We start from the raw sequence: 72,089 nt of genomic DNA, 5'->3' as shown, positions 1-72,089 counted from the left end.
AGTATAAATTCATGCACACTCATGCACACTTCAATCCTACTTACCTGTGAACTCTAACACATCCAGTGCGTAGCTTAACTTAAAATACTCATTATTCTACCTTTCTTGGGCTAGTCCCTCCTGGTAGTCCTAAGATCGGGTCGCCCCCCGATTCCTAACCTTAAACGCAGTTCTCACGCCGGAGTAACTTAATACCTATTATCTATCACCCACATATGGGTCTACCTGCTTCTCACGCAGGAAGCTTACCTTACCTCCTTATCCCGGGCGCCCTGTATAATCGATTCATTACCCACTGCTGCTCTGGTTTAAACTAAATTTGGTTCGGAATGCAAGCCAGGTGGTACAGCCGACAGAGGTCCATACGTCCAAAGTAAGGCGGGAGGCTTCAATTTCGAGGTGCAAAAATGCGTACCCACCAAATTAGATGCCGGCAGGCCTCCCTCCCGACCTGGAACGTGAGGATCCACCTCGTCTGCACACTTGGATGTATCCCACTTCTGACACCAAAATTGTCGAGATCGAAGACCTCAAGGGAAGGAAGAAGAAGAAGAATCAGAGGAAGAAGAGCAACAATGTTTAATAAAATCGATTATATACACACGTGTGGAGCGAGGCTTGAGAATGTACCGCCTACACGCAGCGGACAATTCCTCAAGACACTCGCTGAAAAATAAGTGGAAAGGCATTTCATTTATAGCAAAATATTAGACAAGAATCTGCGCTAAAGACATAGCACTACTGGGCAATAAGGACAACACCTCCCATTGTCCCGTCCTATAGAAGGTCAAATTTAGACAACAAGATGTAAGCATAATGATAGGCTACGCTTTTTTTGGCTATCTATCTAAACATATCAGACCCGAGCGCAGGCCGAAGTAAATATTCTTATACACTAGGCTAAATGGTAGATGAAGATTGGATACGTCCTTGGTTTAGGAGACATACTAAACACTACGAAGATATATAATTAATTATTCCCTTTGTGAAGGAGGCGTTTGGATGACATCTTTTCCTGTACGTGGGTCGAGAGCATTTTATCTACTGTTTGGCACATTCATTCAAGGACTAATTTACTAGGCTAAGGATCCACCCTGCACGTTGAGCCTCGAAACCACTTTTTGTCCACTCGCCTCTGAAGCACGATATATAATCTCAGATGTTATGATCAATTGAGTCATGGGGCTAAAACCCTAATGGCTGACATATATATATACACACACAGACTTGGCATTTAATATGGATTTTTTTTTTTTTCTTGACGGGTTTACTTTCTGAACTCGGTATATCAATCTGGTGAGTTTCTTTTACGCTTTGGAGATTTCTTTGTTGAAAGAACCATGTCACTGATTGTCTGTCGCAACAAGAAGTCAACAACAGGATTATATCACAGGTGGCGTGTCAAAATGTATGGACAGGTACATTTGACGATTGGCTTCACAATCGGGTATATAATGGTTGTTGCGTTCTGTATTCGTGGAAAACAACTGCTGCACGTCTACAAAAGTTATTGCCGCTTCCCCTGGATATGGTCCGTCAACTCGACAATGTTGTTCATCATTTAGTGGTGGCTTTACGAAATTCCGGCATGAAACGGCGTGCTATTGCTCGGCAGTATGGCATCACTCAAGGTCAGGTGTCAAAGATCCTGAAACGAAATGCTCAGAGGGGTGTCCCTACTCCAATACCGAGGTCAGGACGTCCCCGCAGAACCACAAGGAGGGATGATCGCCAGCTGCACCGGTTAGTCCGCAATGGCCGTACCAAGTCAGCTAATCGGCTTAGGGCTGAGTGGCAGCAACTGACAAATGTGCCTGTATCCAGAAGGCTAGTCAACCAACGACTGGTTCAAGCAGGCTATCGTGCCAGGCGTCCCTTGAGAAAGCCACATCTGACCAGACAACACCGCCAGTGCCGATTGCAGTGGGCCAGAGAGCACCGTCAATGGCAGCCAGGACACTGGAATCACGTGATCTTCAGTGACAAGTCTAGATTTCTGGTCTATCGTCAATATGGCCGCAACCGAGTGCGCAGACAAGTGCATGAAGCCTACAACGAAGATTGTATAGTGCCAAGAGTCCAAGCTGGAGGTGGTGGGGTGACCGTTTGGGCTGCTTTTCATGCAGGGGGAAAAACTGACCTGGTTGTTCTGAATGGAAACCTGAACAAGTTCAAGCACAGGGCCATTCTGGAAGAAACATTGCTTCCATTTGTTCGTGCAGCCTTTCGAGGAAACTTTGTCTTCCAAGATGACAATGTACGGCCTCATCGTGCTTGCATGATCCAACACTTTCTTGCTGACCGTGGTGTAGAGCATATGGAGTGGCCTGCCATGTCCCCGGATATGAATCTGATAGAGAACTTGTGGGCAGAATTAACGCGTCAAATCGACAACTTGGACCAGCAGCCTACCTAAGTGCGTGAATTGCAGCAGGCTATTGTCACTGCATGGCAAGCGATTCCTGTCCAAACCTTGGCAAATCTTGTGAACAGCATGCCTCAACGTGTACGTGCTCTCCTGAATGCTCGTGGGGGTTACGCGAAGTACTGAACTGTAATTTTACTGTCCGTAATCCCAGTCGTAATTTAACTTTTGTTTTTGTTAAAATATTTTTTGGCTAATGTGCAAAATAAAGAGATACTTCTGGAAAACGCACAGAAGTTTAACACAGTACTGTCCGTGAATTGAGTTAGATATCAGTTTACATCACTTTCAAGGATCAATTTATTTGCTTCGAAATGTCAAATGTGGTTTTTGTTTCTTTTAAAGTTCACATTAACAAAATCTAGAATAATTTCAACATAATTCTGATGATCTTTTGGTTCTAAGTCATCTTGAAAAGTAAGTTCACCCCCACAAAAAAAATATTCCATATTAAATGCCAAGTCTGTTTTTATATTTATATATATATATATATATATATATATATATATATATATGTATATATATATACAGTATATATATATATATATATATATATATATATATATATATATATATATATATATATATATATATATATTGTTGCGAATATGGAATTTGGCCTCCATATCCGCTTGTAAATATTCCCCTATTTTCTCCAATACTCCCCAACTTTCCCCAATCCCCCATTCCCTAGTCCCATTGCATGTAAATAACAATCAGTAGAGCCGACCTTCCCCTTATTCCCCCATTAAATGTCGTGCCCAGGTCCACCGCACCACATGTAGACAACTTTCGGACATCTTCCTAGTTATTCTTATTCTATGTCAGTTAAGGCCTCGTCTCCATTAATTATGACTCTTCGTTGCACCAGAATGTGATTATATGGCACCAGTAGTGAGTTTAGGACCTTTCCCATACCTCCTCCCATCTTCTTCCCCGTCTACAACAACAGAGGGGCACGGCGCTGCGCGGGGGGGAGTGTGCGTCCTCCCACCGGCTCGGTTCGCCGCCATCGACAATGCGCTCCAGACGATGCGCTCCAGACCATGCGCTCCACGGGGTTACCACGAAGGGGCTCCTTGTCAGCTCCTCGTCAAGGGCGGAGCCTGGTAAACCCCCCGCACGCACCCAATGAGAAGCAACGTGCCGATTCCACGAGGCGGAGCTAACGAGCCGAGGGCGTGTCACTCCCCGCCGGATATACGCGGCCACGTAGCGGACGTGAACGTGAAGTGAGATGCGCCCCCAGCTGGAGAAAGAACGTTGCCTTGCCTACGACCGCTGAGAGGAAGAGAACCCGCCTGAGAAAGAACGTCACCTCTGAGCGCTGCGACGAGACCTCCCCGCATCTCTGGACCGGACCGGGTCGATTCTAACCTTTGAGCACAGGTGCACCTGGAGCCATCGCTACCCGCCTGTCCTTTCCATCAACCCCCGTGTGAGTCAGCCGTTGTCCCGTTTGCCTGTCGTCTGTTGGGGAATAATATAAGATTGTGTCTAAGTGCTTGTCTTTCTATGTTGTACCTCTAGCCCCTGTAATCTAACCTTTTCCGTAACGAATATAATCTCCTCCGGAGGTCTTGAGAACCGTATCCCTGGTGTCGTCATTTTATAACCCAGCCGGGTGTCTTCTTTTTCTTATTGAGCCAGCGTGGCGCGGCTTCGTCAACGTCGAGTATAATCGGTAACTTGTGCAGACGTGGTCATACCAAAACCGCTCGGTAAACTAACATCTAAGCCACGTCTGTAACAATTGGTTGTCAGGAGTTGGATTCGAACCTGGGACTAAATTTATTTAGCCCAAATTTTGGAACACCAATTGTACTATTAGAGTAACAATTGGTGTCGAGGAGTGAGATTCGGACCCGGGACTAAATTAGTTAGGCCCAAATTTTGGGAGGGAAAATCGAGCCGGAGCGCGTACGGCGCTCGACCAAATCGATCCGGAGCGCGGTCCCGCGGTTACTGCGCTCGACGAAATTATAACGGCGAAATTTCGAATTTGTGTTACGAAACTCGAATTTTGAAAGTCGCGCCATGGCGGATCAAGACGGCTGGGGTCCGGTAGGGGAGAGTGAAGCAGGGTCGGTCCAGGACCAAATTGAGGGACATGAGGGACATGAGGAGAGCGAAACAGCGAGGGTAGCAGGCACGCAAAATGGCGCCTCGCAAGAGCGCGCGGTAGCCGAGCCCGCTGTATCAACGGGCTTTAACATGCAGCCGATTGACATACAGGCCCTCATTGCGCAGCTACAGGCAGCTGTACAGATGAGTATGGGGAGCCAAATTGAGCGATTGGGTGAGCGGTTGGGGAACCGGATGGATGCTCAGAGTGAGCAAATGGGGGTAATGAGGGACGAAGCGAGGGGTACCAGTGAGAAGTTAGACAATAATTTTGAGGGGTTAGACAACGGGATAAAAGAGGTGAAACATGGGTTAACGGGGGTAGAAAACAGAATGGCCGCTCAAGAGAATCAAATGGAAGGGATGCAAAAGGGGTTAGAGGGGGTAGAAAATAGAATGGCTGCCCAGGAGAATCAGATAGAGGGAGTGAAAAATGGGTTAGAGGGGTTAGAAAACAGTATGGAAGGCAAATTGAGGGACATGAGGGACCAAGCGGAAAGGGAAGTTAAACAAATGGAGCAGCAGATAGAGGGGGTCAGAATGGGGGTAGAAACCAAACTGGATGCTCACAGGGAGGAAATGGAGCAGATGAGGGTGGCATCTGGGCAGGAGATGCAAGTGATGGGAGAGGAGATCAGAAGAGGAGTGAGTGAGGAGGTCGGAGGAGTGCGCGAGGAGGTGAGGCACTGTGAGGAGCACATGGAAAAGGAGGTGAGAAAGGGGACTGTAAAGTTACAAGGGGGCATAGAGGACCTGACGCAGGAGGTGGAGCAGCTGACGGTGGGACAGACGGAGTTAGTGGAGCAGGTTCAAAGGAACACTGCGGTATTAGGAGGTTTGAAGGCGACACAGAAAGAACTAAAAGATGACTTGGTAGCGACGAAGAGGGAATGTCAGATGGTACGTGAGGGACTGACAACGAGGTTGGACGAGGTGATAGAGGTAATGGAGACGAAGGACCGGCAGGTGAGGACGCACCTGGAAACGGTCAAGGTAGCCTTAGAGGATGAGCTTGAGGAGACGTACCGGGGAATAAAAGAGGTGAAGCACAAATTAGAAGAAGTGGAAGAAGGGATGAGCGAAATTAAGAAGCGACGGAGAGGGGATAAGAAAGAGATAAAAGAGGAGATAAAAGAATTGGTCCAAAGTCTGTGTTTGGATCGTGATGATGTGCTCATTAACCGGATGAGGGATTCGCAGGTGATGGAGGAGAAGCGAAGAGGAAGAGGACCCGGTGTAAGTGGTGACCAATATGGTCGTGCGTATGATGCGCCAGGTGATTTAAGAGGCTTGGGGGTCGAGATAGACCCGGGTGTTCGTGAGAGGCCGTTGGTGAAGTGTGCGACAGGTCTGGTGTGCGAAAAAGGAGGTGTGCGAGAAAATCCGACTCTGGGGTGTGTGAGGAAAAAGTGCGTGCCAAGGAGTGAGGGTGTTGGCGAGAGTGAGTCGGTCGTAGCGTGTGTGCGAGGGAGCACATGGAAGCGCGGGGTGGTGAGTGTTACAGAGGGTGTGACGGGAGAGTGTGCGCAAGAGTATGCGCGAGAAAGGTGTGTGACGGACAGGTGCATGAGGAAAGAGTGCGCTGTCAGAAGTAAGGAAGAGTGTCCACCTGTGGTGAGTGTTACAGAGGGTGTAACGGGAGAGTGTGCGCGAGAAAGGTGTGTGACGGACAGGTGCACGAGGAAAGAGTGCGCTGTCAGAAGTAAGGAAGAGTGTCCACCTGTGGTGAGTGTTACAGAGGGTGTAACGGGAGAGTGTGCGCGAGAAAGGTGTGTGACGGACAGGGGCACGAGGAAAGAGTGCGCTGTCAAGAGTAAGGGTGAGTGCGCTGTCAGGAATGGAGGTGAAAGTAGTGAGAGTGACATGGAGCGTGAGTTAGTTGTGACAGGTGAGCGAGGATGTACACCTGGGATGGAAGGATGCACACCTGGAATGGTAGAGCGTGAGTGGGAATGCACGCTGGAGTTGGTGGTGAGGCACGTGATTGGGTGTGCGAATGAGGGCACACCTGTGATTGTCACAGAGGAGGTGACCGCGGAGGGGGCGCGAAGAGGTGTATTGGTGAGGTGTGCGAGCGACGAATGTGTGCCAAAGTGTTCGGTGGTCAGGTGTGTGACCAAGGCTGTGAGTGGAATGAGTGTACCTGGGTGTGTAAGGAAAGGTACGAGGAGCATGGGCACGGCTGGATGTGTGAGCAAGGAACGGGCTGCGGGGTGTAAGCGTCCAGGTGAAGCATCGACGTTACACGGGTTAGAGGTTAGAGCGACTTTTAGCCGAAGCAGGCCCTCGGTGCGTGCCGGGCCTCGCTTTGAACGGCCGCGTCCGTGCTCCACTAGGCGGAGCGGGCAGCCCGATAGAAAGGGTCGTCATGGCGACCACTTTTTGGTGAGGCATTCCGGCAGGCCGAGATCGAGCCATGGGATGGCTCCGTGCCGAGATGGTGCGTGGGATCTCGGCCCGGGTAAACCTCCTTCCCTGCACCGAATGCGGGATGTATCCAGCCGCTGGCACAAAACAACCAGCATCCATTGCTTGGCTTTACGAAGCCGGGCTTTGGACAGGGATTGGCGCACCGAGAGGTATTAGTGAGTAGACTGGGTGATGAGGTTAGTGTTTTGGCCCCAAAATTAGAGAAAAACAAAATTTGATGATTGGCAAAGGATTGGCAGAGTGATGATTGGTAATGGTACAGTGATTGGCAGATGATTGGCAAATTTTTAATTTGTTGAAATTTGATGTGCAAAATTGATAGTGAGAGACCCCCGATGTGGTGGGATGGCAAATCCACCATCCTTCCCATGTGGGGGGCAAAGGAGCAATAGCTTATGGGGTGTATGGCAGTGAAAACTAGCCCGGGTGGGTTAGGATATGGTGTGTAGGGATCTAGAAGAGATTGACATTAGGTAACGTTAAGTTTAGTTAGTGACTGATACCTGTAGTGGGGACGCAGGTAGTTTAGTGTGGTTGATAATGACGAGGGAGCGCAATAGTTAAAGGGACGACTGGGAAGCGCAAGTTTCAGAAGGGAGTAGTTAGCTGAGATGATGCTGTGTGTGTGAGGATTGAACAGGTGTGATTGCACAGGTGTGCAACTGGACAGGTGTGTGGAGCAGTGTATGAGTAGTGAGTGTTGTGGATCAGCGCGAATGCGCTTGGGGAGAGAAGGGTGCCGGTGGCACCAGGTGTGAGAGCACAGGTGTGCAAGTACAGGTGTGTGGAGAAAGTTGGAGTAAGTGGTACGGAGTGGTGTGCATGGTGCGAAGGTGTGGATGGGGGAAGAGTGGACCCCCTTTCACGAATACCCGGGGCGGGTAGTGTAAGTGTTAGGTAGAGGGTATAGGTAAATTGTGGTTGGATATTGGCATTTGTGGTGCGGTTGCAGAATGGTGTTGTGAATGGGTGCATTAGTGTTGTGGAAATGGCGGGGCGTGTAGCCTGTTAGTGTGTGTAGTTGGTTGGGCACTCCACCACTGTGAGGATGTCGGCCAGGTGAGGCCGCAGGTGGGCTCTGGGAGCCGGTAGAGTTGTGGATGGGGCCCGAGGATCCGGAGGATGGACCCGGGTAGCCCAGTGCCAGAGAGGGCACCGAGTGGGGAGAGTGCCAGAGGGCCTTCCCCAGGTAGTTAGGTTAGGGCAAGGAGCAGGTAAGCTCGGAGGCAACTGCAGTGGTGGAGGTGTGCAGGTGGGTAGACCCACTGGGAGAGGTACACGCCACGGCCCAGAAATTGTGCGAGGGCACCGGGAGATGAATCGGGGGAGTGAGACCCCAAATTGAAGAGCACCACAGTTTGGCCAATGGGAATTGGTTTTTAGAACCCATAGTGTAAGAGGGCCAATGGTTTGGCCGGGGAAAGACCCCGGGTAGTGTAAAGTTGTTAAAGTCATTTAGGAAATAGTTAGGATTGAAGAACCTGTCGCACCATACGCAGCCACTTGCCTGTGGTGATGATGATGACTCCACACCTGTGTTTTCTTTGTTTTGTTGCAGGAGATGAATCGCTGTGTGGATTTGTGAGACGCATCACGACGTGGATGAGACATTGGGGTGATTCCATCTCTCCCTCCCTAGGAGGGACTGATGATGAATTGGTAATGGCAAATTTTGATGTGCAGTTGGAGATGGCAAATTTTGATGAGAGTTGAAAATGGCAAATTTGATTGGTTAGGAGGGAGAGAAGACGAATTTGGTTTATGGGAGGAACGGGGAAGACAGTAGGGATGTTTGTTGATTTGTAAAGTAGATGTTTATGGGTAGTGTTGTGTTTTGTGGATACAGTAAGGGGTAAGGGAGGGGCCATGTAGGTTACCTGGTGGGGGGGGGGGGGGGGCGTACGATAGGAACGTACCTGTCTCACCTGGTTCCCATGTGCCCCCAGTGTGCATCACCTTACATTGCGTGCACTTTTGCGCCCTTACCACCTTACTCACTTGTCTGCTTCTTTTGTCTCCCACCTCCGAGGATCTGGCTTTGGGGTAGAGAGAGAGGAGAGAGGTGCTGGCTGCGCAGTTGTGGGCCTGCACTTTCGCTGTTTGCTGCCGGGATCGATACACCATATGGACCGCAATGTTTGTGGCCACCCACAATGGACCGCAGTTTGTTTGCGGCCAAGCACCACCCGGGGATGGACCTATGGGTCAACGTGGCACCTATGCCATACAGGTGAACCACTTTTAGTTGACACCAAGTGCACCACAAGAAGAGCAAGAGACACCTGCAGGGTTAGGGGTTGTCGAATTTATTTTTATTCCAATGAACAATGGTGACTGCACCGATTGGTGGTGGGGTGGTGCTTTTGATGCTCGGGAAGGGGTGCTCTGCACGTTATTAAAGGCCGTCGGCCACAGAGCACTCGTGGGTTGGTGTATCGATGCTGGCAAGCGCGCTCTCTCTATGCATAACATCTGCATGTGTTCCTCCAAAGACAGGTCCTGGATCGTAGTGTAGATATCAGCGTAATCTTGTAAATAATGCTCCCTACCGGCTGTATGTTTAGTTTGCGAATTCTTTCCGGATTCGGTTATCCTGTGGGTGTGTTTCTGTGAGGAGAAGGGTGCAACGTCGCAGGGGGACATATTTACTCATTTGTGAATATCTGTAAAACTGTCGCACTCAGGGTAGAGTTAATAGTAGAGGGAACTACATTGCGTGCCACACTAAAGTAGGTAAAAATTTATCGGGTCGGGACGCCCCGAGGGTAGAGAAGGGTGCAATGTTGCGAATATGGAATTTGGCCTCCATATCCGCTTGTAAATATTCCCCTATTTTCTCCAATACTCCCCAACTTTCCCCAATCCCCCATTCCCTAGTCCCATTGCATGTAAATAACAATCAGTAGAGCCGACCTTCCCCTTATTCCCCCATTAAATGTCGTGCCCAGGTCCACCGCACCACACGTAGACAACTTTCGGACATCTTCCTAGTTATTCTTATTCTATGTCAGTTAAGGCCTCGTCTCCATTAATTATGACTCTTCGTTGCACCAGAATGTGATTATATGGCACCAGTAGTGAGTTTAGGACCTTTCCCATACCTCCTCCCATCTTCTTCCCCGTCTACAACAACAGAGGGGCACGGCGCTGCGCGGGGGGGAGTGTGCGTCCTCCCACCGGCTCGGTTCGCCGCCATCGACAATGCGCTCCAGACGATGCGCTCCAGACCATGCGCTCCACGGGGTTACCACGAAGGGGCTCCTTGTCAGCTCCTCGTCAAGGGCGGAGCCTGGTAAACCCCCCGCACGCACCCAATGAGAAGCAACGTGCCGATTCCACGAGGCGGAGCTAACGAGCCGAGGGCGTGTCACTCCCCGCCGGATATACGCGGCCACGTAGCGGACGTGAAGTGAGATGCGCCCCCAGCTGGAGAAGAACGTTGCCTTGCCTACGACCGCTGAGAGGAAGAGAACCCGCCTGAGAAAGAACGTCACCTCTGAGCGCTGCGACGAGACCTCCCCGCATCTCTGGACCGGACCGGGTCGATTCTAACCTTTGAGCACAGGTGCACCTGGAGCCATCGCTACCCGCCTGTCCTTTCCATCAACCCCCGTGTGAGTCAGCCGTTGTCCCGTTTGCCTGTCGTCTGTTGGGGAATAATATAAGATTGTGTCTAAGTGCTTGTCTTTCTATGTTGTACCTCTAGCCCCTGTAATCTAACCTTTTCCGTAACGAATATAATCTCCTCCGGAGGTCTTGAGAACCGTATCCCTGGTGTCGTCATTTTATAACCCAGCCGGGTGTCTTCTTTTTCTTATTGAGCCAGCGTGGCGCGGCTTCGTCAACGTCGAGTATAATCGGTAACTTGTGCAGACGTGGTCATACCAAAACCGCTCGGTAAACTAACATCTAAGCCACGTCTGTAACAATATATATATATATATATATATATATATATATATATATATATATATATATATATATATATATATATATATATGGGCCCAGAAGTAATAGGGCAGTGCCAGAAGTTGCCCAGAAGTAATAGGGCAGTCAGAGAATCCATATTTAAGCAAAAAAAAATTATTAGCAGATCATAATATATGTATGCAATGTATGTGCAGAACATAATATTGTCGTGCGAATCCCTCTGGTTAATATCAGGGACCGCGGATGGACCAAACGGACTTACTTGAGGCGACGACCAAACACGGATTCGGCTATAAAACGTGGGAAGAGAAGAAGGGAAGAGGAAGAAGTGGGAGCGTGTAACTGTGGAAAGGGAACGAACTCAAACGGACACAAGAGTTGAAAGGAATAAAATTAAAAAAAACCACCTTTAGAGGCCATTTTTCCCCGCAAGCGGGGGTTGGCCTTTTTCGGGAACTGTGGTTGTTGTTGTAATTCGGTCCCCTTTTTGAAGCAATGTTTTACGGCCGGATGCCCTTCCTGACGCCAACCCTTTTTGCCGCCTTTAACGACAAGCAGGGAATTACCAGTGAGCTGGTACTCAATTAGCCGACCTCGGAAGGATGACAGGCTGAGTCAACCCCCCTGGCGTTAATTCAGCGATTGACCGGGATTCGAACCCAAGATCCTTGGATCCTAAGCCGGCACCCTAGCCGCTAGCCCAACACCAGGGTTAGTTGAAAGGAATGAGAAATAATAAAAGGGTTTATTGCAATAAGGATCGGGACAGGGAAACGCGACGATAAATCTAATTCCTAAATTGGGATCCCACACACCAGACTCAACAACAGGACACAGGGATGAATGAACAAAATAAATCGCCGTGTAATGGTGAATGTAGGGTGCGGTCTTATCTGTCCGTCGTCTTGCAGTGTATCATCCAATGGTGCTCCAAACGCCGGTGCGGTGAAATCCTCCGTCCACCTCACATGCTTCGCTAGGCCCGAGCCAACGCCCTCGCTGTTTGCACACGAGGTCCTGTTCACCACTCTAAGCTCCAGAAGCACCGGGCACCGCTCCAAGCACCACGAGCGAACCGTCAGCCTGATGAAGAAAAACGCAGGGACCAACAGATGTCGTACAGCCCCAATAGACCAGCGAAGAAGAACGGCAAAAGCGGAGAGAGGGCCAAAGGAGAGCAACTGCGACTGCACGCTATCAAAACCCAAGAGAGATGCTTAAAATGTCGTGCAGCGTGCCCTTTTATGGCGTGGCCTGTGACGTCGGTCTCGGCGCGCCCCCCCCATTGGCCAAGTCCCTCCCGCTAGTGGTATTGCTCATCCCCCTCTCTGCCCAGTCAACAGTCCTCCTGCGCATGGCTCCTGGCCTTGCCACGAGGCTGGTTGCGAGGCCAGCTGGAGGTGTGGCCGGCGGCAGCCACCCGGCGGTGCCCCGATCTGACTTTCTGCTGTGAAGACAGGTTAACTTCCAAAGTCGTTGTAAGGGAAGGGGATTTAATTACTGTGTGTGCTAAAGGGCCTATCTAAGTGTTTATATGGGTATGCATTGCCATAAAGGACAAAGCTTTGATTACCAGGTGTGACACACAACGGCTGTTATCTTTAATCCATACAACTACCTAGCACACGAACATCCTGGTATGTTCACAGGTATACTCCTTAACCGACAAACCGGACTAAACACACAGAACCTATTACAGGGCAGATTCCTTATCGCGACAGACTAAGCATGTTACCTATTCAAATCTACCTGATTCTAGATATTCCTTTACCCCACCGACATAACACAGCCCCCACCCCCCCCCCGCACCCTCCCCCTGGAATCATAGCTCCTGCTAGGTTCACTGCAGGCACTACCATTCCAGTCTTAACACTTACTCTCTCACACTTACTTAGCCTATGAAATAAATCAGGAGGGCTGTGGGAAGTGAGTCGGACTTCCCACCTATTCTCCTCAACATGCTAATCCCCTTAACAATCATGCAATCAAATATTTACAATCATTTCCATTCGTCGCTCCAGTGGTGGGAGGAAACAAACACGCAACATCTACCTTAACCACAAAATTTAACCTTATTCAAAAATTCCGAACTCTAATAAACATTTGTATATACCCCAGTCTACAGACCGCGCCCCCGGTGGATGCCACAAGACACAACCTTACCTGCGGGGCCATCCCAATGCACCCCTAAATTTCCGCGGGCCCTGTCCAGATGTTACAGGTGAGTGACATGGCTCGGTGGATTTCGCCCTCATTCATGCACCACAACCCCTTATCCGCTCATTCTCATTCCAAAAATCCTTGCACACAAAATCATTACAAAGCACATACTTCACCCCCCTGCAGGAGCAGGACCATGGCATTGATGTCATTCGTGTGTGCATTTCTCTCTTGGCAGCGCGGAGGTACCGCACAACTAAGATGGTGGGGCGCTTCAGGCTGTGGTGCCCGCAGTCCCAAACACAAGTCAACCGACTCACAAGTTCATTGCCCCCCCCCCCCCTTTACCTCTTGGCCCCGTGACAGCCCAACAGTCCTTTCTGCCGTTACCCCGCCGGTGAGGGTCTCCACACCCCAGGCTCCATTGGCCCCTGCTTCCGCGCAGCTTCACGGGTCGCCGGGGGTCTCCTTTACCCCATGGCGCCCAACCAGACCCTCCACCGGCGAGCTCCAATTTCCAGATACCACCGGCTGCCAGGGGTAATTGCCGCAGAAGGGGGTTGCAGGCATCGCTCCTCCGAGCTTGATCTGTACCTGCGGGCACACACACACCTTCCCCACCCACAAGATCCCAAAACACATTTCCTCCCCCGCTGCCATCCAATTCTCAACACATTTCCATAGAAGATGGTACCAAAAAGATGTTACAAGAAGTTGCCATGGCCTGCGACATGTGAAATCCCCAGTTCACATTTTACCATTCCACATTTTCAAAACACAATAATCACAATAATCACCACTCACTCATATTTCAATTTCCAAACTCACGACCACATGAAAACACATCACTACAACACAAACACAAACGCCACCCACAAGACTCTGTGGCACACATTCCATCCCCCTCACCGACCATGTCATCACGCTCACCCGCCTCCCAACTCCAAATTACATGTCCCCAATTTAGCAAGCAAGTCCTGAAGCCTGGGACAGTAACCATCAAGGCCTTACCCCTACCTTGATGTACAGGTAACTTCCGGTTGGTCAAGTCCAAAGGTGCCACCCACCCTTGAAAATCCCAAAATTTGTCATTGGACCTACCAAATTCTTCCAAATTTCTCTTTTGTCCCCACTATACTGGCAGGCATGTGGATCCGCATCCAACGGTGATTATCACTACACAACTACATGTGGCTATGACAGCTCCGCACCTCTACCGTGCAAGGGTCATCGGGACAAGGTGAGCAGTCAAAACGCCAACATGGCCCATGAGTGTCCACAAGGATGCGACCCACCAGCCATCCTTCGGCACCCCCTGCGAGGAACACAGCTGCACCAGCCCCAGCTGGCCAATGTGGTGAGCACCTGCTGCCACAAACACTACCGCACGCACAACCTCGGCCCTGGGGGAGACGGTCGCAGTGCATGGCATTCCCCTCACGTCACCTATGCCGCCCTCATCCTCCAGTCCAAAGAACTGCAGCCCCCCAGTGCCCACCCACACTTGACCACACCAAGGTCCAGTCGACAGCCATGCTCCACCAGGAGACCCACCCAGAAGACATGGTCCACACACCTCGGACACCCATAGCACCATGTTGACCTCCAGGCCCCCAACTCCATCCCCATGATCCCGCGTCCCAAATATCAGCACAGTCGCCCCCGCAACCAGTTGAAAGGTGTGTCTTGCTACCCTGTCAATTTTATCACAGCCTCTAACACTTTGGTCTAGCACACCTGGATCAATAATGGTGTCACTGTGCAGTGCCCACCATTTCTCTTCACAAAATTCACCCTTAAATTTACATCAAACCCTCAGATTACCCATGCCAAACATTTTTCACATTTTCCTAACCTCACCAAAGAAAGATGCTTTGCCATACACATGCCAGCCGAGCATGGCCCATATACTCGGCACGTTACACATTCCCGATCACATCCCAATGGCTCCCTTCCCAAACCGAGAGTCCATAAATCATAACGGAACATCTGTGGAAGGTCATTCTCACACCATCACCTTCCACAGATGCCCCAATGGTTGTCCGGTGGGCTATCTCATTCCTGTCCATTCGGTTCGACCCGTGTCCATGGACCAGCACGGCATGGCAGGTCACCACATGCCGGATGTCCCAGAGTCTCAGGGAGAGGGTGCCAGGCCGCATGCCCGGGTGGTCACTACATCAGGCCCAAGTTGGCCGTCCGCGGTGCCACCACCAAAGCGCGACCCACAACACCTCCCCCTAGTGGTCCTCAATAAATGCCATCCCAGGCTTGAGAAACCACGTCGGACCCCCTGTAGGTCTTAACCCCAAACCAGGGTCCGGTGACCCTGTCGGCCCGAGCCACCAGCTCGGGCGGCGCCCCGATGGCCAAGGGACGTCACACTCCACCAGACCCCCCGTGGAGCCCAATGACACCCATGGCTTAACCCCATGTCCAAATCTCGCCCGAGGTTCTAGCACACCTGGCAAATTTTGCCCGAGGCCATCACCATTGACCTCCCCTGGTCCAAATCCCGCAGCCTGGGGACCAACTCCCTACAAGGCTGCTCCAAATCCATTTCCCATTTTAATGTAAATTTATTTTTCCTTTTAAACGTTTTGCCCCAGGTGTCCAATAACCACAGCTACAGGTAACAACTCCTACCACAGGTTGGTCTGCCGCTCCCTGCAGCTGTTCCAAATTCCCTACGATGACCAAATCGTCGGCGGCTCGATCTCCCGACTCTCCAAAGTCCAAATCCAGCATGGAGCCAACACACTCCCCCAACTGGTCATTCAATTTTGGAGCCTCTGTTGCCCAATCAGAGTGCACGGTGAGGGTCCCCTCGGTCACTTCAACCTCCTCCTCGGACCGACTCACCTGCTCCCCGAAACTCCTTTGGGCCCGATCAAACTTTACCTCCATGGAACTGTCCCAGGTCCCCAGCCGCTGTGTCACATCATGTCCATCTTCCCCATTCCCAATCATTTGCGGCCCGACAGGCTTTTCCCAATAAATACCTGGTCCGGCTCCATTACTCGGACCCCCAATAACTCTTCCCCCTCTTGCTCTGAACCACCGCCCTGGCACAGCAAGGATTAAAATCCATCCCCCGGTTGGGGTGTTGTGACATCCACCCGGCCCCGATACACCTCCAGGCCAGCAGGTGGGAAACATCGTCCATTACCATTTCCACATTCCAAATTTCCTTCCCCATTCACCTGTGGGCACTCCCCATTCACCTGTTGGCACTCCACGTTCACCTGTGCGCATTCCCCATTCACCTCTTCACATGCGGTTACCGGTGCAATTCCCAATTTGGCTTCCCCCCGTTCCAATTCAAATTCTGCCACCCTTGGCTCCTCCTGGGCCCCAACGGCACCATTCTTTCATTCTTCCTTCAATTCACTCGTACATTCCTTCAAACTATCACTCATTCTTTTGATCTGTTCACCCCGGGCATTCATTTTGTTTTCCAGCCCCTTCATGTTATTGTTCATTTCTCCTATTTTATTTTCCAATCCATCCTTCATTTCCCTCATATTGTTATTCATTTTCTCACTCGTTCGCTCACTGTGCTCCCTCTGAGCCCTCATTTCCCGAAACAATCGATCCAAAATCTGGTCGGTTATTGGGGCCGTCCCAACGGCAGGGAAGCTCCACCACTATGCTCAACCCCAACTACTTCCGACTCACTCCCAATGCTTCCAGAATCTTCCATGCCTTCTTTCATATTGCTTACCTCTTCCATCCGTAAAGAAGAGGTCGCTTCTCCGCGCGGCCTTTAACAGGAATAAAATTTAACTTTTAACGACGCTCCGTCAGTGTCTCGCACACCGATCGCCGATGCAAATTTATCGCCTCAGACTACGAAAAATTTTGCATCTAAATTCTCCACACTCCTTGACACCAAATTTACTCAGGGTTCAATCCCACTCCTGACTACCAGTTGTCATACGAATCCCTCCGGTTAATACCAGGGACCGCGGATGGACCAAACGGACTTACTTGAGGCGACAACCAAACACGGATTCGGCTATAAAACGCGGGAAGAGAAGAAGGGAAGAGGAAGAAGCGGGAGCGCGTAACTGTGGAAGGGGAGCAAACTCAAACGGACACCAGAGTTGAAAGGAATGAGAAATAATAACAGGGTTTATTGTAATAAGGATCGGGACAGGGAAACACGACGATAAATCTAATTCCTAAATTGTGATCCCACACACCAGACTCAACAACAGGACACAGGGATGAATGAACAAAATAAATCGCCATGTAATGGTGAATGTAGGGTGCGGTCTTATCTGTCCGTCGTCTTGCAGTGTATCGTCCAATGGTGCTCCAAACTCCGGTGCGGAGAAACCCTCCGTCCGCCTCGCACGCTTCGCTAGGTCCAAGCCAATGCCCTCGCCGTTTGCACACGAGGTCCCGTTCACCACTCTAAGCTCCAGAAGCACCGAGCACCGCTCCAAGCACCACAAGCAAACCATCAGCCCGATGAAGAGAAGCGCAGGGACCAACAGATGTCGTACAGCACCAACAGACCAGCGAAGAAGAACGGCAAAAGGGGAGAGAGGGCCAAAGGAGAGCAATTGCAACTGCATGCTATCAAAATCCAAGAGAGCTGCTCAAAATGTCGTGCAGGCCATCGGATGAGCGCTCCAAGAAATAAAAGTTGCCCTTTTATGGCCTGGCCTGTGACTTCGGTCTCGGCTCGCCCCCATTGGCCAAGTCCCTCCCGCTGGTGGTATTGCTCGTCCCCCTCCCTGCCCAGTCGACAGTCCTCCTGCGCATGACTCCCGGCCTTGCCACGAGGCTGATTGCGAGGCCAGCTGGAGGTGTGGCCGGCGGCAGCCACACGGCGGTGCCCCGATCTGACTTTCTGCCTGTCTTCTTCCAAAGTCGTTGTAAGGGAAGGGGATTTAATTACTGTGTGCGCTAAAGGGCCTATCTAAGTGTTTATATGGGTATGCATTGCCATAAGGGACAAAGGTTTGATTACCAGGTGTGACACACAAGGGCTGTTATCTTTAATCCCTACAACTACCTAGCACACAAACATCCTGGTATGTTCACAGGTATACTCCTTAACCGACAAACTGGACTAAACACACAGAACTTATTACAGGGCAGATTCCTTATCGTGACAGACGAAGCATGTTACCTATTCAGATCTACCTGACTCTAGATATTCCTTTACCCCACCGACATAACAATATTTAGACACACATCAAAACAGAGGTTGTTACAAAAATTGTTCAAAGTGCTGCCCATTCTCATTAATGCATTTATCAACTCTTTTCACCACAGAGTAGCATAACCTTCCAACATAAATCCGCAGTGATTTGTGCGCAAGTATCAACAATTTTCTGTTTAAGTTGCTCAATTGTCCGGGGTTTCTGAGTGCAAACCGCATTCTTTAGAGTGCCGCAGAGGAAAAAATCCGGTGGAGTAAGATCTGGTGATTGGGCAGGTACTCAACTTGTCCACGGCGACCAATCCACCACGATGGGAAATGTTCATCCAACCAATTGCGTGCAACGATACTGTAATGGGTTGGTTCCCCATCATGCTGGAACCACATTTTGTCAATATTCGGCCAGTTAGCTACAGCTGTAAGAAATTCGTTGTTCAGCATGACTATCACCTGTCACTGGACTTGGACTTCCGTTTCCGGTCCCTGGAGCAAGGAAGCGTCTTGGAGCTCTGCACGGCAGCAAAAGTTATAGTATTTTTTCCATTCGTGTTTTCGTCAATTTCTACTCGTTTTTTATTGTGCATGTGTTGCAGGGTGTTTTCCAGTTGGTGTTGATTTGCAATTCTTGCAAACTTTTGTATAATTTAATCGTTTTCTGTCTCACCACGTGCGCGGCCTGGTTTCTCTCGGCTTCCCTACCCCCATAGGTGTTCTGTGAATTTAAGTTCTTTCCTTCACTGTATTGCTTATTTCTTAGATTTTCTCTTCTCCCCCTAACTTCCCCGAACATTGACCACTTGTCTAACGTTTTAAATCTCTTCACGTCTCTTCTCGTCACATCACGTCTCTTCAAAGCTGTCCATGCGCGCACGCTTTCGAAGTTAAGTAACTTTACAATTGTGTTTTTGTCGAAACTGTATCTTTCTTTCGGTGTGCGTAACTATTGGTGTGTCTTTAATAGTATTCTTGGTGTTGGTTTTTCATACCTGTGTACAGAATCGTCGGTTAGTTCGTGTCGCATATTCTGACGCCTAGTGTAGTACTAGCTAGTAGGCTACCGTGTCTGTAGTACTAGTACAGTGTGTCAGTGTAGTACTGACGAGAAGTACAGTGTGTCAGTGTAGTACTGACGCTATCGTGTCAGTGTAGTACTGACGCCTAGTGTAGTACTAGTAGGCTACTGTGTCTGACCTTGGCTTGAGGCTTTGTTTCTGTCTCAGCGGTTCTTCGATTGCGCTCGCAATTACTTTCGGTCTCTATTTTTCACGTTTCACGTTCGGTTTCTGTCTCTGTTTTCATCTCAACTAAAGAAAATAAAATAAAATAAAAATCCCTTCTCTGTTCTTATCCGTTGTTCGTTCTTATTTGTTCGTTGGTGCTTCGACCACGTTGTTCGTGATCACGTGTTCACGTCGTTAAAAAATGTTTCAACTGTCCCCTGAAGAACTGCATTCTGTCATATACTATAACACCTTTTTCTTCTTCTTCTATAAAAGGATGCTTTCGACTTGCTCACCAAATCTATTCATTCCAAAAAAAAATTCCATCTCTTACAGTTACAGTGCCTCTTTCATCCATTCCCTAAACTCTCCAGAACTCCACCCATCCTTCAGCATCCTCAAACGTATTTTTGATTCGAAGGTCTCAAGAAACTCATTTTGCAATAAATGTTCGTTTCCCATTAATCGTACACTTTCTAAAATCCAATCTCACCCCTCCCCTCCAAATCTTCCCCATCACCCCTTCCCTCCAAAGCTTCCCCATCACCCCTTCCCTCAAAAACTTCACCATCACCCCTCCCCTTCAAAACTTGCCCATCACCCCTCCCCTCCAAATCCACCCCCTTGCCCCTCCTCTCCAAATCTTGCCCCTCCCCTCCCCCTTGCCCCTCCAAATCTTCCCCATCACCCATCTCTTTAAAATATTCCCCCTTGCTCCTCCCCTCCAAATCTTCCCCATCACCCATCCCTTTCAAATCTTCCCCCTTGCCCCTCCCCTCCAAATCTTCCCCATCACCCATCCCTTTCAGATCTCCCCCCTTGCCCCTTCCCTCCTAAACTCCCCCCACACCCCTCCCCTCCGAGACCCTCCATCACTCCTCCCCTCCGAGACTCCCCTCTCACCCCTCCTCCTCAAAGCGTCCTCCCCGCTTCTTCCCCCTTCCAACTTTCACCTTCATCTCCCTCAACCTTCTGCCTCACTCTTCCCCCTCCTCAAATAACACCTCACTGCGCCTCACCCAATCACCATCAAACCTTTTGTCCGTCCCATTCTTCCCTTTCTCCAAGCTATTCTGAAATCTCTGACACCTTCAACAGCTCTACCTACCTCTTCCTCCTCTTCCACATCTTACCCTACCGCTCCCCCCCCCCTGTTCTGTATCCGATGCTCCCCCTTCCTCTTCTTTAACAGTAAGGACCTCAAACATCCGGGGCCTTCGCTCAAACTTGACTGATCTCTCCATACAGGTTGCTTCTGATAAACCAGACGTGATCTGCTTAACAGAAACACCATCCTCCTTCATGATGTCTCTGATTCCCTGGTATCTCTCCCAGGTTACTCCCTCCTCCGGTATGATAGACCTGAGCCTCGTCCTGGAGGGTGAGTTGCTATCTTTATTAAAAAAACTCTCTTCCTCACTCGCCCTGCACTGCCCTCTCTCCACACCACCCCCAGGAATACCTTTGGCTACGGCTTCCCCTTCGCTCCCACCTTTTGTTCATATGTGTGTTGTACCGTCCACCAAACAGTGATGACTCCATCTACATCTCGCTGTCTGATAATATGGACCAACTTCTATCTACCCATCCCAACTCTCTCTTCCTCATATGTGGTGATTTCAATTGTCACCATGCCAGTTGGCTGGGTGTGGGTTCCTCTCTCACCAGCCATGGCTCTTCAGCAAAGGATTTCTGTGATTCACTGGGACTGACACAATCTGTCAATTTCCCGACCCGGATCTCAGTCAACGGAGCATCTTCTCTTCTGGACTTGGTTATGACAAACTTCCCTGAAAATGTCTGCTGCTCTTCTTCTGCTCCAATCGGCTCATCTGATCATGTGCTTGTTAAAGTGGACATCTCTCTGACCATTCTCAGAGAGCCTCCTCAGCGTCGACGAGTCTGGCATTTCACTCAGGCCAACTGGCACGGTCTTCAAGCAGCCATCAATCATCTGGACTGGTCTCCCATCGCTACCACCTCTGACATCAACTCATCCTGGGAATTCTTCCAAAGTAAATTGCTCTCTCTCATGCACAGATTTATCCCATCTCGTCTTCAGTTGTCAGACCCTTCCTCCCGTCCATGGTACACGGAATCTTGTGGTGAGGCTATTGCCCAGAAACAACTTGCTTTCGTCTCCTGGAAAGCAAATCCAATGGAAGGAAATCTCATTTCCTTTCAGAAAGCCCGAAACAAGTGTGTGGTTCACCCTCAGGAGAGCCAGGAAACAATATCTCTCCGTTCTCAGGACAGAACTCTCTTATCTGTCTCCCTCTTCCAAATCCTGGTGGTGTCTGGTCAAATCTGTTTCTGGTGTTTGTTCCCCCTCCATCCCCTCCCTCACCTCAAACGGCCACACGGCTGATTCCGCACGTGAAAAAGCTGAATGCCTCAACTCTGTGTTTGCCTCTAAATCTTGTGTCCCAAACCCATCCCTCTCTGTACCCACCGTACCCAGTCGTACCCAGCTGCTCCTGGACTCTGTGTCCTTTCCTCCTGACAAGGTGGAAAAGTTTCTGTCAACCCTCGACTCTGATTCTGCAACTGGACCTGACGGCATAAGCCCACGGGTCCTAAAATCCTGTTCTTCCACTCTTTCACTCCCTCTCTCTGTTCTCTTCACCCTCTCTTTTGCTCAAGGTCATCTGCCATCTGCTTGGAAATCTGCCAACATCACCGCTTTGCACAAAAAGGTGCAAAAACAGATCCCAGCAACTACAGACCAATCAGCCTTCTCCCAATTATCAGCAAAGTCATGGAATCCATCATTGCTTCAGATATGAAATCTTTCCTCTTCTCCAATGGCTTGATCTCTGATCATCAATTTGGTTTCAGACCTGGTCACTCTACTCTGGACATGCTGCTTCTGCTTTCTCAACAATGGATGGAGGTCCTCAATGCCAAACAGGAAATTAGAGCTGTCTCCCTTGACATATCACGTGCCTTCGATACGGTCTGGCACCCGCTCTGCTCACCAAACTCTCCTCTTTTGGTATCCATGGAAATCTCCACGCATGGCTGGCGGACTTCCTCTCTAGTCATCGTCAACGTGTGGCCCTGAATGGGTTTCTCTCATCTCCTCTTCCTGTTCAGGCTGGAGTTCCCCAAGGCAGTGTTCTGGGCCCTGTGCTTTTTCTGGTCTTCATCAATGATCTCTCTGACTCTCTTGAAAATCCTCTCTATCTCTTTGCTGATGACTCTACTCTCTGTCGCTCCATTCTTCATCCCTCAGATCGGCAGTCTGCAGCCTCCTCACTCTGTACAGACCTGGACAAAATCACAGACTGGGCATACAAGTGGAACATGTCTTTCAATCCTGACAAATCTCACACTCTTACGATGTCTCTCCGAAAAGACCGACTGGACAACCCTCCCATCCACTTTCTGAATATTCCTCTCCAAGAAGTTCTGTCACTCAAGCTTTTGGGTCTCACTATCTGCCATGATCTTTCCTGGGAAAACCACATTTCAAATCTGGCCTCCAAAGCCAGTCGCCGACTGGGCATCCTCCGTCGTGCAAAGTCCTTCCTTGGCACACCTGAGCTCCTCACCACATACAAGGCTTTCATCCGCAGCTCAATGGAATACTGCTCTCCCCTCTGGGCTGGTGCACCTGCCTCACACCTAGCTCGTCTTCACGCTGTTGAAACCAAAGCATTCAGAATCATTGGAATCTCCCGCGATGAAGCTAACTCCAAGGGCCTCTCACTCACTCACCGCAGGCAGGTTGGTGGTCTTTCCGTCTTCTACCGACTCCTCTCTGGCCTTGCCCCCCCCCCCCCCAACTCTCTCTGGGCTCTGTCCAGCAAATATTCCTACAGGTCGCACAAGATCTGCCTGCAACCCTCTTATGGTTAAACTGCCAAAATCAAGACTCTCTGCTCACCTTCACTCCTTCATTCCTCTTTTTTCCCGCCTCTGGAACAAACTCCCTCACTCTCTTCAATCCCACTCCACCCTCCAGGTCTTTAAAACAGCTGTTCACCACCATCTCTTATCTTCCCCCATCCAAAACATTGATCTTTTCTATGCCCGCTAATTTCTCCCCAATTCCACTTTTTTGAAATACCAACTTCTGTCCTGGAAGTCCTTGGTGTCCTTGTGTTTGATACTTCTGCCACCCCCCTCACCCCAAGCCCTCTCCCTCCCACACATCTCCCTGCTCTTAAATGTTGTGTGCCCTCAAGTGTTTGTGTGCTTCCCCTTCTCTTGTCTTCCGCTCCCTCTTTTTATATATTTTGTTTGTCTGGTTGATTTGTTTGTGAATTAAATGTCAGCTCTTTCACGAGCCTCGATTCAGTAGACAAAACTGGTCAAAAAAGAACGGCCCCATGAGACCAGCAGCACAAATCCCAACCCAAACGGTGACACCTTGGGTGTTGACATCCTTTTCAATTTCAACGTGCGGATTTTCACTTACCCAATAAACAGTGTTGTGCCGATTGACATACATGGCCATTCAACATAAAAGTTTCTTCGTCACTCCAAAATATTTTTTCAGGAAAGGTGTCATCCTCTACACATTTTTGTCTAAAAATTTCGAAAGACCCCACTCGCCGATCTGGATCGTCTTCAGTCATAGCATGGAGCAAATGAGGATGAGATGGTTTCAAGTTGAGCTCATGAAGCATCCTCTGAATGGATGTTCTTGAAATGCCAATTTCTTGTTTAGCTCACCTGGTAGACTTTTTTGGACTTCGGCTAAAAGCAGCTTCAAGAACCTGTTTGTTTTCTTCGGTGCAGATGGACCGTGGTCTTCCAGGTCTTACCAAGTCTTTAACTGAACCAGTGGTTTCAAAGCGCTTGATAAGGTTGGCCACTGTGTCGTTTTATTAACAGGTGAAAGTGCTCTTCAAAAATGTGGCACGTCTCTTTGTAAAGTGTCTTCACAATAAAGACACTCTGTTCACCTGTGTAACGTTGGTAATTACGGTCCTCCATGGTTTAAATTATAGGTTCTCAAAGTGGTCCCTACCGCCCCCCAGTGGGCGCTGGGAACTTTCAGGGGGGCGCTCGAGAGTCCACGGGCGGTAGGGGGGCGCTGGCAATGATTTGGGGGGCACTGGCGATTAAGAGGAGCAGCGGCGATTTGGAGCGCTCATTGGGCTTCCTGTAGTCTGAACAGGTTACCCTGCGCCATTCGGCAAATTGGCCATCCAATCAACGACCACATTCTTTCCCGCTTCGCATGGTTTTTATGATCACATATTCTCTGATGTCGTGTAGGTATTTTCTTGTCCATACATGCTCACGCAACAAACATGATAGTGTATGACACCAGCGAAATACTATTGGCCGCCAATGCGGCCAATAGTACAACACTAATTTTTGTCACGTGGTGCCATTTCAACCAATCGGCTTGCAAGAATCTTTTTATGCGGGATAAAATACACTCTATTCGTGCTGGACTATTCAACGTGCCAGGTTCAACTTTACAGCCTGGCCTTGCCAGCACAGACATTGGGCAAGGTATGAACAGTCAATGTTAGCGCTGGTGTTAGTCTTTCGACATTTTGGCGTGTTGATTTCGTTATTCAAAAAGGCTTCACGTCCGGTCGGCTTCAAGATGTCGGCCTCAAAGAAAAAGTGTCGTCAGTATTCCGTTGAATACATCAAGTATGGATTCATTCCATCTCCGACGAACAAACAGTTACCGATGTGTTTGTTGTGTGGTATCACGCTGTCTAATGAAGCAATGGAACCATCTCGACTGAGCGAGCACCTGAGTAAAAAGCACAGTGATAAGGCTCGCGCAGAGGTCAGCTATTTCCAATCGCTGAAAGAGAAATTTGAGAAGCGATCCACGGTAACGACGATGTTCAAAGCCAGCCAAAAGCTCATGGATAAAGGACTGGAAGCGTCGTATAAGCTGTCATTGCTCATCGCCAGATCTGGAAAACCGTATTCAATCGGCAAACAGTTGATCAAACCAGCTGTTGGGGGAAGTGATAAAAACCGTTATGGGCCAGGATCCGAATCCAGTTCTCTCGTCGATTGCGCTCAGCAATGATTCTGTGGCCAGGCGGATTGATGAAATGTCATCAGATGTAAAAGATAAGCTGTGTAGTGAGCTGAGAAGCACACACTTCGCCATCCAGCTGGATGAGTCCACTTTGCGTGACATTGAAGCTCTGTTACTCTGCTACGTTCGCTTCATCCGTGATCAGGAAATGGTGGAAGAAATGTTGTTTGCCTGCTCTCTTCAGACCGATACGAAGGGTTCTTCCATCTTCCAAACGTTGGAGAAGTACTTTACTGATAAGAACATACCGATGGAGAACATTCTCGCTTGCGCGACAGACGGGACACCAGCGATGGTTGGCCGCCAGCGTGGTTTTATTGCGCTTCTGAAGAACCAGGTACCGTCCGTGTTCGCCATTCACTGTGTCGTGCACCGCCAGCATCTTGTAGCAAAAGCTCTCAGCACCAGACTTCATACATCACTCCAAACAGTAATCAAAGCAGTGAATAAAATCAAGGTGTTGTCTCTGCATGATCGGCTGTTTCGTCAGCTTTGCCAGGAGAACGATGAGGCATTCGAGCGGCTCCTGTTGCACACCGAAGTTCGATGGTTGTCCAAAGGTGCTTGTTTGACCCGTTTCCATGCCCTCTTCTCAACAGTAGTCGAGTTTCTGTCGGAAATTGATACGGAGCTATCGGAGAAAGTGAATGCGATTGAGCATGATGTGGCTTACCTCACGGCCATATTCAGTATACTGAATGATGTCAACAAACAACTCCAGGGTGACCATATGACGCTGATTAAAGCAAAGAAAGTGATCGGCGCGTTCGTAACCAAGGCGACTCTGCACAGGGAAACCCTCAGCCGCAGAGATATGTACCACTTTCCCCAGTTGGCAAAGGAAACTGCTGTTTCTGATGAAGAGCTGCTCGTTTATTGCAATCACCTTGAAAAGATTTGTGGAGATATGGAGCAGCGTTTCAGAGACATGCTCGAACTGTCGGTGCCAGCATGGGTGATCAACCCATTCAAATGTGACATTCAAGATGTGAAGCGCGAATTACAGGACAAAATTATCAACCTCCACAATGATGATGAGGCGAAGGCAAGATTCTCGCAGCATGAATACGGCAAATTCTGGATTCTGGAGCAGGGCGAATACCCCGCAATGTGGACAGAGGCAGAACTGCTGCTGATGGCATTCCCCACATCATACCTCGTTGAAAGAGGGTTCAGCGCCGTGATGGTGCTGCTGACCAAGTATCGAAACCGCCTTGACATTACCAAGAGGGGCGATCTGCATCTCTACCTCACTGAGATGGAGCCAGACGTTCGTAATCTCGCTGCGAGTCACCAGGCCCACCCTTCACATTAACGGTATTTGGGCCTGTGATAACAGATTCCCAGTTTGCCTCACCTGGACCTGTTCTGCTGAAACATTGTAGGTCGTGCAAAATAAAATAAAAAGCAAAGTAAAATAAAGTAAAATATTATTCAGAAAATATTTGACTTCTGTTATTTTTGCTTCCTATCTACATAAATTCTGGGTGTCCGACCACAACGATAGGACAAGGGGGGCATTGGGCCGGTCCAAGAGGGCAGAAGGGGGCGGTAGTCCAAAAAAGTTTGAGAACCACTGGTTTAAATCTTCCACTTTTGGGGGTTCTGAAATCAAAATAATTATCAATTAATAACATCGAACAAAAATCAATTAATAACCAAAATAATATTAATAAATTATTAAATAATAATGAAATTGAAGTGACTATTGTTCCGGCAATTGCCCTATTAATTCTGGGCCACTTCCAGCAACTGTCCTATTAGTTCTGGGCCACTTCCAGCAACTGCCCTATTACTTCTGGGGCACTTCCAGCAATTGCCCCATTACTTCTAGGCCACGTCCAGCACTGCCCTATTAGTTCTAGGTCACTTCCAGCAACTGCCCTATTCGTTCTGGGCCACTTCCGGCAACTGCCCTATTACTTCTGGGCCACCCTGTGTATATATTGTTACGGTCCGCGGATAAGGATGTTGTTTGCCGAGCGAAGGCACCGCGGCCGAACAGTTGTTCCCCGACTAAACCCGATTCACCCAAACGTTGGCCGTATCGCGCCACAGATATTCAATGTGGAAAAGACTAAGACGACGAATGCAAAGAGGAAGAAGAAGAAGACGTACAGAAGAGTAACGGGGTTTATTATTTACACACACATAAGCAAAAAGAGCAGTCACGATTATTTACAGGTGACATGAAAACGCAGGTGACACAGTGAAAATTACTAGCTTATACGGACTTAATTACCTACCCAGGACAGCACGAACAAAACAAACTCACGTACGCAAATGGATGGGAGGGTAGGAATCGTTTGGAGGGATGAGCAGGTGGGATCACAGGGCACAGCGAGCGGGTCCACTCCGGGCGCGAAGCGGGGAGCCGGCAGCTCCTTGTATTCGGCTTTACAGCGCACGCCGGCAGCTCCTTGTATTCGGCTTTACAGCGCACGCCGGCAGGGTCACTCGGCTGGTTGAAACGGGGCTGGTTGAAGCGGCTCTTTGTCAAAGGCTTTTCGTATCTCGCACGCAACAACGGTGCAACTCTCAACTCTCTTGGACCTCACAACCCAGCTCTCTCTTGGACCTTGTTTGCGACTCTCGTGTAAAAGCTCCTCTCCTTTCTCAGCTCATCTGCGATCTGTTGGGGAACATCCCGCAGCGGGTTATATAGGCCCCGCCCCTCAACCTTCGCGAACCTCCTTGATCTTTCTCTCCAAGTCCAACCCCTTGTTCGTGGTTGGTTGAGTGGGGCTGACTCACTCCTCCCCTCTCTGACGAGGTGGGGACCCGCCTTTCTTCCCCAACCCTGCCTCGTGGTCAATGGCGGCTTTGGAGGGGATGTAATTGGCAATCGAGGCTTGGCAATGACGAAAGGGGGAATGGAGGTTTTGGGAATGGGAATGAAGGGAATCTATCTCTTTCACCCAGTGCAATGGAGTGTCATTCTAGTGGAAGACAAGGCCTTACTCTAAAACACATAATAAGATATAAGCTACTGAACAAGGATTTTATCGTGTCCTTCAATGTGGTGCTTCATGGAATTAACTACCGGGACGCCCTTTTTACCTTTACACAACTCTGGAGGCAGGAGGGGCCATAATCCAACAATGTTACACAGCAATTTCCAATACAATACACACAATCAAAAAAATACAATCCTCATATCCGCAACAATATATATATATATATGTATATATTGATTTGGATATGAGAATGGTTTTTTTTTTTGTTGTTGTAGTGTAAATTGTTGTAAAGATCACCTTTTGTAAATGTCATGATCCTTGTAAATACCTCCGTAGTGTAAAGGTCAAAGGGCGTCTCGGTAGTTATTCCATGAAACACCACATTGCAGGACCCGATAAAACCCTTGTTCAGTAGCTTATATCTTATTATGTGTTTTAGAGTAAGGCCTTGTCTTCCATTAGAATGACACTCCATTGCACCGAGTGAAATAAGAGTAGATTCCCTTCATTCCCATTCCCAAAACCTCCATTTCCTCTTTCGTCATTGCCAGGCCTCAATTGCCATTGCCAATTACATCCCCTCCAATTGCCGCCATTGACCACGAGGCAGGGTCGGAGGAGAAGGGCGTGTCTCCACCTCGTCATAGAGGGGAGGAGTGAGCCAGCCCTGAACAACCAACCGAGCACGAGGGGTTTGGTTTGAGAGGGCGGAGGAAGAGCGTTTGGGGGAGGTTCGCAAAGGTTGAGGGGCGGGGCCTATATAACCCGCCGCGGGGCGTTCCCCAGGGAGAGATGAGTCCAAGAGAGTTGCAAAAAGGTCCAAGGCTGAGCTGAGCTGCGTGGTGAGGTACAAAGGAAAGAGCCTGGGTCGTCAGAGCAGAGCTGCGTAGAGAGGTCCATGACAAGAGCTGAGTTGGTCGTCAGGGGTGGTCAGTGGTTGCGTTGAGTGGTTACGTTGAGTTGTCGGTGGAGAAAGAGTGGTTGGACCAAGAAAGAGAGAGGAGAGAACCCGTCACGCCAGACCCCCCACCAGCGCGTCGGCTCCACCAAGCAGCTCCGACCCGTGATCCCGCGCACACGACAGGCTCGGTGGCATCAGCGGCCGTCGAGGTCCAGCCCGACGTCCCGTGCGGGATCAAGCTCCAGCCAGCTCCGTGCCGTCCTCCCCCCTCCAGCCACACACCTCCTTCCAGCAAATCCACTCTGCAATTCCCCGCGTGAGTCTGTGTCTTCGTTTGTTCTGTCCTGGGTAGTAATTAAGCCTGTTAGGTAAGCTAGTATTTCCCTGTGTCTCTAAAAGCTTCTGTATATTATTTTATTATCTTTCCTTCTCCTTGGTTACTTTGAGCCTGTAAATAGTAATAAAGAGTAATCGTATTTCAAACCTTTCTTTGCCTTCGTCTTCCTTTTCTTCACATCCGTGTCGTCTTAGTCTTTTCCCGATTGAATAGCGGTGGCGCGATACGGCCAACGTTTGGGTAAATCGGGTTTAGTCGAGGAACAACAGTTCGGCCGCGGTTATACCTCCGCTCGGTAAAAATAACATCCTAATCCGCGGACCGTAACAATATATATACTGTATATATATATGTATATATATATGTATATGTATATATATATATATATGTATATATATATATATATATATATATATATATATATATATATATATATATATATATATATTGTTGCGGATCGCGGACAGATGTTATATTGACCGAGCGGTGGTGTATTACCGCGTCCGAACAGTTACTCCCTGATTAGAACCCGATCCCGCCCAACTCACCCGATTCCACTCGAACGTTGGCCGAATCGCGCTACGCTAAATCAATGATGGAAAGGACACAACGGCTGGGGTAAATGACACGACACAAGGGGTACAGTTCTCAAGACCTCCGGAGGAGGATATAATTGGTGATGCAGAAAAGGGGTAGATTACACAGTAAGAGGTAAAGCACAGAAAAGATGGGCACTTAAACACAGTCTTATCTATTCCCGACAGACCACAGACAAACGGGACAAGACTGACTTACACGGGGATTGATTGCAGGGAAGGACAGGCAGTCGACAGCACAAGGTGCACCTTGGCTCAGGGGCAGAATCAAACACGGTCCGGTCCAGAGATGCGGGGAGGTATTGCAGCGCTCGGAGGTGGCGTCTTCTCTCTCCAAGCTGAGGGCGCATCTGACGTCACCTCCCTCTTCCTGCGCATGCTCAGCGGGGAGTGACACGCCCTCGGCTCGTTGGCCCCGCCCCAGATGGGATCGGTCCGCCGCTTCTATTGGGTGCGGGGGGTTACCGGGCTCCGCCCTTGACGAGGAGCTGACAGCGAGCCCCTGCGTGGTAACCCCGTCGGAGCACATGTTCAATGGCGGCTAACCAAGCCGGAGTGAGGACGCACACTCCCCGCGCCGCCGCCGCTGTTGTTGTTGTTGTTGTTGTACCATGAGGAAGAGCTGCGGGGAGGTATTGGGAGGTCCTAAACTTTCTAACGGTGCCATACAATCACATTCTGGTGCAACGAAGAGTCAGAATTAATGGAAACGAGTCCTTAACTGACATAGACTAAGAATAACTAGCAATATGTCCTATAGTTGTCTACGTGAGATGCGGTGGACCTGGATGCGACATTTAAGGGGGGAAATAGGGGAAGGTCGGGGCTACAGAGTGTTGTTTACAGAAAATGGGACTAGGGAATGGGGGATTGGGGATAGTTGGGAAGTATTGGGGAAATAGGGGAATATTTACAAGCGGATATGGATGGAGGCCAATCTCATATCCGCAACAATATATATATATAAATATATATAAATATATATATATATATATATATATATATATATATATATCTATCTATAATTCCAGTAATCTCTGTGTGTGTGTGTGTGTCTGTGTGTGTGTGTGTCTGTGTGTGTGTGTGTGTGTTTGTCTGTGACCGCTGTTTCTCGACAACTACCGGTCCGATATACTTGAAACTTGCCAGGTATATTGCTGGGGACCCGAGGATGTGCCTTTTCAAGGTTTGAAATTAATCGGAGAAGTAGTTACCGAGCTATGGCGATTTAGCCGTTCGCCTTGGCTTTGCGAATGGACCAAACCATTTCATGTAAATAGAGGGGAGGGGGGGGGGGTTCTGTGGTCGTTGCGAATGGACCAAACCATTTCATGTAAATAGAGGGGGGGGGTTCTGTGGTCGTTACTGCCACGTGGTTTCAAAGTTTTTTTTTGTTGTTGTTGTTTGCACGCATGTTTTTTTGCACGCACGTACGGGCACCCACGTACGGGCACGTCCTAGTATATATAAATCCATACAACAACAACATGCATTTCAAGGCCATTTTCCCTGCTAGAGCGGGGGTTAGCCTTGCGGTCCCCATGACAATCTTCTCCACTTTGCCATATTTTCTGCATCTCTCCTTGTTAACCCCCTGGCCCGCATTTCTTCTTCCACCATCTTTAGCCAAGTCTTTCTCGGTCTTCCCCGTCCTCTACTTCCTTCTACATTCATTTCCATCACTCTTCTCAACCAGTCACTTTCATCCTTCCTCAACACATGACCAAACCATCTCAACCTGTTCCTCTTTACAGCATCAATCACAGGCTCTATTCCCATCATCTTTCGCAATTCATCATTTGTCTTCCTCTCTCTCAACGATACTCCGCACATCCACCGAACCATTCGCATTTCCACCCTTTCCAGCCTTCGTTGCTGCTCTACATTCATGACCCATGTCTCGCTCCCATAAATCATAACACTTCTCACACATGCAGCATACACCTTTCCCTTCAGCTTCAACGACACTCCCCTCCTCATCAGCACGCCACTCAGTTCCCGAAACTTCTTCCATGCACATCTCACTCAAGCAACCGTTGCCGAGTCTGATCCACCTTCTCCATTCAGCATGTCTCCGAGGTAGCAAAATGTTTTCACACCTTCCAGCTTCACGCCGTCTCCAAGATCCAACTCAACATTTCCTCCATCTGCAGCTCCCTCTGTGCACACCTTACATTTGAATGTAGCTGCCACACTGGTTAATGACCCTCTCAGACCGCTACATTTTTGATGAACCCACTCAGCGCACATTGTACATTGAATGGAGTTCACTCCGACACCCTTCCTGCACACAGCACATGGCCACTTCCCAGTTATTTCCACCTCACCACATGCTTTCCCACTTGCCATCACCTTCGTCTTTCCTATATTCACCTTCAGACCTTTTGTCTCCATACATTCCTTCCACTTGTTCATCTTTTCCTTCAGTCCATCCATACTTTCCGCAATCATCACCAGATCATCTGCATACAACAACTCCCACGGTAAACCCTCCTTTACGTTCTGAGCCAGCACCTCCATCACAGCTACAAATAGTAGTGGACTTAGTACCGACCCCTGATGCACTCCCACCTTCACCTCAAACTCACCACTGTTCCTGTCCTTCGTCCTTACAGTTGTGTGCGCTCTTTTGTACATTGCCATCACTACTCTGATCAACCATTCCTCCACTTCTAACTTCCTCAATGCCCATGTCAATACATCACGTGGAACCCCATCGAATGCTTTCTCCAGATCAACAAACCCAAGAAACAACTTCTTCCTCTTCTCCATGTACTTCTCCTGCAACTGCCTCACAATAAAGAGCGCGTCTGTCGTTCCTCTTCCTGGCATAAATCCAAACTGCATTTCGTCTATCTTCACCTTCTTCCTTATCCTCCTCTCCAACAGCCTTTCCAATACCTTCATTCCATGCTCCAATAACTTTATCGCTCGGTACGAGCCACACCAGAGGGTCACCTTTCCCCTTGTATAGAGGGACGAGGGTACTCAGTTCCCAAACAACTAGAATGCGGCCTTCTTTCACCGCCAGATTACAGATCTCTGTCATTCTCTTCACACCCCAACTTCCTGCTGCCTTCAACATATCTCCCACAACTCCCGTCGGCCCTCCCGATTTTCTACTCTTCATTGCTTTTATCGCTTCCTCAACTTCCTTCTCAGTTATCTTCTCTGCCAGTCCTAAAACTGGGTTACTCTCTCTGTTGCCATCCCATTCACTCTCTGTATTCAACAGCATTTCCATATATCTTTTCCATCTTCCTTTAATTCCATCTGGGTCCACAACGATTTGTCCCACTTCAGCCTTCAAGCAACTCACCCCCATCACATCACACCTCTTTCGTTATCTGCTTTGCAATCCTGAATACCACTCTCTGACCCTCTTCCGAATCCAAGCGTTCTCCGAACATTTTCCTACATGCCTCCTGCGCCTTTGCTACCTCTTTCTTTGCAGCCTTCATGGCTGCCTTATAACTTTCATGCTCTGCTTTTTCTGCTCGCGTACCCTTCGCCTTCTGCCACTCCTTGAACTTCTTCCTCTTCTCGTCAATCCTCTTTCCAACTTCATCATCCCACCACCATGTTTCCGAGTGCCTCGGTGGTCCTTTTGTCCATCCACATACCTCACCAACGGCTCCCAACAGACTATCTTTCATTGACATCCAACCACGTTCAAGCTCAACCACATCATCCTCTACCCTACTCAGCCTCTCTTTTAATGCCTCCATTACTTTCACCTCTTTCAGCCTCCACACCTTCATTCTCGGTTGGTACTTCACCCGCCGAGCTCTCCTCACACCTTTCACCCTTATGTCACAGACAACCAAGTGGTGCTGTGAAACAGCCTCCTCCCCCGGGATCACCTTTGTGTCCCGGAGGTGCCCCCTATCTCGCCTACGCACCATCAGGTAGTCAACGGTTGTCGCCGACCCACCTGATGTGTATGTAACAAGCTTATTATCCCCTTTCTGGAACTGAGTATTACAAATCAACAAATCAGCTCCATCGGCAAACTCCAAAATCCTTTCACCTTCTCAATTTCTCACACCATATCCGTAACCCTCATGAACTCCCTCAAAACCGTCCATACTCCTTCCCACATGTCCATTTAGGTCTCCTCCTACCACAACAACTATATAAATACATACATACATCCATATACACACACATGTACATATATACGCACCGATACAAACACACATACATATATATATTATATACTTGTAAGTACTTGTAAAAGCTATTTTATATTTGAAGTTATAACCTTAACCTATAAGCAATTTACTGGTTTTCCAACTGCCCGGATCATCAGGTAGGCACCGTTCTTCATCGAGGTTTCGATCCTTTCAGCCCAGAACCTCTCCAAACACCAGATCCACATCCCTGACTGCAGGTCCACATCAGTCTTTTTGTGATAGATCACTAAGCCATTAATTAATTTTCTGAAATTTGTAGAATTTGTTTTTCACTTGGAAGTTGTGGGTTACGATGTGTAAATAAAGGTGGAACAGGTCTGATTTGATGCAATTTAATTCCAGGCTGCAAGGCAATAAAGGTGAAAAATTTGAAAGGGGGTGTAGACTTTCTACAGGCACTGTATAATACATCGTTGTTTTATAGCTCGGATAATTCCAATTGTGCTGATAGGTAAATACTAAAAACACCAGAGGCCTAAAGCCTGAGACCTATACAGACTGTAACCTTCACAAGGCCCAGGACACCTATCGGCTGCAACCTCGAGATATTTTATGATCGTTTTAACAGTCACTTAAGTTGTTCCTCTTCCTGGCATAAGTTCCTCTTCCTTCCTGGCATATGCTGAAAGGAAAACTTATAGCGAGGGCATATCCATTGTGAATATGACACTTCTGAAGATGTCTTCGGCTTATCAAAATGGCGGACGTATGATTTTATTTCAAGTTACAATTGTGGGTGGCATCAGGCCAGCTGTCCAACCAATGTGTATGTAGCGGACATACATACATGCATGCACGCATCCATATACAAAAATTCAAACACTTCCTCCATTATATATACATTATTATTATAACATAGCAGTCGTAAGAAAAGTTGAAACTTTCATGCTTGTGCCCAGAATGAACTTTATTCAACAGTACAAAAGGTGGTAAACAGCGCCATCTAGCATATAAACGAGTTGTAGCTGAGTATGCAAGTCAGGCATAAATGCTCCCGTCACTTATTTCATGTTAACTCTTAAAACTTAACATGCGACAACTTAACAAATGACAACACCCACTTCCTTAATTTCCCTGGTCACTAAAATTATAAATCCAGTCCTACCACGCTTTTACTCTGGTGCTACGCCACCACGGCTCTGACATATTTGGCATCTCAGGCCTAATATAAATAAGAGACTCAGACACAGTCATGAGACAAACATCTTTACAGACGATCTCTTTATCGGCCTTCCAGGGATTGATTTATGTGTACTTGTCCAACTAGGATCCTCTCCACCATTGCCATTCAGGATTCCACTTTGAAAGGTAGGCGCAGAGAGCAGCACTGTCTGGGGGCACAGGTGGCAGGATGAGTTTGCCTTCAGGAATCCATACGTACTGCCTTTTACTGGTTGTCATGATGGTATACTTCCGGATCTCTCAGTAGCATCCACATAAGTCCACAGTCCTCGCTGTTTGATCACAGATATCCCCATGCTAGACTAGACGGATTTATGGAAAAAGGCCATGTATAAGCTTCCAGGTGCATTTTGGGGTAAAAGTTGTAAAGTTAAAGTAAAAGAGCTGCATGTATAGGACATGATATATAAATGCTTGTTCAAAGAAATTGTCCAAAAATGGCAATTTGGCGGCCATTTTATTTATGCTAATTATAAGGTCAAAAACTCAAAATTCGGCTTGGGAACCGGGTTAATCGAATTCAGCATACCCTAATTATGTTAAAAAGTGAGGTTCCCAACTTTTATAAAAAAATGCACCTAACATTCACATTTCTCAGAAATCCGTCTAGTCTATGCTTCCATTTGTTCTAAACCTGGTAATTTCTCACCAGAACTGGTTGTCCTATGCCAAGGCCTTCCCTGTGTCGAGTGGACCATTTTCCCAGAACCACCTGGGCCTCATTCATCATTCGCACCCTATCCTTCTTAGAAAAACCAGCTGGGTTCACGATCCCCCTGCTATTCAGCAGTACGACTGGTTGCACTTTCTGTGGTGTTATATATTGTATATTGATAGGTAAACAGGGTGGTCACTTCAAGCTCAAACAGGGTTTCATCATCGACCACATCCTCCATTGTCATTTCACTTGGCTCAATAACAGCAGTTCTCACTACAGTTAGGTAGGTAGTCTCAGTAAATGGGAACCTGTCTCCAGCATCTACATTTACCAGCTGATCATGCTGGATATACCCATTAAACAAGTTCACATGTTTCACAAAACCACAAACTCTAAGTTTGGTTACTGATAGGTGGGCAAACCACAAACTTGAGTATATTTCAAAGTCAAAAGACAAGCTTATCCATTTCAAAGTCAAGGTACAAAGGTATGTCTGTAGTCAACTTATCGATTGAAGAATAAATTAACGGCAAACACAGCATCCGATATGGCATGGTACACAGCAAAGCAAGTTCTGATGATTGGCTCTTCTTTCCACCTTCCTCTTCCACTACGCTTTCCCCATTTATATTGTTATTGTTATGGGGGTAGATGAAGGAATCCCATAGTAAAGGTAGGACTGTATAATTATAACATGGACCGTGGACGTGTAGGAGAAATCTCGATGTACTTAGGTAGGGAGACTATAGCTTAAGATTGTTTATGTGTATTCACACGAGAGGTGAAGCAGTGATAATTAGTTAGGGATTAAGGTTAGTTTTCCCCAGTACGTGATATTTCCTCTGTGATTTTCCCTTTACGTTTTGCTGACATGAAAACCTCCATTAAACCACAACAACTGTCCACTGCAAGCCAGGCAGGTTCCCGGACACTAAGCTCCGCCTTAATGGACCTCATAGGCAGGCCTTGCCCAGTAGAGGTGGAGAATCAGTGGGCGGTCAAGAAGGTCGTGAGGCCATGCCCCAAAGTTCATGATTGACTGAGAGGACCATGGCATGATTTGGAAAAGAGCTTTGCCATTGGTCAGTGTGATGTCTTGGAGAAGCTTCTAGAGTGCGCTTGATTCTTGCTGAAGGAAGCAGGGTGCGTTTCTTGGGCTGGTAAAGGAGCTTAGTTTTTTTTTGGCCACTTGTGAGGAGCGCTTTTGGAGCTTTTGAGAGGTCGGATTAAGGAGGTTTTGGTGGCTGTGGTGCTCTTCGGGGGAGCTGGGAGCCGCGTTGTGCTTGCTGGCCAGGAATCGAGAGGACGTCTTGGCTGTCCGCTTCACGGCTCGGGCGCTCGTGTCGTAGGCCGGTGCCTGGGTGGTCAGGTGCGGGAAGCGTTGGACTTAGCCACCACTGCCGACCTCACCAAAGTAATCGCTGGGACTATGAGCTAGGTGCACTAAAAATACGAAATTTTTATTTTTATTACTTTTCCCATGTGTGTTCATCTTTGAGACTGTGTGGAGGGTCCCTCAAAGTAGGATTTATTTTACCTCAACATTTATTTCGATATTTTAATTCCTTCATTTGTTTTCATTAAATTATATTTGTTGAATTTACTGTCGTGTTTACTTGTTTGTGGTTTCGGAATAAACCCATGTGTTCCGTTCAAGTAAATGCTTCGCCTTCCTTCATTCCAGGTGCGACAAAAATACCGCCATTTTTTGGGCAGCCGCCTCGGGAGTAAAACTGTCTTGGTTATCCGTCATTCAGTGGTCTTAATCGCTGTGACAGGACAATATATTCTAGGAGAGAGACCATTCGCTAAAGAACCTCTCCACCCCACCTCCCTACAAAGTGCTCGCATTTGCTTGAGCTAGATGGTTCAATATCTGGCAGTAACCAGAAGTCTCTTGAGCCCTGGCGACTCTTGAGTGAGTCCCTTTTATTTAAACTTTACTCAGCTGTCAGAATAAGCATCCCACCTTAACCAACACTACGCAGTCATACATAACTTTTGGGCTTTAAAGGGTTGCATTTATGACGTTTATAAATTGAAATTGGCATCCACAACAATCTTAAGCTCTAAAGTTTAGTTTACTGTTCCACAACAATCCACAACAAAACGTTGTTGCTGTGGGATAATGGGCTAAACAAACAAACAGACACTTCTCTAATTATCATAGAGTACAGTAGTACTCCATATGGAGGGATGGCATGGAAAAAAATTGGCTACCTCATTAAATGTGTACAAGATGATTTGCTGAAAAGCTCCAAAAGAGCTACCTTTTCCACCCCTTTTTAAACCCCCACCTAACCCCAAGCCCTACCTCCTTCCAAATTTCCTTATTGAGATTTTCCTTCTGTATCCATCCTGTCCACCCCTACCTCTCATTCCTCCCCACACCCATTGTGTTGTCCAAGTCTCCCTCTATTTTGTCCTTCAAATCAGCTGGAAATGAATCAGCCTTAAAATCAGCCCTTGACTCGGACGATGGTAGTTACACCTCTCTCACATGGTTTAACACAATACTTATTTCGTAATGTATTTCCGATATATATATAATTGTTTCGGGAATGTGATGGGGGTTATAGAAGTAATTAATATAGCCTAGTTATGCCATTAGTAAATGACTCGCATATGAGCACGGTATGTATGTGGAAATGAAAAGGAACATGTTGAATAAATTATTAAAAGCTGATAATTGTGATTCCTCTCCCCCTCCGTGTCTGAACCCCCCACTCTTTTCCTTTGAAGAAATACTGACAGCCACTCCATTGAGGGTGGGTGGTTCCCACCTGGGCGTCACCCGGACATTCCGTGGCCATGCACTGAAGGGAGGAGTCAACTGACACCATGACAATCAATGGTGGGTTGTCACAGCATGAGTTGGTTCGAATGGAGAACCAATCAGCGAACAGTCGCAAGTTAATTATAGGGAGTTCAGAGTAGGATTGGCTGTGCAGACAGGGTCGGGAACAAATGTGTTGAATAGCATTAGCTGTGAGGGGGACCCCGAAGGAGTTGGACGCAGAAGCTTGAACGAGCTTGGGTGCATTATCTGTGAGAAAGCCATGCAAAGGAGTCAGACATGGATGTGACAGGCGGTATTCCATTCTCCCTCTCATTCCCACACCATGCCAGCATTCACAACACCATTTCCCCTCACGGACCAAGATACCTTGCACAAGCCATCACGTGGGAGAAAGGCTCCACATCTCCATCTTGTCATTCCCCATCTGTCCTTTCTATCTGTCGTATGACTAGATAAGGTAGCGTGTAAATCCACCGTGATATTGTGGGCACATTGGTTTTATAATTCCTCATCTTCTCCTCCTCTTCCCTTTATAAGGGGTGAGATCCAATGGTACCAAGCTTCTGCACTGCCTTGACCATGATACGCCTCCACTCCCCTCTGTCCTCAGCCAACTCTCTCCACTCTCCAAGCACTCCGACCTTATTGATATCCCACCTCGGACAATCTTCCCTTCTCAACCATGGTCTACCTCTTTTCCTCCTACCTTGTTCCCTCAACGTGTCCGCTCTCTTTGCCATTGTCTCTTCCCCGATCTGCACCAAACGTCCAGCCCATCTCAGCCGTCATTCCATCAATCTCCCCGTCAAGTTCATCTGCACATCAATCTCCTCCCTCAGTTCACCGATCCTCTTTCTATCCACCCTCTTCACTCCCATAATCCTCTTGACTCAGTTGTTCTCGCAAACCTGCAGGCTCTGTTGTTGTCTCTCTGTCAGCACCACCATCTCCACACCGTAAAGGTAGGCCTGCATTACACAAGACATCAGAACCTTTCCATTCTATCACCTTGATATATATGTCTGTCTGCCATTACCCCCTCCACCCTCGTCCACACATTCACACCCACCTGAATCCTCCTTTGCACTTCTGTCTCAGACTTACCATCCCTGTTCACTGTACCCCCTGCGCCCCCGAGATACTCAAACCTATTTCCCTGTCTGATCTCCTTCCCCTCTAACCTGCCATTCATTTATTTTCTCTGCTGCTCAACCCACATCACCTCAGTATTCTCCATACTCATCTTCATCCCATGTTTCTCAAATGCCTCCTGCCACTACCCCAGTAGTCCACATACAATATCCTCCCCAGAATACCCCTCATGTTCACCGTCCTGCTTACCTGTTCCATCGCCATGATAAACATGAGTGCACTTAGAGTGCTTTCCTGCCTCAAACCGATGTTCACTTTGAACTCTTCCAACATCCCAGGACCAACCAAAACTCTTCCCTTCATTCCCTTGTACATCCCTTCCACCAACCTAACTTCTGCTTCCGGCACTCCCACCCATCTCAGTGTCACCATCACCATCTCTCTCGGGACAGTGTTGTAGGCTTTCTGCAGTTCCACAAATCCAAATGCCATTTCACCTCCCACCTCTTCTCCACAAGCTGTTTCAGCATGAACATCCCATCTGTCATTTTCTAAAGCCATGCTGCTTTTCTCTGATCTCCATTTCCACACTCTTCGTTATCCTCCCGTACAGAATTCTCTCCAGCACCTCATCATATGACTAAGGAGCGCAATGCCCCAGTACTTCGCCGGATCTTGAGCATCACCCTTCCCAATCCATATCAGCACAATTAACTCTGTCCTCCAATCCTCTGGAATTGAACCCTCTCTCATACATACATTCAACAAACTCTTTGTCTGACTGACTCCGACTTCTCCCGCTTCAATTATAATCTCTGTACACACCTCATCAATGCCTGGCACTCTTCCCTTCTTCAGCCCCTCAATTCAGTCCGCACTTCCTCTTCTGTGAGCTCCACCACCTCCACTTTCCCTCAACATAACTCAGTAGCTCCAGCTCATGTTGCTGCCATTCCAGTTCAATAGCTTTTTGAAATATCCTTCCCACACCTTCAATACTGCCCCCTTCTTTGGCACTAGCATCCCACAACCATCATTAATTACTGCCACCGCCTTCCCCCTCCCTCCCCTCATGTCCTTGCTATCCTCATCCCTGTCACGAGCCAATTTATAGATCATCTTCTTCCCACTATCTTCTTCCAACTTGTTGTACACCTCCTCTTCCATATCATCCTCGCCTTATCCACAGCTCTCCTTACTGCTTTCTTCTTCTGCCCACACAGGTGCAGCAACACCGCATCCAGCCGCCACCCTCGATCCTCGACCTTCTCTATCTCCTTCTAAACCACCTTTTTACCAAATGCTTTCACCATTTCCTCCGTCCACCCGACCTGGTTTCTATCCTTCGACGATGCACCATTTCCTGACATCCTTCCATACAATACTTGTGCAATTGCCACAACTGTCGCTTCCTTACGACCAACAAATCCAATGTTTGTTCTACGCTGTCTACTCTTATACGTAATCTTGAGCCTTCCACGCTTTTGAAAGAATGAATGAGCAATGGCAATACCATTCCTCACCAGCAGCTTCACCAGCTCTCGGCCCCCTCTATGCCTCGTTCCCCAACCAAATTTACCAACACATTCCTCTTCACCCGGCTCCGCTACTCCCACATGCACATTAATATCCCCTCGCATCACCTCCAGATCGACCATTCCATCACCCTTTCCAGCGCATCTCTGAATTCCTTCTTATCCGCCTCAGTCCTTCCCATTTGTGGCCCATATACACACACCATTTGTATACATAACACACCCCATTTGTCCCCATATCACCACCCATGCTGTAACTGTCCGACACTCCAATCTTTCTACTCTGACCACCTGCTTGCTGATCTCTTCCTATACTATTATTCCTACGCCATTACTCCTTCCATCCCCACCCATGCGCAAAAACTTGTATCCTCCTACCAACTTCCTCACCCTGGCCCCTTTCCAATTGGTCTCCTGCACACATAATTACAACCTCCTTCTCTGAAGCATCACCACCACCTCGACCCTGCTCCTCATCCTCCTTCCCCATTGTACGCACAGTCAAGCTACCTAGCCAAACCTCACTTCTGAACCACTGCCCGCCTGGTAGAGCTATTACCATCTTCATTAATTTGGGACGCTCAGGTCATCAATCAACAGCGTTGCCTGGGCTGACCTGCTGGACCTACTAGCCAAGCCTGCTATCATAATCTTATGTATGCTCGCACACACCGCTCTTTCTCCACTCGCCCACGTACACCCTTGCCCACCCCCCTCCCTCAACACTCGACTGCTCTCCTTCACTCTCGAGGCACTCATCCCTACCTCCCCCGCTCCCAAGCACCAAACATAGCCCGATCTGCTGATTCACTCCACTAAGTACAGTGGGCTGAAGCAAGTCCACAGGCACAAGGACCAAACGTAGCCCGATCTGCTGATTCACTCCGCTAAGTACAGTGGGCTGAAGAAAGTCCACAGGTACAAGGACCAAACGTAGCCCGATCTGCTGATTCACTCCACTAAGTACAGTGGGCTGAAGAAAGTCCACAGGTACAAGGACCAAACGTAGCCCGATCTGCTGATTCACTACACTAAGTACAGTGGGCTGAAGCAAGTCCACAGGTACAAGGACCAAACGTAGCCCGATCTGCTGATTCACTCTACTAAGTACAGTGGGCTGAAGAAAGTCCACAGGTACAAGGACCAAACGTAGCCTGATCTGCTGATTCACTCCACTAAGTACAGTGGGCTGAGGCAAGAACACATGCACAAGGACCAAACATAGCCCAATCTGCTGATTCACTCCACTAAGTACAGTGGGCTGAAGCAAGTCCACAGGCACAAGGACCAAACATAGCCCGATCTGCCGATTCACTCCACTAAGTACAGTGGGCTGAAGCAAGTCCACAGGTACAAGGACCAAACGTAGCCCGATCTGCTGATTCACTCCACTAAGTACAGTGGGCTGAAGCAAGTCCACAGGCACAAGGACCAAACATAGCCCGATCTGCCGATTCACTCCACTAAGAACAGTGGGCTGAAGCAAGTCCACAGGTACAAGGACCAAACATAGCCCGATCTGCCGATTCACTCCACTAAGTACAGTGGGCTGAAGCAAGTCCACAGGCACAAGGGCCAAACATAGCCCGATCTGCCGATTCACTCCACTAAGTACAGTGGGCTGAAGCAAGTCCACAGGTACAAGGACCAAACGTAGCCCGATCTGCTGATTCACTCCACTAAGTACAGTGGGCTGAAGCAAGTCCACAGGCACAAGGACCAAACATAGCCCGATCTGCCGATTCACTCCACTAAGTACAGTGGGCTGAAGCAAGTCCACAGGTACAAGGACCAAACGTAGCCCGATCTGCTGATTCACTCCACTAAGTACAGTGGGCTGAAGCAAGTCCACAGGCACAAGGACCAAACATAGTCCGATCTGCCGATTCACTCCACTAAGTACAGTGGGCTGAAGGAAGTCCACAGGCACAAGGACCAAATGTAGCCCGAACCAGTGATTCACTCCACTGTACTGTGGGCTAAAAGCAAGTCCAAGGGCACAAACAACAAATGTAGCCCAAAACGCAGATTCACTCCACGTTACCGCGGGCCAACGCAAGTCTACGGGCACCAAAAACTAGAGGTTTTTGAAAGTGTAAAGAAGGAGATTTATGTTTTACAGTGTTCAAGTATATAATTCAATTTAAGTAACAGTTTAAAGAAGTCTGCAGTGTCTATTACATCAACCTATCTAACACATTACATTAGTTATTCGTGCTTGTTGTTTGTGTCCTTTAGGACGTCCTTAGAAACAGTCCGTTTCCTGTTTGGAATGATTTTCAATTTTGTTTGACTACCAGACAGATAGAGTAAAAACATTATCTCACTCCTCTATGCTCATGCGCGGTCGGGACAAATACAGAGCGAAAGTCCTGTAAAACACCAAACTTGTCTTTCTATTCATGCTCCGATCCATGTTCAAAATATAACATTCAATTGAAATAATAATTGTTCCTCGGATCACAAACTGATAAGACAGACGGACGGGCGGACCTGAAGCAATTGCTTAACCCCGATTTTCACTTCGCGTGCGTGCGAGGTAACAATGTTTTGGGCATGTTCTTCCCAGGGAGATTAAATCATTCGAGAATAAAATATTAAACAGGCATGGCCCATGGCCTATGAGAGATGAGATCAAATTACATTTCGTAACGAGACAAGTAGCAAGGTGTTTGCATAAATATTGCAAGTTTCAACTTGCACCATTCCAGGTAATTACCTCCACGTCATGATGGGATAATCTGTGTCGCCTGAGTGTCAAGAAAAGGGCTTAGTCATTCAGTAACACAGAGTTCAATAAATAAACAAGTGTTACGCCTCGGTCCCCCGTCGGGGAAATGATGTGAGTTGACAAAGTGGAAGACGCAGAAAACATGCTATGATATGATATTTCCCTCACAAGGTTCAAACATACATGGTGGCGGCCATCTTGGATTTTGACGTGGCGACCCAATTTTCAATGGCGTTCTTCCTTATGCCGAGATACACCCACACACCAGATTAGAAGTTGGTACTTCGCTTATTTTTCAAGATATTCATCTCCACAAGGTTCAGACATACATGGCGGCGGCCATCTTGGATTTTGACGTGGGTTGCACCCACACACCAAATTCGAATGCGGTCCTTCGCTTACGCACGCACGCACGCACGCACGCTCGCACGCACGCACGCCCGCACGGACACACGGACGGAGGGGAAAACCATAGTCCCCCTTTCGCTCCGCTGTGCGACGGGGGACAACAAGAGCGTGCAGTTCCTAAACCGCTAACGTTACGATCGTGTGCGCACATGGAGGCACGTCCGCCATTACCAAAGAGGGCAAAAATTGCTCGGATAACCCGGATGTACATGCATTACGTACGAGTTTGAGTGGAAACAATACGTAAAACTGTCACTCGTGAACGAAACCGTACCTAGCTTTATCTTAGCCAAATTATGGAAATAAATAAGAAAAAAGTATTTCCTACAAATGCATTTGATAAAAGAGTGTATTTTCTTACCTTAAATTGACAATTTAGGGCTGATTGCCGATGTACAGCTTTGAACAGAAGTCATTTGCATTAGTCAGGTTCACGATGTTAACAAATATAATTTCGGTCAAAATTTTGGGATTAGCAAACCTGTACATTTTTGGAATCATCAGAGCATGGAGAATCCGAAAATCAATGTTGGCATTTCAACAGACACCTGCATGGCCGCCATTTTTGATTTTCAAAATGGCCGCCATAAAATACATATTTTGCGCTTTCTCAGCTTCTCGTCAACCGAGAAACTTAATTAAATATGCTAATCCTATGTTTTCTGGGTCAAGGAATCCAATAAAGGCCTCAAAATAGTGCTCAGGATTATAGAAAAGCAACAAACAAAGGTAATTGAAAACCATAGTCTTTATATTTGTGATATAACTGTATTACATAATACATGATATTGCAAGTCCTTTGAAGTTATAGGTATGGGTTTATAAAGCAAGAAAGCAGCCTTGTTAGTATCAGATTGAACTATAAGTCTGATATACAGGATCTACTAGGTCTGCACCGTTCAGGAATATGCTTTTACAGATCTTCATCATTGTCCTGAGTGTCATTTTCGCAAAGGTGTCTACGCAAATGTAAACATTAATTTTTTGATTCCTCATGCTCTGAATATTCCAGAAATGTATAGTTTTGCTAATCTCCAAAAAATTTGAACGAAAAAACATTGTGAACCTGACTATATCGGCGATATACACAGTTATAATGCAGTGAGTTAAGCTACTTCGTTTAATGTTGGTCTTCCACTTCTGCAATAGGATTGGATCTTCAAGGGGTCCACTCTGTCAAAGCGCCTTTGGGCTTCTGGAAAAGCGCTATACAAAATAAATGAATTATTATTATTATTATTATTATAAGGGGGAATCTGAAAATAAAACGACAAATGATGTTTACCATAAGGAATACAAAGTGTGCGTGTCCTCACCGTCACTTTTCGGCAGCAAACAATAAAATTGTAAATATTGAAAAAAATTAGTAGGCCTAACAAAAAAAATGGTGAGGCCTAATACATAAATATTTATTACATCATTTTAGACATAGACTATTTGTAAATACAATATCTGATCTCGGCCTAAGGCTTAATCTCCTTCAATTAAACCACTTCATGCCGAGAAGGCCTCGGCCTATAGAGTTTTAGTCGTCTAGTCACAATTGAAGGCATCAAAGTTTAGACATTTTGCTTAATAAGCTGTCAGTAGTGTAGTCTCAGTTCCAAGGCCTACGTATCAATCTTGGCCCTAAAAACATATGATATGTCATGGTAGTAGTACTATCACTATTTACTAGTACTTGTATCATCAGGCCTAGCTAGGCGCTAGGTATAGCCATAGGGCCTAGGCCCTATCCAAGTTTATTTTTTCCCACTAGATTTTCTTGCTGTTGAAAAACTTCACCCAAACCTCACAATTATGCCGACACGATCCCCTCGCTCTCCTTCCACTGTAGGCCTTGCTTCCGTGGTACATTTGGCACAAGTGTGAGAGTATAAGGGCTTAATCATGTAATAATAGCCTTATATTTGGTCTAGGGCTAGGCCTATAATATTTTGTCCCAGAGTAAAGTTTGTCACTTTTCGAGGAAATAACTTTGACAAAAAGATTGTGAAAGGTTTATTTATGTCATCAAACAGTCAAACTAGCTGCCGAGTGTCGGACTGACGTGACTGAGATAGGCCTAAGCTTGTGCATCATGATGTGCATTTGACTTACATTGCGCTACCGACTACGTGCTGAAAAGTCACGAAACGGTCAATTTTCACTAAAAAAAAATATTCGAATTACTTGTGGTAAGAAATATTAATCCCCACTTTTCTTCTGTTGTGGCAACGCCAAACGCACAGGAATGTGGCATTTTGTCAGCAATGTTCTTGCAGCTTCAGTACATCACATGCGGTAAAACATCAACAAAACGGGACCGTTGCGGTGCTTTGAATGTCGAGGCCGGCTGACGTAAACAGCGCTGATTTGTTCTCTTTGGTAATGGCGGCTCACTCTTCTGAACGGCACAGGGTCACGTGATAGGTGCGCACTCTTCTTTATTTAAAGCACTGTGTTCAGTAGGCAGTGGAGCATGGAGGGATGGGGAGGAGGGGAGGTATCCCCCTCCCCCTCCCCTCCCCCTCCGCCCTCCCCCCTCTCCTCCCCTCCCCCCTCTCCTCCCCTCCCCCCTCTCCTCCCCTCCCCCCCGTTCCCCTCCGCTCCCCTCCCCCTCCCACCCTCCTCCCCCTCCCTCTCCCCCCTCCCACCCCTCCCCCCTCTCCCCCCTCCCCCCTCCCCACCCCCCTCTTCTCCCCTCTCCCCTCCCCCTCCCCATCCCCCTCTTTTCCCCTCTCCCACTCCCCCTTCTCCCCTCTCCCCCCCCTCTTCTCCCCTCTCCCCCCCTCTTCTCCCCTCTCCCCCCCTCTTCTCCCCTCTCCCCCCTCCCCCTCTTCTCCCCCCTCACCCTCCCCCCTCTTCTCCCCTCTCACCCTCCCCCTCTTCTCCCCTCTCCCCCTCGCCCCTCTTCTCCTCCCCCCTCTTCTCCTCTCTCCCCCTCCCCCCTCTTCTCCCCTCTCTCCCCTCCCCCTCCCCCTCGTCTCCCCTCCCCCTCCCCCTCTTCTCCCTTCCCCCCCTCTTCTCCTCCCCCCTCTCCTCCCCCTCTTCTCCCCTCCCCCCCTCTTCTCTCCCCTCCCCTCCCCCTCCTCTCCCCTCCCCCCCTCTTCTCCCCTCCCCCGCGTTCCCGTCCCCTCCCCTCCCCCGCCCGGCAATGCCGGGTACGTCTGCTAGTATTGCATAAAACATACACGTAACGATTTCAATTGTGTCCTTCATTACATGGAGATTGATACAGTAGTGTATATGTGTTGGCTGAATCATTATTATTTTATTCTTATTAACACTGCCACTGAAGGTGGGTGGTGGATGGAGGTTGTGTTTTCACCCTCGTTTGCCTGTCTGTTTGGTTGTCTGAGGAGGATATCGCAAAAAGTTGTGGACTGATTTGGACAAAACTTGGTGGACAGGTTGGGTGTGTGACAAGGAAATATTGATTAGATTTTGGTGAAGATCTGTGAAGTGAAGGCCTTTCAGACTCTACCACAACAGTGAAGGCCTATTTAAGGTTCTGTCAAAACATCACTGGAAATGCAGGTAGATAGGCTTGCGCTGACTCTCCCACATGCCCAATCAAAAGTATCCATTTCACAAAGAGTGGAAGAATGTACTGGATCAACTGTTCTGCTGCTTCCTTATATAATTCTGTAGTTGAGTTGGTCGAGGTTCCCACATTCACAGAATGACAGAGCACTACCACAAGGGTCAATCAACCCTACAGAGTTGTACAACAAGCCAGTGTGTTTACAAGCGTCCATTGCTTAATCAAATGTATTTTTAACGCAGATGTCGAACTAGCTGGAGAGTTCATAGAACATGCTACCCGGCACAGTGTTCAAATCAATACTTCAATTTTACTTAAATGATGATTTTAAAGATAGTTTAAAAATCTTGAAGTTTAGCACGACTGAAGCACTTATACACCACCCAAATCCGGATTTTGTGGCCACATGCATGCAAGTATCAAAATAAAAGCATAATCAATTGACATGTATTATACGGGCTCAAAATAAAACGTCTTTATCAGATGAATTAGGTTTCTTGCTCAGAGAAGCTCTCATTACATCAACACCCGGCTGAAGTTCACAGTACTCCATGACCCCCACCATCAACTCAAAACTATTACTAAAATGCTGGCATAACAATATACAGTGTGCATCATATATAACTCGAGATATACTCAAGTCCCACTCTCTGACTTATCCCCAGCATAATTAAGTGTCTCAACAACAACCTCTGAGTCATCACCTTAGCCTGTGATGAGTTAGTGCATCGCAAACCCATACAGTGATTGCACATTGCAGAGCATGACATCCCTGCTCATCTGCACCCACACCGACTCATACACCCTCCTTTGCATTTACATTTACTATGGTTGCAAGTCTGGATGTGATCGACCCAGAACTACAGGAGGAGTAACGTGACAAACACATATGCACACACAAACACTAACGACACACACACACACACACACACACACACACACGTACATGCGCAAACAAACACAAACACTAACAACACACATGCACACACAAACACTAACGACACACACACACACACACACACACACACACACGTACATGCGCAAACAAACACAAACACTAACAACACACATGCACACACAAACACACACACACACACATATACACACACACACACACACACAAACACATATACACACAAACACACATACACACAAACACACGTACACATATACACACAAACACACACAAACACATACACACGCACACACATACACACGTACACACAAACACACACAAACACATACACACGCACACACATACACACGTACACACAAACACACACACAAAATTACATACTCACGTACACATACACACAAACACACACACAAAATTACGTACACACATACACACAAACACACGTACACATGTACACAAATATACAAACACACATACACACAAACATAAACACACACACATACACAAACAATGCACACACACAAAATTACGTACACACGTACACATACACGTACACATGTACACACATACACAAACATACAAACACACATACACACAAACATATAAACACACACACATACACAAACACAATGCACATACACACAAACACACGTACACACAAACACACGTACACACAAACACACATACACACGTACACACATACACACGCGCACACAAACACACGCACACACAAACACACGTACACACAAACACACATACACACGTACACACATACACACACAAACATACACACATACACACACCAGTCCGTGAATTATAATTATTGAATTACGCTGAGGTAATGTGAAGGCGTTTCGTGCATATGAATAAGGCTTACGATATTGTGTCAATGTACCCAGAGGTAAAATGTCAAGTGTACCCCGAAGTGATGTGAACTGAGTCGGCAAGCACGATATGTTCCTGGGTGTCACGAGTTATCCACCGATTGCGTTTCACCGCATAACAACATAACAACTGTGCATTTTGTGAGGAAAGCACCAAATTTGGCACACTAGTAGACTATCATATTGTTGCGGATATGGGATTTGGCCTCCATCCATATCCGCTTGTAAATATTCCCCTATTTCTCCAATACTCCCCAACTATCCCCAATCCCCCATTCCCTAGTCCCATTGTCTGTAAACAACACTCTGTAGCCCCGACCTTCCCCTTTTTCCCCCATTAAATGTCGTGCCCAGGTTCACCGCATCTCACGTAGACAACTATAGGACATCTTGCTAGTTATTCTTAGTCTATGTCAGTTAAGGACTCGTTTCCATTAATTCTGACTCTTCGTTGCACCAGAATGTGATTGTATGGCACCAGTAGTAAGTTTAGGACCTCCCAATACCTCCCCGCATCTCTTCCTCATGAAACAACAACACCAACAACAACAACAGCGGCGCGGGGGGTGCGCGTCCTCACTCCGGCTTGGTTAGCCGCCATTGACCATGTGCTCCGACGGGGTTACCATGCAGGGGCTCACTGTCAGCTCCTCGTCAAGGGCGGAGCCCGGTAACCCCCCGCACCCAATAAGAAGCGGCGGACCGATTCCATCTGGGGCGGAGCTAACGAGCCGAGGGCGTGTCACTCCCCGCTGGACATGCGCAGGAAGACGGAGGTGACGTCAGATGCGCCTCAGCTACGAAGAAGAAAGGACGCCACCTCCTAGCGCTGAGAGATTCCTCCCGCATCTCTGGACCAGACCGAGTCGATTCTGCCCCCTGAGCCAAGGTGCACCTTGAGCCATCGACTACCTGCCCTTCCTTGCCATCAATCCCTGTGTGAGTCAGTCTTGTCCCGTGTGTGTGAGTCAGTCAAAAAAAATAAAAACCCGAATTTTGGAAAGTCGCGCTATGGCAAATCAAGACGGCTGGGTTCCGGTAGAGGAGAGTGAGGCAGGGTCGATCCAGGACCAAATTGAGGGACATGAGGAGAGCGAAGCAGTGAGGGTAGCAGGGTCGCAAAATGGCGTCGTCGCGCACGAGGTTACGGGCGCGCAAAATGGCGCCTCGCACATGGCCACGGCGACCGCGCCCGCGACCGTGGTAGCGCCACCGGTGGATTTGAACCTTTTTTTTATGCAAATGAAGGCCCTTATGGACAAGAATAATGAAGAAATGGAAAACAGAATAATGGGGGTAATGAGGGACGAAGCGAGGGGTACCGGTGAGGGGTTAGACAAGAATTTTAAGGGATTAGACAAGAAATTTGGGAAATTAGACAATAGATTAGGGGAAATACAGGAGGGGTTAACGGGGGTAGAAAATATAATGGCTGCCCAGGAGAATCAGATAGAGGGAGTGAAAAATGGGTTAGAGGGGTTAGAAAACAGTATGGAAGGCAAATTGAGGGACATGAGGGACCAAGCGGAAAGGGAAGTTAAACAAATGGGGCAGCAGATAGAGGGGGTCAGAATGGGGGTAGAAACCAAACTGGATGCTCACAGGGAGGAAATGGAGCAGATGAGGGTGGCATCTGGGCAGGAGATGCAAGTGATGGGAGAAGAGATCAGAAGAGGGGTGAGTGAGGAGGTCGGAGGAGTGCGCGAGGAGGTGAGGCACTGTAAGGAGCACATGGAGAAGGAGGTGAGAAAGGGAACTGTAAAGTTACAAGGGGGCATAGAGGACCTGACGCAGGAGGTGGAACAGCTGACGGAGGGACAAAAAGGACTAACGGAGCAGGTTCAAAGGAACACTGCGGTATTAGGAGGGTTAAAGGCGACACAGAAAGAACTAAAAGATGACTTGATAGCGACGAAGAGGGAATGTCAGATGGTACGTGAGGGACTGACAACGAGGTTGGACGAGGTGACAGAGGTAATGGAGACGAAGGACCGGCAGGTGAGGACGCACATGGAAACGGTCAAGGTAGCCTTAGAGGACGAGCTTGAGGAGACGTACCGGGAAATAAAAGAGGTAAAGCAGAAATTAGAAGAAGTGGAAGAAGGGGTGAGCGAAATTAAGAAGCGACGGAGAGGGGATAAGAAAGAGATAAAAGAGGAGGTAAAAGAATTGGTCCAAAGTCTGTGTTTGGATCGTGATGATGTGCTCATTAACCGGATGAGGGATTCGCAGGTGATGGAGGAGAAGCGAAGAGGAAGAGGACCCGGTGTAAGTGGTGACCAATATGGTCGTGCGTATGATGCGCCAGGTGATTTAATAAGCTTGGGGGTCGAGATGGACCCGGATGTTGGTGAGAGGCCAAGAGTGAGGTGTATGGCTGGTCCGGAGGGTATGGAACGAGGGTGCGAGCGAGAGGGTCCGGTGAATGGAGAGGTGCGAGGTGTGAGTGAGCAAGGTTGTGGTGGTATGGAATGGGTAGCGGGTTGCGGAAGTGTGACCCATGCATCGACACCAACAGGGGTAGTTTTTAGAGGGACAGGGGAGGCACGAGAGCCCCTTGGGGGTAATGTACTGTGGGGGCCCGCCCGGTTCGGCCCCGCGCTGGACTCGCATACGAGGTGGTCCCACAAGGTCCCACTCGCGCCGTATGACGGTGGGTAAGGGTGGCATCCCTGCCACCCTTCCCATAGTGGGGCAAAGGAGCTATAGCTTATGGGGTTGATGGCAGTGAAAACTAGCCCGGGTGGGTTAGGATATTCTGTGTAGGGACCTAGAAGATGACATTAGGTAACGCTAAGTTTAGTTAGTGACTGATACCTGTAGTGGGGACGCAGGTAGTTTAGTCTGGATTATAATGACGAGGGAGCGCAATAGTTTAAAGGGACGACTGGGAAGCGCAAGTTTCAGAGGGGAGTAGTTAGATGAGATGATGCTGTGTGAGGATGGAGCAGGTGTGATTGCACAGGTGTGCAACTGGACAGGTGTGTGGAGCAGTGTGGGAGCAGTGTATGAGTAGTGAGTGTTGTGGATCAGCGCGAATGCGCTTGGGGAGAGAAGGGTGCAGGTGGCACCAGGTGTGAGAGCACAGGTGTGCAAGTAAAGGTGGTGTGGAGAGAGTTGGAGTAAGTGGTACGGAGTGGTGTGCATGGTGCGAAGGTGTGAGTGGGGGAAGAGTGGACCCCCATCACGGATACCCGGGGCGGGTAGTGTAAGTGTTAGGTAGAGGGTATAGGTAAATTGTGGTTGGATATTGGCATCTGTGGTGCGGTTGCAGAATGGAATTGTGGATGGGTGCATTAGTGTTGAGGAAATGGCTGGGCGTGTAGCCTGTTAGTGTGTGTAGTTGGTTTGGGCACTCCACCACTGTGAGGATGTCGGCCAGGTGAGGCCGCAGGTGGGCTCTGGAAGCCGGTAGAGTTGTGGATGGGGCCCGAGGATCCGGAGGACGGACCCGGGTAGCCCAGTGCCAGAGAGGGCACCAAGTGGGGAGAGCGCCAGAGGGCCTTCCCCAGGTAGATAGGTTAGGGTAAGGAGCAGGTAAGCTCGGAGGCAACTACGGTGGTGGAGGTGTGCAGGTGGGTAGACCTGCTGGGAGAGCTACACGTCACAGCCCAGAAATTGTGCGAGGGCACCGGGAGATGAATCGGGGGAGTGAGACCCCAAATTGAAAAGCACCACAGTTTGGTCAATGGGAATTGGTTTTTAGAACCCATAGTGTAAGAGGGCCAATGGTTTGGCAGGAGAAAGACCCCAGGTAATGTAAAGTTGTTAAAGTCATTTAGGAAATAGTTAGGATTGATGAACCTGTCGCACCATACGCAGCCACTTACCTGTGGTGATGATGATGACTCCACACCTGTGTTCTTTTGTTCTGTGTTGCAGGAAATGAGAATTGCTGTTGGATTTGTGAGACGCATCACGACGTGGATAAGACATTGGGGTGATTCCATCTCTCCCTCCCTAGGAGGGACTGATGATGAATTGGTGATGGCAAATTTTGATGTTGAATTGGAGATGGCAAATTTGGATGAGAGTTGGAAATGGCAAATTTGATTGGTTAGGAGGGAGAGAAGACGAATTTGGTTTATGGGAGGAACGGGGAAGACAGTAGGGACGTTTGTTGATTTGTAAAGTAGATGTTTATGGGTAGTGTTGTGTTTTGTGGATACAGTAAGGGGTAAGGGAGGGGCAATGTAGGTTACCTGGTGGGGGGGGGGGGGGGCGTACGGTAGGAACGTACCTGTCTCACCTGGTTCCCATGTGCCCCCAGTGTGCATCATCTTGTATTGCGTGCACTTTTGCGCCCTTGCCACCTTACTCACTTGTCTTCTTCTTTTGTCTCCCACCTCCGAGGATCTGGCTTTGGGGCAGCGAGAGAGGAGAGAGAGGTGCTGGCTCCGCAGTTGTGGGCCTGCACTTTCGCTGCTTGCTACCTGGATCGATACACCATATGGACCGCAATGTTTGTGGCCGCCCACCATGGACCGCAGTTCTTTTGCGGGCAAGCACCACCCATTGATGGACCTATGGGTCAACGTGGCACCTATGCCATACAGGTGAACCACTAATAGTTGGCCCCCTGACGGCCACAATTTAGAAATGGACGCGGTTGGCGCCTTTCTTTATTTTTGAAGGAAGCCAGAACACCAAGTGGGCTCCAAGGCAAGACCAGCGGCAGAACATCGGCCGGCTGCGACACCACCGGTGACGTTGAGCACTTTATTGGTGCACCGGATGGTGCTGACTGTATGAATAAGGGTGGTGCTTTTGGTGCTTGGATGGGGTGCTCTGCACGTTATTAAAGGCCGTAGGGCCACAGAGCACTCGTGGGTTGGTGTATCGATGCTGGCATGCGTGCTCTCTCTTTGCATAACATCTGCATGTGTTCCTCCAAAAACAGGTCCTGGATCGTAGTGTAAATATCAGTGTCGTCTTGTGTAAATAATGCTCCCTACCGGCTGTATGTTTAGTTTGAGGATTCTTTCCGCGATTCGGTTATCCTGTGGGTGTGTTTCTGTGAGGAGAAGGGTGCAACGTCGCAGGGGGACATATTTACTCATTTGTGAACATCTGTAAAACTGTCGCACTCAGGGTTGAGTTAATAGTAGAGGGAACTACATCTGAGTGCCACACTAAAGTAGGTAAAAATTTATCGGGTCGGGACGCCCCGAGGTAGAGAAGGGTGCAATGTTGCGGATATGGGATTTGGCCTCCATCCATATCCGCTTGTAAATATTCCCCTATTTCCCCAATACTCCCCAACTATCCCCAATCCCCCATTCCCTAGTCCCATTGTCTGTAAACAACACTCTGTAGCCCCGACCTTCCCCTTTTTCCCCCATTAAATGTCGTGCCCAGGTTCACCGCATCTCACGTAGACAACTATAGGACATCTTGCTAGTTATTCTTAGTCTATGTCAGTTAAGGACTCGTTTCCATTAATTCTGACTCTTCGTTGCACCAGAATGTGATTGTATGGCACCAGTAGTAAGTTTAGGACCTCCCAATACCTCCCCGCATCTCTTCCTCATGAAACAACAACACCAACAACAACAACAGCGGCGCGGGGAGTGCGCGTCCTCACTCCGGCTTGGTTAGCCGCCATTGACCATGTGCTCCGACGGGGTTACCATGCAGGGGCTCACTGTCAGCTCCTCGTCAAGGGCGGAGCCCGGTAACCCCCCGCACCCAATAAGAAGCGGCGGACCGATTCCATCTGGGGCGGAGCTAACGAGCCGAGGGCGTGTCACTCCCCGCTGGACATGCGCAGGAAGACGGAGGTGACGTCAGATGCGCCTCAGCTACGAAGAAGAAAGGACGCCACCTCCTAGCGCTGAGAGATACCTCCCACATCTCTGGACCGGACCGAGTCGATTCTGCCCCCTGAGCCAAGGTGCACCTTGAGCCATCGACTACCTGCCCTTCCTTGCCATCAATCCCTGTGTGAGTCAGTCTTGTCCCGTTTGTCTGTGGTCTGTCGGGGCTAAGATAAGACCGTGTCTAAGTGCCCACCTTTCTGTGCTGTACCTCTTGAGCCGTGTAATCTAAACGTTCTGCATACCCAATATTATATCCTCCTCCGGAGGTCTTGAGAACTGTACCCCTGGTGTCGTGTCATTTAACCCAGCCGTTGTGTCCTTTCCTTCATTGATTTAGCATAGCACGATTCGGCCAACGTTCGAGTGTAATCGGGTAACTTGTGCGAACACGGCGGCCATTCCGCTCAGCCCATCATAACATCCTAATAAGTCGTGTCCGTAACAATATTATGAAAAGATCTGGATATTGGGCCATCTCAGATTCAGAGATTTGATTTTTGCAGGATTTGCAGATTTTGCAGATTTGCAAGCTGAGATTGCAACGCCAGGGACGGCCGACTCCTTCCTGCGAGCTGCCCACGTCACCCGCACAAGAAGAGCTCATCAAATCACTGCAGCGGCACTGCACATCCTGCAACACCGTGCGTATGAACGCCACTGTATGACATGCTGATGATGCAGAAGACCTGCCTGAGTTCGAAGACTGGTGTCACCAGAGAGGAGAAGACATTCCCAACTTTCAGTACTGGGCAACTGTGCTGGAACTAGAGGTGTTGGTACTGGTCTCCGTGCGTTCTCTGCGGCAGGCTTCATTCACGATGTACCTTGATGCCCTGACGAAACTGGTCCAATGGTTCCATGCCTTAGACCACACACACTATGCCAGGTGGGTCCCTGTTCACCTGAGGGACATGGTTGCACTCCCAATGAAGCAGCCAGATGTAGCCAGAGAATTCAGGGCTGGCAACTTCACTGTACAGAAGACAAGGAAGGTGTTCTCTTCGATCCCAATCGAATCGAAATCTTGCAAAAATCAAATCTCTGAATCTCAGATGGCCCAATATCCAGATCTTTTCATAATATGATAGTCTACTAGTGTGCCAAATTTGGTGCTTTCCTCACAAAATGCACAATTGTTATGCTAAGTTGCCCCACTATACGTCAGAGAATGGCTCTCGAGTATAACTAGAGTTAAATATGATGCACATTGTATTTTTTTTATTTTTTTTTATACAAGATCGTGGCTCGTGTAAGAGCTAGCACATTAAACACGCATTAGCACATAAAATACAAAAAGCATAAACGGACACATAATACAATAACGGGAGGGGGAGACAGGCTGGGGACAAAGAGGGAAGCACAACAGTGGAGAACAGGGACATCAGGAGATTTGTTCGAAGGGAGAGGGTAGGCAGGGGGGAGGGGGGAAGGGAAGGAGTACACAGTATAAAATAAACTGACACTACAAGGAATTTCAGGAGTGAAGTCGGAGATTGAAAGAGGTGGATTTGGGTGTATCAAATTTACCTTCAACATTTAACCCACAGCATTTAACCCCTGACTATCTCTTCTCCTTCTCCTTCCTTTTGCTTTGATTATTTACCTATTGATTTTTGTCTTTTTGCACTTGTTTTTTGTACTCTGTCAAAGCGTCTTTGGGCTTCTTGAAAAGCGCTATATAAAATAAATGTATTATTATTATTATTATCAACGGAGGTAGAAAAGATCAAGGTTTTGGATGGGGGAAGATAACAGATGGTGGTGAACAGCTGTTTTAAAGACCTGGGGGGAGGAGTGGGATTGAAGAGAGTGGGGGAGTTTGTTCCAGAGGCAGGACAAAAGAGGTATAAAAGAGTGAAGGTGAGCAGAGAGTCTTGATTTGGCAGTTTCACCATAAGAGGGTTGCTGGCAGATATTGTGCGTCCTGTAGGAATATTTGGGGGACAGAGCACAGACAGAGCTGGGGGAGCAAGGCCGGAGAGGAGTCGGTAGAAGACAGAAAGACCACCAACCTGCCTGCGGTGAGTGAGTGAAAGGCCCTCGCAATCAGCTTAATCGCAGGAGATTCCAATGATTCTGAAAGCTTTGGTTTCAACAGCATGAAGCCGAGCTAGGTGTGAGGCAGGAGCACCGGCCCAGAGGGGAGAGCAGTATTCCATCAAGCTGCGGATAAAAGCCTTGTATGTGGTGAGGAGCTCAGGTGTGCCAAGCAAGGACTTTGCATGACGGAGGATGCCCAGTCGGCGACTGGCTTTGGAGGCCAGCTTGGAAATGTGGTTTTCCCAGGAAATATCATGGCACATAGTGAGACCCAAAAGCTTGAGTGACAGAACTTCTTGGAGAGGATTGTTCAGAAAGTAGATGGGAGTGTTATCCAGTCGGTCTTTTCAGAGAGACATAATGAGAGTGTGAGATTTGTCAGGATTGAAAAACATGTTCCACTTGTTTGACCAGTTTGTGATTTTGTCAAGGTCTGCAGAGAGTGAAGAGGCTGTTGCCTGCCGATCTGAGGTTTGAGATATGGAGCGGCAGAGAGTGGTCACCAGCAAAGAGAAAGGGCAGATTTTCCAGAGAGTCGGAAAGATCATTGATGAATACCAAATATATTGTTATATGTATCTATAAATATATGTATATTGTTATGCCAGAATTTTAATGTGTCGAGTTGTTGTTGTTGTTGTTGTTGTTGTTGTCGTCGTTTCGCCCCGGATAATTATCTTGAACAAGCCCGAGGCATGGAGACAGCCAACTGATTTTCCAAGAGTGACCCATGGATCCCCCACAACTAGGATGGTGTACCCCCACCTTCATGAAGTTAGAGCCACAACAGAGTTAGAGAGAGAAGGAGAAGGAGAAAGATAGAGTTAGAGAGAGAGAGACAAGAGTGAAAGGGCAGGTCCATGGGGACCGATCAGCATTCTGACCATAACCGTGCTGCCCTGACGAATCCGGCCATCAGGGAAGAATGGGGAAGATTTGCCCCCTACTTGCGTTGGAGGGTACAACCACCACAAAGAGGCATCCCCAAAGGTATAGTGTTGAGTGGAGGGTGGATGTCGTGTGAACTAAAGCTGGGTGATGATGTGATGAGAGCTTCTCTCTCCCAAATATCATTATATGAGCATTGTAAGGAAGAACCAACAAGAAACTTCATTAACCTGAAAAAGATGTCTTATTTCGAGCAAGTATAATACATGTCAACAGATTATGCTTTTATTCTGATATTGTACACCTCTCCTTTCCTCTTCCATCTCCAGGCACTGCATGACGTCATTGACAGATAATGACAGATTGACGAGTGCCGGGGCCCCCGGCGATGACGCACGCCCCAATGGGAGTACTCAGTTTTCACTCCATTTGTTACTTTGCAAAAAAATTTTTTTTTGACAAGTATGTTGATCACTCCGGTTTGTGTGTTTGTTTGTCTGTCCGCTCACTTATACTTGCCTAAAGGTCACAATTCGAAACCGATCGTCACGAAACCTCACCAAGTTGTACAGGTCGTCCCAATTGAGAAACCTATTAATTTTGAGGTCAAAGGTCAAAGGTCATCTGGAGGTCAAATTTCTAAAATCGCCATTTTAAATCCGATTGACTTGAAAATTGAATAGCATTTGTATATTGAGTCACTGAATTGGGAAACATACTATTTTCGAGGTCAAAAGGTCAAAGGTCAACTCAAGATCAAATTTTTGAAATCATCAATATTAATCTAAAAAGCTGTCAATTTCTAACCGATTGACTTGAAAATTGAATAGCATTTGTATATTGTCACTAAATTGGGAAACATACTATTTTTGAGGTCAAAAGATCAAAGGTCAACTCTAGGTCAAACTTCCAAAATCATCAATTTTCATCTGAAAACCCATCAATTTTCATCCGATTGACTTGAAAATAGAACAGCATTTGTGTATTGCCTCACTGAATTGGGAAACCAACTATTTTTGAGGTCAAAAGGTCAAAGGGCAACTCAAGGTCAAACATCTAAAATCATCATTTTTCAGGTGAAAAAACGTCACCTTTCATCCTGTTGACCCGAGCTTTGAGCAAGATCGTCAATTTTAATCTTCATGAAATAGACAATTTGCTGTATCAATGGAAAACTTTGGGGGGGGGGGGGGGATTTTGCAAGTATCGTGCTCCGCATGACGTCTTCCTGTTTTTTGTTTGTCCGGGCGATATCTCAGGCATCTTTTGAGTGAGGAAGCTGAAATTTGGGCACAATAGTGAGCAAGTTATTTGGCAAAAACAGTATTTTTTGGGGATTCATCAATTAATTGATTAATTACTTAATTATTATCCATTTATGAAGTACTTATTTTGTTTTCTTTCTCATCTGGGCAATATAATCAGGCACCTTTTGAGCTGGGAAGCTGATATTTGGACATGACAATGAACAAGTGATTTGGCTGTGAAGGGTATTTTTGATTTATTAATTAATCGATTCCTTATTTAATTTTTCAATTAATTCGTTTATTAATTTTCAAAAAGTTACAGATTTGAATAAAACAGTCATGGTTTCGGTATGCCATTGGCTAATTTATTAAGAAATTACTTATTTTACGATTACTGCTTATATATTTTAATTATGCAATTAATCAATCAATTATTGTGCACAGTTCCCTCACAATTCCATCTCCATGTGCTGCACAGCAGCATCATCAGGTGGCGAGGGTGCCCCAGCAATGTCACGAGCTGGATGATACGTCATTACCCTATGCTCGCGAAGCGAACAGCAGGGCTAAGCATTCAGTTGCGTATATGCGTGCGTACGTGTGGCGTGCGTGTGGCATATGTGTCAGCATTTAAAAAATGCATTTTCTCGGCAACCATTGGTCCGATTGGCACAAAATTTTACCACAGGAGTGCCTCCGCCTGTAGAGATTTTTTTATCCATAATTATGACGTCATATGTCACGTGGTACGGACGCCATCTTGGAAAAACGTTACACCTCGATATCTCCCAAACCGCTCAATGGAAAAAATTGAAACATGGCTCATTGTCAAGTACTCCCCATGGGGAATAAGATATGTTGATGATGATGTCATCAGTGCCTACGTTATGACATCCTAATTTGACAAGTACAACACTTGATCTGATCAGTATGAAAAAAGAAAAATTCCTCTGCAACTGTAAGTCCAATGAGCACAAATTTTTCACCATAGGAGCACCTTATCCTGTAGAATTTTTTAATGCTAATTATGACATCATAGGTCATGTGGTACAGGCGCAATCTTGGAAAAATCTTTTAAAAAGTTGCAGCTCTATATCTCCGAAACTGCTCCATGGAAAAATTGAAACATGGCTCATTGTCAAGTATCCCCTTGGGGAATAAGATATGTTAATGATGACGTCATTGGTAACATAATTATGACATCATAATTCGACAGGGACAACGCTTAGTCTGATCAGTTTGAAATGTATTGAGCGTGATCTATGCAACAATTATATTAGAGAATAAAAATGTATGATGTCATCGCTCACATGGTCTGGCAGCCATATTGGATCAAAGAAGAAAACCCGTTGAAAAACAGAAGAGTTGGCTCGCACCAAGTTGACTGCGCAGGGTAAGTATTCTCTGAATACCATCTAGTTGTTTATTTGCCATGAGGGTGATGGACTTGGAATGTATCTGCAATTGTTTGTATTCTGGTTGCTAGGCAGCGAGATGCTATGTGGTGCTAATTTATGTACCGTACCGGTCGTAAGTAATATATATATATATTGTGGCGGACACGATGGCTCACTGGCGCGGTGACATCATTCCGCGCACCAAGAGGGTGTCGGCCGCGCCCGAGGGGTAGGCGTGGCCTCGGGATATACACGGGGCTCGCAGCCCCGAGCAAGTCAGTGCTACAGTTTGAGCTTTGTAATAAAGACTCTTTGGATCCTATGCGTTGTTGCTTACCTTTTCTGGCAAACAAGTCATGCGCGTAGCACCGCACTTCACTGGTGACCCCGATTTGGTTCAGCCGTCGCTGACCACAGAACGCGCCATGGCAAACAACGCGGCCGCGGTAAAGCTCCCTGAGTTTTGGGAAGCCCAGGCCGAGGTATGGTTCGTGCAGGCCGAGGCACAGTTCCAGCTTTGAGGCATCACAGCGGATGAGACGCGTTACTACCACGTGATCGCCGCCCTCGGGCCCGGCACAGCCGCCCGAGTCGTGTCCGTCCTGCAGAACCCGCCGGCCGACCACAGGTACGAGGCGCTCAAATGCCTCCTCATCGCCACGTTTGGCCCCACGGAGTGTGAACGGGCCGACCACCTCCTGGACCTTCCCGGACTCGGCGACACACGACCATCGGTGCGGATGGATTACATGCTGTCGTTGCTGGGTGACAAAGCCCCGGATTTTTTTTATTCCGGGCGCTCTTTCTACGCCAGCTACCGGCACAGGTACGCCTCGCGTTGGCCGGTTCCAAAATAAGGGAACCCCGTGCTCTGGCCGTCGAGGCCGCCAAATTCTTCGCGGCTTGTGACACGCGGGCGAGTTTTGGTGCGGCCGTCGTGGATCCCGAGGCTGATGCGGCTGCACACCTCGTGGATCCCAAGGCTGATGTGGATGCACACCTCGTGGCCGCAGCCACGCCCCACCCACCATCACCGCAGCTGCGAAAGCCGCGGCCTCCGCCTCCGCAGCAAACCTGGTGCCGTTTCCACGCCAGGTTCGGTCACAAGGCTAAGAGGTGTTGCCCGCCGTGCTCGTTTGGCAAGTCGGGAAACGACCGAGCCGGCGCTCGGTAGCGGCCCTGAGCGTCGGCCATTCCGGCAGCCTCCTATTTATCATGGACACCGTGTCCGGGCGCCGTTTCCTCTGCGATACAGGAGTGCAGGTAAGCGTCATCCCAGCCCACACGTCCGACAAGCGAACCGCAGGCCGGGGCCCCGCATTGCTTGCAGCCAACGGCACACCCATACGCACTTTCGGGAAGCGCTGCCTCTCCCTGCGGTTTGGAGGGCAGCGCTTTCAATGGACGTTCGTAACCGCCAGCATGCCCATGGCATTGCTCGGTGCGGACTTCCTATGTGCAAATGGGTTGCTGGTCGACGTAAAGCACAGACGGCTCGTCCAGGCCGAAACCTTTAGCTCGCTCGCTTGTTCGCTGAGCAGCTCGTTGAGCGGCTCACCAAGCGGCTTGCTAAACGGTTCCGTCCCGGTGAGTTTGGTTTGTACGCTTCCGGCAGCAGATGACTTTACCCGCCTCCTCGCCAGTTTCCCGGCCCTCACGCGGCCCACCTTCTCGGCGGTGGCAGTCAAGCACGGGGTGGAGCATCACATCCCCACCGTCGGGCCACCGGTCTACGCCCGGGCACGCCGCCTCCAGCCGACGAAGCTCGTGGTGGCGAAAGCGGCGTTCGCTACGCTGGAGCGGCTGGGCATCGTGCGGCGCTCCAAGAGCGCTTGGGCATCGCCGCTGCACATCGTGCCGAAGCCCGGCGGGGGATGGCGGCCGTGCGGAGACTACCGCCGCCTCAACGATGCTACCACCCCCGACCGCTACCCGGTCCCTCACATCCAGGACTTTTCTGCCCGGTTGGCGAAAATGTCCCTCTTTTCCAAGGTGGACCTCATCCGCGGATACCATCAGGTCCCCGTCAGGCCGGAGGACATACCGAAGACGGCCGTCATTACACCATTTGGCCTCTCCGAGTTTCTGCGGATGCCCTTCGGGTTGAAGAATGCGGGTCAGGCGTTCCAGCGGCTGATGGACAGCGTCTTGCGCGACTTGGATTTCGTTTACGTCTACCTGGACGACATCCTCGCCGCAAGCGCGTCCCGTGAGGAGCACCTCCGCCATCTCCGCACGCTCTTCGAGCGCATGGGCCAGCATGGCCTGATCATCAACCCCGCCAAGTGCCGGTTCGGCGTCGCCGAAATCGACTTTTTGGGGCACCGCGTCACCAGGCACGGGGCCATCCCCTTACCGGCCAAGGTGGAGGCGGTCAGGGGGTTTCCGCGCCCCCACACGATCAAGGGGCTCCAGGAGTTCCTGGGCATGGTGAACCTTTACCACCATTTCCTGCCCCGCGTCGCCCAGCTCCTGCGCCCTCTGCACGAGGCCCTCCGGGGGAAGCCGGGCAAAGGTGACGTTGCTTGGACCGAGCCGATGGACGCGGCGTTCGTGGGCGCGAAGCTCACCTTCGCTAACGCCACCATGCTCGTGCACCCGGCGCCCGATCCACCGATCGCCCTCACCACCGACGCGTCGGACTACGCGGTGGGTGCGGTGCACGAGCAATGGGTGAAGGGAGCTTGGCAGCCGCTGGCGTTTTTCAGCCGGCAGCTCCGCCCGCACGAACGGCGGTACAGTACCTTCGACCGCGAGCTCCTCGGGCTTCACCTGGTGGTCCGGCATTTCCGCCATCTGCTCGAGGGCCGTTCGTTCACGTCCTTCGTCGTCCACAAGCCCCTGGTCTTCGCGATGGCCAAGGTCGCCGAGCCGTGGTCGGCCCGGCAGCAGCGTCATCTCTCGGCCGTGTCCGAGTACACGACGGACATCCGGCACGTCGCGTGGAAGGACAACCCGGTGGCAGATTGCCTTTTCCGGTCCGTCGCCCACGCGGTCCACCTCGGGATCGACTATGCCCGGATGGCGGCGGACCAGACCGCCGACCCCGACGTCCAGGCCTTGCGGACCGCCGTCATGGGCCTCCGCGTCACTGAGGTGCCGTTCGACGGCACGGGCACGGCCCTCTTGTGCGACGTCTCCCTCGGCCGGCCTCGCCCCATCGTGCCCGCGGGCTGGCAGCGCCGGGTTTTTGACGTCATCCACGGCCTGTCCCACTCGGGCACGAAGGCCTCCCAAAGGCTGGTCGCCGACAAGTTCGTCTGGCATGGCCTCCGGAAGACCGTCCGCGATTGGACCAGGATGTGCCTCGCGTGCCAGCACGCGAAGGTGCACCGCCACACCCAGGCCCCGTTGGCCCCGTTTACTGTGCTCGAACGTCGGTTCGACCACGTTCACGTGGACTTGGTGGGACCTCTGCTCCCCTCGCGGGGTTTCACCCATGTCCTCACCATGGTGGACCGCACCACCCGGTGGCCGGAGGCCATGCCTTTGGCGGCGACGACGGTGGCGGACGTCGCGCAGGCGTTCATCGCCACCTGGGTTGCCCGGTTCGGCGCCCCCTCGGACATCTCGTCCGACCGCGGCCCCCAGTTCACCTCGGAGCTCTGGGGGGCGGTCGCGCGGGGCTCGGCGTCCAGCTGCAACGCACCACGGCCTACCACTCCCAGGCCAACGGCCTGTGCGAGCGCTTCCATCGCTCCTTAAAGGCCGCGCTCCGCGCCACCCTCCGCGATGGCGGCTGGGTCGACAGGCTCTCCTGGGTCCTGCTGGGCCTCAGGACGGCGCCCAAGGACGACCTGCGCGCATCCGCGGCGGAGTTGGTCTTCGGACAACCGCTGCGGGTGCCGGGCGAGTTCATCCCCGACTCCACGGCACCATGGTCCGCGGCGCAGCAGCGTTCCGCACTGCAGGAGACCGCCCAGAGGTTCGCCCCGGTGCCGACGGCGCACCACGGGTGCCCGCCAACGCACGTCGCCCCGGAGCTTCGCACGGCGGAGTACGTGTTCGTCCGCCACGACGCCCACCGGACACCGCTGCGGCCCCGTATGACGGGCCCTTCCGCGTGCTGGAGACCGGGGCGAAACACTTCACCCTGGACATCGGCGGTACTCCTGACCGCGTTTCCGTGGACCGCCCAGCCCCGCCGGCACGCCACCACCCTGTCCTGCACCCATCTCAGATGCCACCAGCGGCATCTCAGACGGCATCCCGGCATCCCAGCCGCCGCCAGCCGCCAGAGGGCGCTTCGGCCGGGTCATCCGTTTGCCCCGCAAACTGACCCTTCAGGTGCGCGGGAATTCTGGGGGGGGGGGGGGGGGGGGGGGCGCGTGTGGCGGACACGATGGCTTGCTGGCGCGGTGACATCATTCCGCGCACCAAAAGGGTGTCGGCCACGCCCGAGGGGTAGGCGTGGCCTCGGGATATACACGGGGCTCGCAGCCCCGAGCAAGTCAGTGCTACAGTTTGAGCTTTGTAATAAAGACTCTTTGGATCCTACGCGTTGTTGCTTACCTTTTCTGGCAAACAAGTCGTGCGCGTAGCACCGCACTTCAATATAGTCTTTCTGATAATACGTACATATGCTTACATGACAGATTGACATAGATTATTAGTGATGAAATAAAGTTATATATTATAATAGCTTCACCCAAACTTCGATCACAAACAATATTCGATAAATTAGAGCCCCTTACAGTTGCAGATATTTCTCCAGACATCTTGCGTGATCCCAATCTATATCGAGATTGTTTGCAATGTGAATAACATACAGAATGGCGGTCATAACAGGTGCTGACGTCACCCGCCACGTTACTGAGAAACCTGTATAAACACTATTTAGTAATACGTTGCAGCAGCTTTATTAAGAAATGCCGTCCTAACAAGGAGAAAGAAACTAGCTTCACTTTTGAGCGCCCGAAATTCCCAGGCAAACGCTATAACGCACCAGGTTTACAACCTGTGCGTTAATAAAGTGAAGAAAGAAATAAGGAAAGAATAAGAAAAAAGCGCTGTGACGTCAGTGCGTATAAAAAAAAATTGTGCGTTGACGTCACCGTTTGTTTTCGTGACGTGCGTTTGTTTGTCAAGATTTGGAATCGGAAGGGTTGAACCTTGAACGGCAGTGTACTTACTAGTGTGTACTGTACCTACTAGTGGGAGGTAAAAGCGAGGATGCTTTATATAGGACGTGTAGTTGTTATTCTGGGCATTTGGACGTCTTTTCGGGCGGATAAAGGCAAATCTCGTCTTTCTTCTTCTTCTTCTTTCTAGGTGAGCGTTTTTGAGTTGATCTCGCATTCTACAATTAACTCGATGGCTAAAATGCTAAGCGCTGCCAACCTAATCGCGTTTACCATATTTTGCTTAACCGAATGAAGACCGAAGGGTCATTTGATGTACTGGTTTGGTATTTACCATGACGTCACGGTGGTAACGCCGTTACCAAGTGCGGAGTATGTACATTGCATGGACTTTGCTATGAAGTATGAGTATCAGTATGAATGTTCTTTGACGGCATTAAATAGTCACTAACTGTTAAATCTGCGACTAAGATTTGTTGATGAAGTAAATGGACGGAAAGGTAATTACTAATTACTCGTTGGACGGAATTGACTGAATAAGTTGTGGTTATATTAACAGTTTTTATTATTTTTGGTGTGCGAACCAGTGACTCTGAGGTTATACACCGCCCGTGAGACTTCATGCTTCGTACATTCACACGAGACGCTGTCAGAGCGCGTTCTTTTATACACCCGACATGTGCATGAAAATAAAGTGGGGGCATTAGTAAGGAGTCTCAGATTCCGTTTGTAAAGGAATTTGCTCCCAATACAGTGGAATGTTTATGGACTTCTAGTTCTATGAATGTCATTTTACAGCATAATATTAATACTGATAGTAAGAGTCACTATAACTGTTAATACTGCTAATCGTTGTCGGTGAAGTAAATGAACGGAAAGAAAATTATACTTTGACATAATTAACTGAATAGTTTGTGGTTATATTGTTTTTACTTCCGGTGAGAGTGTGAACCAACGACTGAGCCTATACAGTATACACTAACCATTGTGCGCAACACAAATTGCACATAATCGATATTTGTAAACCTCCACATGAACTGTCCGGAACCAAGCACAAAATTTTTCAAATTCGTGCCATAATTGATGCTGGGAAACAATGGCAAACCACCCAATGTAACTCTGCCACTCTACAAAGTGCAGTGTATTGTATATAGTTAGTCAAACCTTGCAGGAAATGCATCATAGCGGCGGCTTACCCTCATCACTTACGGACAGGTAAAACACCTCTGTGGTTTGCGTTCGTGATGGTTGTTGTTTGTTGTTCAAACCAGGAACGTTCATCATGTGGGTCTTTGGCTACGGATCTCTTATTTGGAAGGCAGACTTCCCCTTTGAGCAGCGAGTGGCCGGACACATACGTGGCTACAGCCGCAGGTTCTGGCAAGGCAGCACCGACCATCGCGGTGTTCCCAACAAGGTGAGTCGAGCCGTCAGAGGGTCCGAGCAAAATGGGTGCTGACTTAGACCACCGTTTTTAGACTACGAGCAGAGTACGTGCCCAACGGGTGTTCTTGTTCTAAGGATGCAACATGTTCTTCTGACACCTTTATTTGCAACTGACAGCTCCCTCAACCACTCCCAAAAATAAAATAAAAACTTGTGTTATGTGCATGAAGCAAAAACATGCCCCTCCTCCACCAAGACCACCGGCAAAGATTAAAAACAGCCCAATCTACTATTATTGGGTCATGTTGATCCTATATAGCAAGTCTGGATGTAATCAGGCCAGAAATGTAGGAGTAGTGTAACAAACAAACAAACACGTTCCATGAATTCTAGTAAGGTTCCTGTGATTGTGACATGGGCATCATTCATAGGGCGAAAAACAAAAGTTTTATAAGCATTCAAGACTATTGAATGTTATGTGCACTGCACATCACTTGGCTGAGAGTGGCATCCTTTGCTGGGGGGCAAAGCTGTGCCACCACTGATGTAGATTAGAGCAAAAATGTGTAATTTGGCCAGGGTGCCGGCGATAACTCGCATGCTCTTCGTGAAGGACAGTGTGGGTGGGACAGAGCAAGGAAAGGGCAGAGGGCAGGAGAGCAGAAAGATGGTGGTAGAATACAGAGTGAGGTGAAATGACCTCATGAAATGACCACCGACCTGTCTGTGAGGTGAAAGTGATAGGCCCATTCGTCGTGGGAGATTCCAAAGATCCTGGTTTCCATGGCATCAAGCTGAGCAAGATGAGGCAGGGAAGGCAGCCCCTCGGGGACAGCAGTACTCCATCAAGCTGTGGATGAAGGCCTTGTAGGTGGATAAGATTTCAGCTGTGCCAAGGAAGGATTTTGCACGACGGACGATGCCCAGTGGCTTTGAAGGTCAGCTTACATGTGGTTTGCCGAAGAAAGATCATACCTGATAGTAAGGCCCAAAAGTTTCAGTATGTAAACTTTGCATATGTCATCATGTAAGGAATGTGTGTTAAGATTTTGTTTGGGGTCACGGCATCCAAAGATGAGCACTTGGAGTACGACGCCCACCTTTTCATTCGTTTGTTTCTACTGTGCTTTAAAATGACTATTGACTTGGTGGTGTGTGTTTAAGTATTGCGTACACAGTACACACAGCTGAGTTTATTATCATTTATTATTTCATTCGATGACACATACATACATACATACATACATACACACATACATACATAATAGTGGGCCATCCAAATTGCAGAATTTTTGTACCCATTATGCTACCGACATACCCTGCGAATCCCTGCACCGAGTCCCGACATGACGTGTCCAGAAAATTCTTGTAATGTGGTCCGTGTACGCCATTTTGTTTCCATTCACCATGAACAGATTTACGGATATGGTGTGAGGAATGGAGAAGGTGAAAGGATTTTGGAGTTTGCTGATGGAGCTGGTTTGTTGATCTGTAATGCTCAGTTCCAGAAAGAGGATAATAAGCTTGTTACATACACGTCAGGTGGGTCGACGACAACCGTTGACTACCTGATCTTGCGTAGGGGAGATAGGGGGCACCTCCGGGACACAATGGTGATCCCGGGGGAGGAGGCTGTTTCACAGCACCACTTGGTTGTCTGTGACATAAGGGTGAAAGGTGCGAGGAGAGCTCGGCGGGTGAAGTACCAACCGAGAATGAAGGTGTGGAGGTTGGAAAAGGTGACAGTGAGGGAGGCATTAAAAGAGAGGCTGGGTATGGTAGAGGATGATGTGGTTGAGCTTGAAAGTGGTTGGATGTCAATGAAAGATAGTCTGTTGGGAGCCATTGGTGAGGTATGTGGATGGACAAAAGGACCACTGAGGTACTCGGAAACATGGTGGGATGGTGAAGTTGGAAAGAGGATTGACGAGAAGAGGAAGAAGTTCAAGGAGTGGCAGAAGGCGAAGGGTACGGGGGCAGAAAAGGCAGATAATGAAAGTTATAAGGCAGCCAAGAAGGCTGCAAAGAAAGAGGTAACAAAGGCACAGGAGGCATGTAGGAAAATGTTCTGAGAACGCTTGGATTCGGAAGAGGGTCAGAGAGCCGTATTCAGGATTGCAAAGCAGATAGCGAAAGAGAGGTGTAATGTGATGGGGGTGAGTTGCTTGAAGGATGAAGTGGGACAAAGCGTTGTGGACCCAGTTGGAATTAAAGGAAGATGGAAGAGATATATGGAAATGCTGTTGAATGCAGAGAAAGAATGGGATGGCAACATAGAGAGTAACCCAGTTTTAGGACCGCTAGAGAGGATAACTGAGAAGGAAGTTGAGGAAGCGATAAAAGCAATGAAGAGTGGAAAAGCGGGAGGTCCGACGGGAGTTGTGGGAGATATGTTGAAGGCAGCTGGAAGTTGGGGTGTGAAGAGAGTGACAGAGATCTGTAATCTGGTGGTGAAAGAAGGCCGCATTCCAGTGGATTGGGAACTGAGTACCCTCGTCCCTCTATACAAGGGGAAAGGTGACCCTCTGGACTGTGGCTCGTATCGAGCGATAAAGTTATTGGAGCATGGAATGAAGGTATTGGAAAGGGTGTTGGAGAGGAGGATAAGGAAGAAAGTGAAGATCGACGAAATGCAGTTTGGATTTATGCCAGGAAGAGGAACGACAGACGCGGTTTTTATTGTAAGGCAGTTGCAGGAGTACATGGAGAAGAGGAAGAAGTTGTTTCTTGGGTTTGTTGATCTAGAGAAAGCATTTGATAGGGTTCCACACAATGTTGTGACATGGGCATTGAGAAAGTTAGGAGTGGAGGAATGGTTGATCAGAGTAGTGATGGCAATGTACGAGAGAGCGCGCACAGCTGTAAGGACGAAGGACGGGAACAGTGTTGTGTTTGAGGTGAAGGTGGGAGTGCATCAGGGGTCGGTACTAAGTCCACTACTATTTGTAGCTGTAATGGAGGTGCTGGCTCGGAATGTAAAGGAGGGTTTACCGTGGGAGTTGTTGTATGCAGATGATCTCGTGTTGATTGCAGAAAGTATGGATGGACTGAAGGAGACGATGAACAAGTGGAAGGAATGTATGGAGACAAAAGGTCTGAACGTGAATATCGGAAAGACGAAGGTGATGGCAAGTGTTAAAGCATGTGGTGAGGTGGAAAGAACTGGGAAGTGGCCGTGTGCTGTGTGCAGAAAGGGTGTTGGAGTGAACTCCATTCAATGTACAATGTGCGCTGAGTGGGTTCATCAAAAATGTAGTGGTCTGAGAGGGTCATTAACCAGTGTGGCAGCTACATTCAAGTGTAAGGTGTGCACAGAGGGAGCTGCAGATGGAGGAAATGTTTAGTTGGATCTTGGAGATGGCGTGTAGCTGGAAGGTGTGAAAACATTTTGCTACCTAGGAGACATGCTGAATGGAGAAGGTGGATCAGACCTGGCAACGGTTGCTCGAGTGAGATGTGCATGGAAGAAGTTTTGGGAACTGAGTGGCGTGCTGACGAGGAGGGGAGTGTCGTTGACGCTGAAGGGAAAGGTGTGTGCTGCATGTGTGAAGTGTTATGATTTATGGGAGCGAGACATGGGTAATGAACGTAGAGCAGCAACGAAGGCTGGAAAGGGTGGAAATGTGAATGGTTCGGTGGATGTGTGGATTATCGTTGAGCGAGAGAGGAAGACGAAAGATGATGGGAATAGAGCCTGTGATGGATGCTGTGAAGAGAAACAGGTTGTGATGGTTTGGTCATGTGTTGAGGAAGGATGAAAGTGACTGGTCTGCCCTTTATTTTTTCAACCCTCCCCGCCTCTCCCTTCTCACTTCCCTACTCTCCTCTTGAAAAAAAAACACATTTTCGACAAGATTTGCAAACACACTCAATTGTTAGCATCTTTTGGTTACCCGTTGGTTGTTCTAAGTGCCGTTTCTTCTCGTTGCAGCCCGGCCGAGTTGTAACACTCGTTGAAAATACAGAGGTACAGCTCCTTGTCCAATTTTGAGTGAGAATTTTAACAGATATTTTGTTGTGAT

The 72,089-nt window shown here is 48.7% G+C and overlaps 2 protein-coding genes across 8 annotated transcripts in view; both read left to right on the top strand.

The window, feature by feature from the left end:
- The first annotated feature begins 25,503 nt into the window (after nt 1–25,503).
- LOC137437258 (protein FAM200C-like) lies at nt 25,504–36,409 on the top strand. The gene is made up of 2 exons (XM_078766252.1): nt 25,504–26,179; nt 36,312–36,409. Exons 1-2 carry the CDS (start codon nt 25,504–25,506, stop codon nt 36,407–36,409), a joined length of 774 nt encoding a protein of 257 aa, XP_078622378.1.
- A 21,495-nt stretch (nt 36,410–57,904) lies between these two features.
- Nucleotides 57,905–72,089, top strand: part of CHAC2 (ChaC glutathione specific gamma-glutamylcyclotransferase 2) — a 15,180-nt gene continuing 995 nt past the window's right edge. The window contains exons 1-5 of one of the 7 annotated variants that reach the window (XM_068132922.2): nt 61,538–61,596; nt 67,953–68,098; nt 69,483–69,609; nt 71,467–71,597; nt 71,999–72,034. In XM_068132922.2, the coding sequence (XP_067989023.2) occupies nt 67,964–68,098; nt 69,483–69,609; nt 71,467–71,597; nt 71,999–72,034 (429 nt within the window). In that variant the 5' untranslated portion in view covers nt 61,538–61,596; nt 67,953–67,963. Of the gene's footprint in view, nt 58,050–58,498; nt 59,059–61,525; nt 61,597–66,646; nt 67,054–67,952; nt 68,099–69,482; nt 69,610–71,466; nt 71,598–71,998; nt 72,035–72,089 lie in introns of those variants that run through there. The other 6 variants (XM_068132921.2, XM_078766634.1, XM_078766635.1 and 3 more) reach the window with 6 other exon arrangements.

This window comes from Myxine glutinosa, chromosome 12 (genome assembly GCF_964187855.1).
Source record: "Myxine glutinosa chromosome 12, kmMyxGlut1.1, whole genome shotgun sequence".
NCBI lineage: Eukaryota > Metazoa > Chordata > Myxini > Myxiniformes > Myxinidae > Myxine > Myxine glutinosa.
The sequence above is the reverse complement of the archived record's forward strand: the minus strand, read 5'-3'. Positions and strand labels throughout refer to the sequence as shown.

Coding starts and splice junctions, on each gene's coding strand:
- LOC137437258 (XM_078766252.1), top strand. CDS start 25,504: ATGTCATCAGATGTAAAAGATAAGCTGTGTAGTGAGCTGAGAAGCACA. Junction 26,180..36,311: donor TTACCTCACGGCCATATTCA/GTATACTGAATG, acceptor ATTTCTCACCAG/AACTGGTTGTCCTATGCCAA.